General features: G+C 37.9%; 1 protein-coding gene and 1 long non-coding RNA gene across 2 annotated transcripts; one reads left to right on the forward strand and one right to left on the reverse strand.

Annotated features, from left to right (window-relative positions):
* Positions 1-10528: 10528 nt before the first annotated feature.
* Positions 10529-54600, reverse strand: galnt14 (UDP-N-acetyl-alpha-D-galactosamine:polypeptide N-acetylgalactosaminyltransferase 14 (GalNAc-T14)). The gene is made up of 16 exons (XM_081378828.1): positions 54286-54600; positions 47514-47683; positions 34922-35020; positions 30629-30696; positions 29862-29927; positions 26824-26945; positions 25759-25846; positions 25393-25477; positions 22219-22322; positions 20580-20706; positions 19129-19221; positions 18939-19022; positions 18203-18347; positions 16471-16590; positions 15773-16088; positions 10529-13130 (listed from the first exon to the last, which is right to left on the reverse strand). The coding sequence occupies exons 1-15, from the start codon at positions 54418-54420 to the stop codon at positions 15930-15932; spliced, it is 1665 nt and encodes a 554-aa protein (XP_081234954.1). The 5' UTR covers positions 54421-54600; the 3' UTR covers positions 10529-13130; positions 15773-15929.
* LOC308698623 lies at positions 39945-42047 on the forward strand. The gene is made up of 4 exons (XR_014031083.1): positions 39945-39994; positions 40463-40519; positions 40984-41058; positions 41149-42047. It is a non-coding gene; the product is annotated as an uncharacterized lncRNA (long non-coding RNA).
* Positions 54601-62888: the final 8288 nt, after the last annotated feature.

Here is a 62888-nt window from a genome sequence, read left to right on the forward strand (position 1 = left end):
TGGCCAAGACAGCTAGACAACCTTATTAATGTTCTAGTTCTCAGCAAGCTGCTGTCAACATGTTTTAGATGTTGTGTATGCTCAAATTCTCAAAAACAACAGCTCCACTGGCAGTTGAGCTGAGGCAGTTTTTAATTAAAATCCAGCTGCGTGCAGGCAGTCATGAATCACCTGCCAAAAGGTGCAAAACAGAGGGAAATTTGTCACACAGACATATGTTGAAAAGATATTATTTATTTTTTATTTTTGGCAAGGAAAAATAAAGCAAATGTCAGTCAATTGAAGAGACAACACAGAGGAAAAGATGTTCAATATCCAAGAAAAAGACTTTAGTTGTGTCCCAAATGATGCACTTTATCAATGCACTTATACAGTATGCACTATATGTACTCAACCATAGTGTATACATATGATAGGAGCCCCTAAGCTATAGAGAAGTGTCCAACATTCCAAACTTCATCTTTTCGGTTAATTAAAGTGCCACTATTATGGATTTTTGAAAATTACCTTTCATGTAGTGTGTAACATAGCTCTAAGTGAATGAAAACACATCTGCAAAGTTGCACCGTATATAAAGTTATTGTCTCTCAAAAGTAAGAGTCGACTCTGAGTCAATTAAATTAATCGTTTTTCAAACGAGTCATAAGCCGTTTCGTTGTGGTGTCAATACGAAACATTAGCATATTGCCCGCCCACTTATTGCGCGCGCAGAGACCAGGGAAAACTTGAACCCCCTCAAACACTGCAGCTGATTCCTGTGGATGCTGGATAGCATCATGTCGAGAAGACGCTGTGCTCTATGTGAAATGTGAAAGCCACTGCCCAAGGACGAGCATGTGAAGAATCAGTGGTTAAAGTTCATCTTTACCATGATACCACAGCAGTATAGCACTAACCTTGTGCTGTGTTCCTGTCATTTTACTGACGACTGCTTCTTCAACCTAAATGCGTTCAACGGTGGATTCGCAAGCCGGTTGTTATTGAAGGATGGGTCATTACATGTACTAAGTGTAAAAAGCACTGCAGAAACAATACACTACCTGTCGTGCTTCCTTGCAGCAAAGTTTTTCAGCCTCGCTTGGCATTTTGTTCCCACATGTGCACCTAAATAAAATAGGTAATTCATTTGTCTGTGATGCGTTACACTGAATGGCGACAGACAGCGAGATTGGATTACAGCACGTCACTTATCAGACATTCTTACTCCGATTCTGCATTTTCCATCGGCCTGAAGTGCCATTGACACTTACTATTGAGAAAGGTTGACTTTCTGGTTCATCAGCAACTCTTTTCCTCATCGGACTCTGGCTCGAATTGGTAAGGAAAAATTGATGCCATGTCTGTTCATACACTGTATAAAATTTTCAACACTCGACAAGCCGTAATCCAATAATGGTGATGGGCGTTCCGTTTTTGACAATCTCTGCACGCAGTTTTCCAATCACAACTGACTGGGTCATCTGACCAATCACCGCATATTAGCATCACGCAAAGGAGGAGTTTGGAAAAATGAATTGTTGAGTGAATCCTTTGGGAGTCGTTGAGCAAATAAGGTAAAAAATAAATGCATATAAGACAATGAAAGTGTTTTTTTGTCCTTGCATGCATGTAAACCTGTTGTTGGGCACTCCCAAAACAAATATAGGAACCTTTCAAATACCATAATAGGGGCACTTTAAGGGCATGATCCGGGTATTTAAAGTGTACTTTTTCTATTTGGAATTTTCAATGTGAACACACTACTTACATTATTTATACTACAAAATGGCATAGAATAGTGTGATGAATTGGGATGCATAATTTCACTAATCTCTAATATGTTGGTGGGAGGCAAATAGCTCACTACAATTTGGAAACTAAAACAGCAAATTCCTCATGTAACCTGCAGTACCTTGATCTATTCAGTGGATGCCTCCAATGTGCTTTTAAGAAGCAATCTTCAGCGTACACTTGCTGCCAAAATGAGCTGCATTATTAGGAATAACAAGGAGCTTAAATTAGCATTTTTTTCCTACAAAATTTCAGTTCAGATAACACTTCAGAGACTACATGGAATATGTGTCCTCTAAAAATGAATTTGTCAGACTGCACGACGTTTTCACATGAATTAGTGGAGGTAAAAATAATGACAGTTACATGACCCAAGATGTACACTTTCCCTTCTTCATACCAGAATTTAATTTCCATTAAAATTAGGTATGTATTGTACAGTATACCTTCTACCTGTATCTTCCAGTATATAATGCTGTACATGTATACTCTTACTCCTTTAACATCATAGCTACAACAAGGTCACTTTCCTGTAGCTCAAACAGTAGAGTGTTGGTGCTTGCAACGGCAAGGACATGGGTTCAATTCCCAAGGAAAACAAGAAATGAAAGCTTTAGCGTAAGTTCTGTTAGGAAGACTCAATCGTTCCTTCACATCTAACCAATCATGTGCTAATACTTGCAGTATAAAAGATTGGTACTTATACATGTCTGAGTTCGCAGATGCTGACGCTGCCAATTCCCTACATCCTCCCCACCTCCACCAAGATGGTCCCTTCCTATACCTCCCGGGGGTCGGCTGCGCCCCTGCCTTCATCTTCAGGCAGGAAATGCAGTTTCCGCTACCCTCGGATTGCGCGCTACGGACGGGGCCTACGCCAACGAACTTTACAAATATTTGCTTGCTGGGCTGTTAATAAATATATGCTTTGTTATATCATTCTATCTCCTGAGTCTTTCTGCTAGAACTGATAAGAATGTAAAATGTAAGTCGCTTTGGATAAAAGCGTCTGCTAAATGTAAATGTAAAGGTCAAGGTTTGATTTCCAGTGAACACATATACTGATATAAAACTTAATAAAAATGCCTGCCGAATGAATATATGTAAAGGTACCATTGCTATCAAGCATTAAAAAAAAAAAGAAAAAGAAAAAGATTTCAAATGTGATCCATTAAATGCGATGCAATTAGTGTCATAGCATAGGCCTAGTGCTCTCAAATATAAATTATCATAATCTTTTGAATAATAAAGAGCTATATCTATTTTTATTCATATTATGAATGTATCTCTATGATGAATTTCCTTTTAAAATTTGACATTTTTGACAACTTCACAATTATCATAATTTTCCCATCAGAGGCGCATTTAAAAGAATTTCCAGTAACAATTTATTTTGATGGTCCCTTTTGAACATTCTGTTGACTATAAGTAACTTTGCAACTACATGTCAACTTATTCTAACCTTAACCCTACCAGTCTACTAATACTCTACTAACACTCTGATGAGAGTTAGAAGACATGTAAGTGCAACGTGGCCCTCCAAGAGGACCTCTGTTATGTAAATCAGTTTTTATGATCTAAATTACTGAGTTTGCACCCAATGTAAGCAGGAAACCTATAAACATTTAGAAGAAGCAAAAGGGACAGTAACAGTCACTTGTCTGGAAGATCAAACCACCAGACTTACTGAAGTCAAGAAAAGTGTACCAAGATGATGTCAGATTTTAGAGAAAACCCTGGAGACACTACAGACAACAGTGTAGTGGTGCCATTGGTGGGCTCTTTTGAGAAACATGCGTCCTAGTTTCCAAACACATCCTCTGTTCTACTGATCTGACAGCGCACTCTTTCCACTCGCACAGCTGGGGGTCGCATGAGATTTCCCGCAAACCCATGGGAGCGACATCAGATGAGGTGCTCCACACCGAGAATGGCTCTCAAATCTTTTCGGATTCTGTACGTGGCTCACATCCTTTCATGCATTACTTTAAGCGCGAGCTATTAAAAGATCACAGGTGAGTACTGACTTAGAAATTCAGGTCACAAAATCTCAGTGGAGACGCTTAAAGCTAAAATAATTCATAATGGAATCACAACATCATCATTAAAATCTGATGCTGAATACTATGTTGAGGTTTAATAAACAAGTAGCAAGTAACAAGTGTATATATATATATATATATATATATATATATAATATATAGAGAGACCAAATATCCAGTCAGCCCTCAAAGCAAATCTAAATAATGCAAGAGTGGAGCAATGGCTGATGTGATGGACCTGACAGACTGTCGTAAATGACAGTACAGTCTTCAGTGTCAAGCAGACAGTGGTTTGGCAGACAGTATTTATTCACCCATTGTGCCTCTACCCATTGAGTGCCGTGAGATGTGACAAACGTTATTAAGATTGCCTAGTTTAATTTGAACCCAACTCAGGTCTTATTGTTAGTGGGATTTTAAAGGTAGAGGCAGTGTATAGATTTCAAATATGAGATTTTAAAACAACCGTACAGGGCATTTGGATGTCATTAAATGGATGAGTTATAATAGCCTAATTAAATCGCAGGGCATTTTTACCAACAATGCAACAGTAGAGGACAGAATCAGCATTCATCAAGAAGGTGAAGACCTGCGGTAAATTATGCTTACCGTTTTAAACAGCTTGCATAACAATAGAAAGACTGATTTAGAAGTATGCATTTATAGAGAGAGTTTATCTAATATTCTTCCGTTCTTTTCCCCGACAGCTCCTGTTCATCAGGTCATGTGAGATGTGCAGCAGCCGCCACACAGAACAGAAGGTGGACGTGTGGTTTGACACATGTAGGTGCTTGTACATGTCGCATGTTTGTTCTGAAGACAGAGAAGAAGAAAGAAAAAGAAAAAAGCTTTCATGTCTGACACGCCGGTGTCTTGTTTTCTGGCAAGCATACAGAGGTTCACACTGTACATGCTAATATTGTCTACCGGTGGTATTAGGAAAGAGCAGTTCCTGTTACAGAACATTCTTGTGCGGATTATTCCGGAGTCTCTTTTGTCGGAATTGTCAATTTTTTCCAGTACTGAAAAAATGGTTCATGTTATCAGTTGGCAAAGGCTTCTGCTAGATCTTTAAGGGGATTGTTCACCCAAAAATTTGAATTATCTCATAATTTACTCACTCCAATGATTTCTTTGGAGTGAGTAAACAAAAAAGAAGATATCTGGTCTGGAAGATTGTTGGTAACCAAAGATTCTCAAAATATGTACAGAAGAAAGAATATGTTATTATTATTATTGCCCTGTATTCCAACTGGACATCTATTTGTAATCTTATGAGACAGAATTTCATCTGTCCTCATTTAAATAAAATAAATGAACACCCTTTGTATTTGTGTTATATTAAAAGGCCTCTACTGAGCAATGTGTAGGTGTATGATAAATTAACTTATCATCCAATGCAATTATGAAATGATTTCTTTGTTTGACTTGGTTCCTAAGCAGTTAAACATCGGGCCGCGTGAAAACCGCATTAGTCGGAGGGACCCAGGAGGCATCAAAGCGCAATCAACTCATTTAGTGCCCTTGTGCTTGCTGTGTAATTACTAAACCACAGCAGCCAAATGGAGATCGATGGCTGACCGAGAGGTAGAGCGATGAAAACACAGAGCGAGAGAGAAAAGGCTTACGCTCAGCTGCACATCTGAAATACCATGTCTGCGCAATAAAATGTCACAACACAGCGTGTCTGCCGCAAAACAAGATTACCTGATGTCAAAAGCGCAAGATACATGTATATCCAGCCATGCAAGGGAAAAAACTTCAAGCATGGAAGATTCACTGCGGCTCAGACATCAAGCAAAGTCAAATTTGGTGGTGAGAGCTACAAAAGAGGGAAACGAAAGATAGAGAGAGAGGTAATGCAAGGGTGAATCAAGACAGTATTAATTTCACTCTAGAAGGAGCACTGAATGAAGAGGGTTTTTTCCCCCAGAGTGTGGGGTCTTGCGCAGTTACAGTTACTAATTTAATTTGGGCAGCTACAGAAAAAGAAGCTGGTGCTAATGCACCTTTTTCGTTCTAATTATGTTAAATTGTATAGGACTAAATGCATTGCAGAACATCCTTTATCATCTCTAATTTTGTTAAAACATGAAATAGAACCTCTGCAAAGGTCACTGTGTAACACCTGCACAGACAAATTAAAAGGAATGGTTCACCCCAAACTGGAAACTAACTCTCATATACTGTATGTATGTATGTATGAAGAAGTACAGTATATATACAATATATATTTCTGTCAGGACCACTATCATCAAATACGATTGACAATTAGCATACAGTTTGGATTGGCGGTATGGTTCTGTTCTGGGCGAGAACTCCCTGCGCATCCATTGATAAGAGCATGGAGAGCTGCAATAACCCCCCTAGGGTTACAGGGTAACAGAACAGAACTAACATAATGTATAGCAGATATCATTAATGTCAACATTTTAATGTCCAACATAATTCGAGAATTTAGTCTGATTCAAAGTTGAATCAGAATGCCAATCCTGCCTGATGAGAGGAGGAGCTGGGGATGGAGGAGGGTAATCAGCTCCTGAGAAACACGTTAGCTGTGAGCTTATATGAATACATAGCCTGGTTAAAACCAGACCCTTCTCAGTTGAAACTGAGTGTAGGGTCTGGCGAAGCTATGTAGACAAATCATTTCCAAAGGGGCGTCACCAACCGACGTAACTCAAATTCCTCTGGGCGCAATTGGATAGTCTTAAAACCAATCAGATCGATGAAGGAGATGACGTATGCTTCGAGTGTTGTTCTTTGCTCCGGTTTTAACGAAAACGGTAAGTTTAAATCGCTCAAAACAGACGCGATAACTGATTCGTTTATATACTGTCTATGATTCGAACGAGTGATGTTCCACAGGGGCATCCATCTTTGTAATGAAATCTCCTTCAGCGTCGCTGCGCTGTCGTCATCATGTAAATCCCCCCCCCCAAACGTTTCTGATTGGTGCCGCGATTTCGGCGGCACAGAAATGAGTTTGAATGGGCTCTTCTCCAGACTATCGCCGGAAGTAGTCTGGGTTTTCCCAGGCTAATGAATACAGTGATAGGCGTCGTATTCCTATAGGTAGACGTGGATCAGCTGAGAGTCAGCTGATGCGAGCTTGACTAACGTGACCTGCCAGAAATGACGCTACGCTTGATACAGTACATAAAATCTCTTTAACATATCTCATTTTAGTTCTAATGCGTCATATGGGTTTGGGAATGTGGGTGAAACAATAATGGCAGATTATAATTTTTTTTGTTGAACTATCTCTTTAAAGAAGGGAATTGTCAACCTCTCCAGAGTGACAGACAGTTAGAGGCAAAGTCAATGAGGGGAAATGGCCAAATATGATTTTTTTTGCTGAACTATCTCTTTAAAGAAGGTAATTGCAACCTCTCCGGAGTGACAGACAGTTTGAGGCTAAATCAATGAGGGGAAAACGTACGCGCTTACAAGTAGAGTGATCAGCAAGAAGGGGCAGAACAAAGGCAGAGAAATTACTGCCAAATCCTCAATTCTTCATTTCCTGACAGCAATTCATCCCCGCTCATCTTAGCCTTTTTTGGCAGGATCGCACATTTTCTTGCAGCAGTAATTTCCTTGACCTTTGTCTCTGGCAGAGCAATTTCATCGTCCTCCCTCCAATATCAGAGAGAAATATCAGCGGGGTTATGCAGTTGACAAAGGAGCCAGAACATAGCAAGCACTGCCAAACTCCTAGACATGAACTCAGCAATAACAGAGAAAATCAATAATGGCCCCACTGTTCCTGATCTTTTAAACGATGTGGACTGATGGGAGATGTGGGTGCTGGCAATGCTGAGCAGAGCACAAGCAAAAGTGGAACCGTGGATCTTCCATTGTTGACCTCTTGAGCGACTAGCATTTTGGAGTCAGTGGGGTTATGCTAACACACAAACCCCGTGGAGAATCTGTTATGTCCTCCCCCTCAAGTGCATGCAGCTCTGCGTTGATGGTATTGGCAGGGGAAACTTCATAATAGAAACTGTTCACTGGCTAAAACAAAGAACTCTATGATCCTGCTGAGGATTCTGGAAAGACGAATCGAGCGTTTAACCCTTTAAAACCTACTTTATCCGCAAAAAAAAAAAAAAAAAAAGGCCTTTCGGCCCAAAACTTTGCTGAAAAACGTGTTGTACGCAGTCTTATTTTCAGTTTATCATTTTTATCAAGTAAATATCTAGTAACTCTAAACATGTCCACCTTCAGATCGTGGCATAGACTAGCGCATGTGGCTTTTTGCTGTGAGACCTTTACTGACTTTTATAAAGTAAACATGAGAATAACTTTTATATTGTTAGTAATATTTCAAGACGAACAATTACTGGACTGAAGCAACTCAGGTTGACCTGATTATTATCCATTCATCTCTTTTTAGAAATTGTGTTAAAATGAGAGTATCAGGCTTTTGACGAAGGTTCATTTGTTTATCTCTCGATCATCGTGGAGGCACATAATACACAGATAAAATAAGAAAATAATCTTCTCTCAAATCATTATTTAATATAGCTGCCCCTTATATGGAGAAGCCATTTCAAATCATGTAAATGGTTTTCAAATTGTATTTACTTAAGAAACAGTTGTGATGATGTTGCAAATAGCCAACAATTACTTTAGTGGAATTTAAATTGCAATGTGGCCAGAGGCTGTAGACTTTTCAGTGGAGTGTTTAAGTGCACTATTGCTGGGGATCCTTTCATTCGCTCTTTCTCCCTATGAGGGAGGGCATGCAGACTGTAGGGGTCTCAGCTCGGCTTCCATTTGTGAGCGACAAGCTATTTTTTTCTCTTTACACTCTGCCAAAAGATCATTCCAGTGTTTACTCCTAAATACAGTGACAGTGGAATTTTCATTTTATCAGCATCGAACTATTAGTCCCTGAACAGCTACATATGGCACACCTCATTTATTTGTGTCTGTTTTGATTTTGAAATGCAAGCATGAATCTGAAAACGTCTGAAGTCGGCATGACAGGATTTTCAGCCCATTTTACTTCCTTCAATGTAACTAAGTGAAACAGAATATTCATGCATAAAAAAAGAAGAAAAAAAAACTTAATTTTATCCATCACAAACTGATTGGATCATGAAAAGTGGGCGTTATACATTAGGGCTATAGGTTAAGATGGCTTGGTGATGTCAGCCAAAAACAAAGGTTTCTTAGGAGCCAGAACAAGTTTCCTATGCTATTATGAAATATTACAAACATTCCAAATGCTATAGATATACTATGTTATGTATATGTATATATTATGTTGACCCAGGAATCATACATTTTAATTAGAAGCACTAACTGTTTTATGTAGCTTATCTGAGAAAAGACATTTTTTGGCCTGCATTATGGTTGCCAGAGCTACAAAAAGAAAACCAAAAAGAAACAAACTAAAATGAATTCAAATCACTTCAAAAAGGTGTCATGGCAGCCACTAAAGAGTAAAAAAGAGAAACAAAGTAAACTCAAAAGCAGATGAAAGAGTAGGAATTATACTGCAGAGTTTACTGCATGGAGGAAAAAGAAATAGCAAATAATTAAGAAATCACGATGTGAGAGAAGTGTAGCCTAAGCATCATTTTCTGTATTTACAAATCCAGAAAAGAATCACGTCCAAAATCGCATACTCTCTTAGTAGTTACTTTTTAGTGAACATTAAAAAAGTATGTTCTACATACTGTAGTATGTGTATGAATGTAATCGTATGCGTTTTTCGCGTACAGACGACAATGTTGTCAAAACGAGCCCTGTTCACACGGATCTGCGAAAAACGATTAAAAATGCTGTATTCTGCCGCCAGGCCAGTAGTTGGCAAAGTTGTCACTTTGTAAAGAAAAGCTGCACACCTATAGACTGAATACGTAATACGCATACGCATGACATCACCATTTTCATAAATCCGTGTTTTCTGTTTTGAGACATTATCATTTTCAAAAACTTGCACTTTGAGACCCGTTTTCAGGCCCCGAAAACACCATTTTCGTGTAAGCGAACGGCCACAATGTGTTAAAAAAAATCCGTTTTTAGTTGTAAATGGCGTTGTGTAAACTGCCCCTTAGTTTAGTTTTGTTCTGTTTGTTCCCAGCGATTGTGTTTCTATGGTTACCAATGAATTTATTGATTAGTCTCACCTGTCTCTTGTTCAGTTCCTTGTTACCCCTTAGTATTTCTAGGCCTCAGTTGGTTCAGTTCTTGGTCTTGCATTGTACCTCTGTTACATGTTCTCCAGAGTACTCCTCCTGGATTATCCGCATTGTTTCGTGTTTATTAAAAGAGGCACTGCAATAGATTCCACTTCTCTTCACTTGTTAACTGTGACACACACTACATTTGTCACGTTTTCATTGTCATGTGACTTACAGCTTCAGTTGCGTTGCTTCACTGCCATTCACAATAACTCCTCTCCTGTAGCCTCATGGGATAATAAAGTGTCTACTAAATGCGCAATTCAAAATCACGCCAATAGTAGTTTTTACCTGCTGTTTTGTGAATACTTTGAATTTGGACATACTACTCTTTTTTTCACATACTATATTGTAGGGGAGTATGCATATTCAGATGCAGCCTGAGCTTTATGTTCATCCTCTACACCAATACACCTGCTTGCAATAATTATTAGATTGATCTGATTGGTGCAGAGCGAGAGGTATGTTTAACCCTGTCAAGCCTGACATTTGAAATAATAATCTGAAAAATCTTCTTTTTTTTAAAAAAATGGAACCATTTATTGAATGAACCTTTAGACAAAATAAAAAAAATACCAAAAGAATGTTTACTTGGTAAAAAGTATAAACAATCAATGTTTCAAACTTCTTTAATTCTTCTATTCCTTTCTATTTTGATCATTCATCATGCTCTTTCATTATTCCTCATGGTCGTATGTTCTTTATATTGTGAATTTTGAAGCACTCAGTAGTGTTAGAGCAGTAGGTCTGAGTTATTTGGTCAGTGTCTGTGAGAACCCACTGTGGCAGCTTGCTAGTTGCCTCCTGATAACCACTCTGAGAGCTGGATAATGATGACCCCACACACCATGTGTCTAGACAGGAAAATCTCTCGGAGACAGAGAGACAGAGGGATTCACATGGAGACAAAAGCCTTTCTGTTGATTGCAAGAACTTACAAGAGGAATGAAACACCTGGTGCTGTTATTCAGTGATTACATTTCATTTTCATGCGATGCCAAGGCTGGAGTAATTGTTGTCCACTGAGACACAATAAAGCTGGTTAATATGTTTCTCTATCTGGACTCAAGGCCCTTTCCTTCGATACAGTGGAAGTTAATCCACCTTGGTTGAATGATGTTCAAGGTTGTGGCAGGGGCTGCTCTCTCTTATTTAGCATCACTGAATTTGTCTTTATCAGGCTAATGCAGAGATGCAGTTTCCAGGCCTCCGGTGAGGCAGTGTTTTCTCTCTCTATCATGAAAAGTTTACAATCTTTTAAACTCAACACACTGGATATTTTGAGACATTATAATTATCTTAAAGCTTCCGCTAAGAAAAATAGTCCACTATAATGTACAAAAGAATTGATTATTGGCAACAAGGTGTACAATGCAACTATATTATTACATTAATATTATATTGATTAAATGTCTTTTGAGGTTATTTTCACTACAGTCAATAACTGGGATGTAAGGTGGCTTTGTGTTAAAGGAGGGAGAGCGAGTCCGTAGAGTGTTATGAGAGGCATGAAGTAGTGCCAGCAAATTCTAATGTGTGGTCATTTAACATTGGCAAAATTTTGCAGGTAAAATCCAGTCCTCTCAATTGGAATCTACTGTATGTGATCTTTAATTTAGTGTGAGGGCGAAAGAATTCCCCGTGCAAATTTCATCACAATTTGAAGTTGGCCATGTGGAATCAACCATTCCATTTAATAAACAATTTCCTGAACACGTCTTCCATTAGACGAAAAATAGAGAGCCCTGCTCCCCAACTCACACCCTTAGTGTGAAACACACTTTTTCTGAGCTCTTGGTTCTGGAAGTATTTTTACTTCTGGAAACCAGAAATCTTGCTGTGCTAGGCTGGTTGCGCCAAGACAAACACTTTGATATCGCCACCATAGAGCCACAGCGATTACACATTGCATATTTCAGAGAAATCAACGTATAAAAGGCTCATTTGTTTCTGCACATTAAGCTATGATAAAAAGTATTTGAAAATTACACACTTCTGACGCACACTGCTGACGCAATTTGTAGTTGAAAGAAAGAAACCTCTGATATAACGATTTAAATCATAAAGAAGCTCTTCTGTTGTGATGCATCATTCTTAACCGCCAGGATTCCGAGATTCCCTAAAAATTGACAATTGACTAGTGTAATCTCTCTGCTTTCACCCCTCACATCTCGATCTTCCCTTATAATGACTCATTCTTACTGAAATAAAGTAGGCATGTGGAGACTTGCACATACAATTCAGTGCACACTTTTTGCATGTCAGGAATCACAATTCTTTAAAGCTTTTAGGTTCAAACTCTGCAAAGCTGGTGGAGAAAAACCTGTGGTGAAACCAGGAGGCATCTTAAGCATCAGGAAGTTGTATGTAAGGAAACAGCAGAACCTAATTGGATGTAATTGCCAGGTTAGACTAGACTACAGCAAGCGATGAGGGCATTTGAGCTGTGCCACGTCTGAGTCTCAGTATTCTCCCGGCTCCTGCAGAGCTCAGCCTTCTAATGAGAAGAGGAGGACAGACTGAGGAAGTGGTAATTGGATCCTCCCCGTCATGTCGCCTGGGCATGTGTGGCGATGGGGCTGTGCTTTATTTAGATCCTCCAGGCAAACAGTCTCAGTTCTCCACTTACTAGCAGCAAACACAGAGCTTGTGAGAACAAACCTCTCCTGACCATCTTGAGCTCATTTGCTTGCAGAACAGAAGTTTGCTCTCTGCAACTGCATGCAGCAGCTATGCCATTACATTATGGACTAATGAGGCTGTGCTGACATGCTAAGTGAAGCAGATGGCCTCTGCAATCCGTTTGGGATTTGTCTATTTTTGATGATCATGTCAGCAACTACCTTAAATACACTTGGATCAGTCTTTACTTATGAGCAGGAATAAATGCAAGCAGCAGGCCATTAATAAAAAATAGGGTATTTATTGTATATCGATGTGCTAGAAGATGTATCTCACAAGTGCTTCGTATTGGGGTAAATTCAAGCGAAACAGAAATAAAAAGGTTGTGCGTTGTTCTCCAGTGTGAGCGTGTATCACACTTGGTGAGTGCCCCACAAGTTTGTGTGTCCAGCTGCCAAACTCTGTTCTGGAGAGCATCAGTATGATTGACACTCTGGGGAACCTTGAAAGAAAGACAGAAGAGAAGATCAGCCAAGGTACAGCCAAGAGAGACTGGGTAGGCTAGACTGGTTACTATGTATGTATGTATGTCAAACTTTAATATGAGGTTCATCATTTTTTTTTTCTATTGAGGCTGTCCAAAACATTATACTGTCTGATTAGGTAGTATCCGAAGGTAGGAAAGCATCAAGTTGCATTTTTGAAGGCAACCTTAATGTATCTTGTGCAGCCTTAATTTAAATTCTAAATGAACTTAAAAATTAAATACATTTTCATTTCTAAACTACATATTTTATAAATCTTTTTTTTTTACAACCTAAGATTGTATTTGTACCAAACACTAATTCGGAACAATCAGGGATATAACAAACACATTACATATCAAGATTATGTTTTGGATGTAATGAGTAAAGTTACGTGATACTTCTTGAATGTATAATATAACAACACCAAATCTACTTTTTAACTGTCTCCCCATAATGCAGTCAAGTAGGCTTGCCCATTGCATGAGAAAAAATGTCTACACTGCAAGCGAGTGGCACAACGCAAAGCAACAAAACTAGGCCACCCCCATTATAATCAACAAAGCTGTCTACACTGCAAGTTGTCAGGAAGATAAAAACAGCAAAAAAACACAAAAAAACAAAAAAAAACCTGCAAGCCAGAAAAACCCTGCAACGTTGTCGTTTTGGAAGAGGAGGAGTCTCAGCCAACTGATTGTTAGAGCTCAAAGCTAGATAGATAGTAACCAATACATTATTTCCATAAAAAACAAATAAATGTAACAATTACTTTCTAATGGAAGTATATTTTTGGAGGTGTACTTTTAAAAGTATTGTTGCCCCAGCATAGAATACAGTGATTAAAGGTGAGATGTGTAATTTCTTTGCCACTAAACATAATAAAGACATTAAAGCAATTCTTGTATTTCAGCTTAAACTTATTTCAGTTGCGTGTTCTTGTCTCGTTTTGTTTTAAACACATGCCATGTGCTCGTGTTTTTGTCATGTTTGATGTGAGCACATGGCTTGTCATGTGTGTTTCCTTGTGCCATGTACTCTCCTGTCTATTGTCTAACCCTGCCCATCTTGTTCAAGCTCAAACCGGTGTGCGCAACGTTTTGCTACGGTTTCTGGGTTGAACAAACATGTTTCCTGGAAACCGTGTGCAACGGGGTTTGAGATATATTTTCTCGTTTGGTGGGTGTGTCAAAAATGTCAGCCCAATCAGCAGAAACATGAATATAAACCACGCGGTATTAAAGAGACAGCTCGCACAATGGGTCGAAGTAAAGTCGTTTACAAATGTGTCCGCTGCAGCTCGATATACGCAACAATTACAGATATTAGAAGACATGTTTGTCGTAAGAGTTTTATAGTAAAAATATAGCATATCAACAGTGATCAGCAATAATGATAAGCCTAATACTCACAATAAAAATAAGGTCATATAGATCATAACACAGTCTCGGAGGTAATCCGTGGATTATCCTTCACCTGAAATGCGATGAAAATGTTGGATCACAATAATTAGGAACCACAGTTTCCACAAATCCATTCACTCGATTGGGATGTTCTCTTTTATTCTGGACGGCAAGGGCAGTGACTGTAACATTGAGCGTATTTTGCAGTATTAAACACGTATTTATACCGATTTCATCAGGCTCTGAAAACTCTTCAAAAAGAACACAAAGAATGGCCTTCTCAGCTGCCATAGTTGCAACTCTTGCGTCATCAGAACAGGGTGTTCAACGCACCACCATTTACGTTTAAAAAACGTTTTGCAACTTTTTGTCGGGGATGAATGCAGCCCTGATTATTGGTTCAGTTGCCCCACCAGTCCTCCCTCGTTACCTGCCTTGTTTGTTCCATATTTACGCGACAAAGATATGCTTAAAACAGAGAAGTTTTCCATGTCCAGACGACACTATTGTCAAAACGATCCCCATTCACACGGATCTGCGAAAACGACTAAAAACCCTGCATTCTGCTGCCAGGCCACTAAATGGCAATGAAACACTATTGACTCAACACATAATACCCATGTGCATGACCTTTTTGTTGTTTACATGGAGACCGTTTTCAAAAACTTGCACTTTGAACCGTTGAACATTCCCTCATGTGTTGTTTCCCTGCGTCGAGTCGGTCCTGTTTTCCTCCTTAAGATAGTTTTTGTTTTATTTTTTATAACAAATAAATGGCCATTTTTGCATTATTGAGTCTTCGAATCATCCCTTACCATAACCCTGACAGATCATGTAGAACATTAGTACCAATAATTTCTAAAGTCCACTAGGGTTAACAATGCTTTTGGGAAACATAGTCCTGGTAGGGATACTCAAACAAACAAGCAATGTTTTGATATTTACAGTGTCTTCAGGGGAATCAGCCAACAAGCACCTAACTTATAGTTGACTTTGCATATTAAGCTGGGATAGAAGAAAATATTTTGCCATTAGAAAATGACATACTTCTCCATTAAGTATTTGCATGATTATCTCTAAAGCTGACTCAAATTTGTTTTGCTTAAGAGTTAACATTTAAACAATAACATTGCCAGACAAGCCCTTAATGTAGAGTATAGCATTAGCGACAGTAATGAGGTAATTTCATTAAGTCAGGATGTTCTGCAATCCCACCATACCTGGGGTGTGCCGAAGAGACAAAGGGAGTGAACATAGCAGAACAGCAGGACACAGATGTAGCCCCTCCTGGAGGTACACACTCGCTCTCTCTGCCTCTCTATCCATCTTTGACTCCAGCTGAGCTCTGAAAGGTGAGGAGAGGCCAAGGAGGAAGGATCACGAGAAAGGCATCTCCCATCTCTGAGTGTGCGCTGACAGTTCGCATGGGCTGATCACCAGCATTTTACTGCTCTCGATGCCATCCAGAGCCATTTCGCTGTCCACGCAGAAACGAGACGCCAGGTGCTCCAGGTGAGTGCCAGATTTCTGCCAACGCTGCAGTAACACAGGAGACATAAACTCATGGATAAGTACACATTTGCTGCAGACAGTATAAAATATCATGCATATAATGTTTAGTGTACATTCATACTTCACACATATCTATACGTACGCCTCCCTGCACAACAAACAAAATGTTTTCTGATGCTACAGTATGCTGCATGTCCCTGACACTGACATGACAAATGTGACGTGTGGAAACGCTGACATCGGCCTGAGAGTAAAGCCTCTCCTGAGGGGCTGTCTAACACAGGGACTGATACTCATATAGCTGATGTCAGTAGGTTCCTCTGGGAGATTTCTAAGTGCGGCCTGATTTATGGTCTGTCACAGATGTCTCCCGTGCTCTCGTCTGAAATTACTGCAGTGGGGGTACCTGCTTGCCATCGCTGATGTTGCACGGCACGAGCAGGATCTGGGAGGCAGGGAAAGTGGTGGAGACGGACAGACAGTGCTGCTGCTGGCGGATTTGTTGTCCGTGGGTGTAGATCCACTCCTGTGCAGGAAAGAACACAGGCTTTTCTGATGCTGAACCAACATATAATGAAATGAAAAAGCAATAGCAATTTTCTTTCCAGAATTACAGAGATTTCAATAGATTGCATGCCATTACTGACTAGAACAGAAAACAGACAGACTAACAGAAAAGATCTTCCAGGTGTTTTAAATGTTATATACAGATTGGACTGGAAGCTCAATAAACCTCAAGTATCCTAATTTTTGATGAATGTAAAAAAATTAAATTAGTGTAATTTTTACTATTCTTAACAGTAATGCCATGGGTTTACTTCATAATCCATCTTTAATAGGTTTGCATTTACATTTACATTCATGCATTTAGCAGACACTCTTATCCAAAGCGATTTAACAATAGAGGAAAATAAGCAATTCGTCACATAGAGCCAACAATATTCATAGTATACAATGCCAGGTTTATTAGAAAACTAGATTAGGAAACAAGCTAGAGCATTCCCAGACTTGTTCATTTAAAAATGTCTGTTCTAATCTGTCACCTCCACTTAAATGGTAAACAGAGAGAGAGATCTTGGAAGAAAGCAGATACTTTTGCTTTCCTCTGAGAAGGTGGTCTCATTTGATGTTCTGAGACATGAAGAGAGAATGACGCACGAGGGCAGTGTGAAAATGTGCTTTTGTGAGCCATGCTGATGAACCGCTTCCCATCTGGTGAGTCTTACAGACGCTTAACAAGGTCACACGCAGCAGGCAGCAGGGAAACATGCTCTTGTGGTGTTATGAACACACTTAAGAGCGCTGAAATCACTTTTGGTGCCTGAACACCACATCTACTGTCTCTCATCGTCTCTGGGCTTTATAATTTAGAGAATAAACATTTTAGAAAAAAATGTTTTTTTACAATGTGGAAGAGACTGGGAAGAATGATAGTCAAAGGCTTTATGGCTATTAGTTCAAGGCTTTGGTTTAACCAAATTATAAATTTAATAAAATGATAAATTATTAAACATTGATTACTATTAAAAAATGTATTGTTCATTTTAAAATATCCTATATATAGTTTATGATTAATGAATATGTAATTTTATTGCACTTTAATACTATTTCCTTAAATGAAAAATTCAGTTCTCTATCCTGTTTGCTGCCTCAATTAAAATTCAGGAGCTGAATAGACTTTAATAGCCATTCATGGATTCAATTCTGAATGACGCACAACGCTGTTTTTTTCCAGGCTCATGTGCAGGTGAGGGAGCCATGAAGGGTGACAGTAGGGCAGATTAGCTGCTCAGAGACCAGAGGGCACCTCTTTGTTTAATATAATTACACAGCAGTGCATAAATGTGACCTGAATTAAATCCCATTACCCCGCTGTAAAAGCTGCCCTTTCAACATGCCCCTGGTTGCATAGCAGTTAATGTAATCTAGCATCTCAGAGTAGCAGCCTAACTGTGTGAGATGTCACCGATTCCTGGCGTGAGAGTAAAAATACACACTACCTTTGCTCCTTTTCTGATCTTAATAGAATAGAATTCCTCCAGCAATGGCAGTACCAACATTGATTGATAAGGAAAAATAAATCTGCTCATTTAATGCTTCAAGCATGCTTTTTTTAATATTATGCCAGAGTCTTGTACCTGTTTGGCTGCTGGTACGTCTTTGGTGATGGTGCAGGGTGCGAGTGTGAGCACTGGGACATCCTGTCCCTCAACTATTCGAGACTCTAGACAGTTCTGTCTCTGCCGAATTACACCAGACTTGGCATCAGAATCATCAGGAACTCTGGATTTAGAAAAAGAAACACCATAGTGTAGTGATAATAAATACTCCATATAGAGAAAAAACAAAAACAAATTATATTCTTTAAATATATTACATGTTTCTCCTAGAAAGCAATGAGTATCAAATGAAAAAGTCAGCATGAAATAAATATTCACCCCATCAATTTTGTAAATGCATGTGGTAGATCTGCATGTGGTTCATCCATGTATATGTATAACTTTATTTTTTTATCTTATTTTTAGGCTATTTAAAATATTATAACTCGATCTTTCAGTGAAAACAACAGACTTCTCTCTGGTGATGTATCCTGGACTTTTGTCAACTTTTATATGCCAAATTAATAAATATAACACAAATAACAATAGTTTTTTAAGAAAAAAACAACAACGTAAAACTAAGTGAAATCTGCCATAGTGGGTGGAAAATCTTTCCCTCGAGACAGATGAGAGCAGATGGTCAGCAGCTAGTCTACAACAAACCAGCTTTAGACACAGAGAGGCCATACACTGCCATGCTAAATAATAACATGGCACTTTACAATCATCCATCACCACCCGCAGACACTCAAATACACACATCACACTGACTCACTTGAGCTCTGGGTAGACATTGTCCAGATACCACTTGAAGGATTTGCACCTGAGACTCTTGCGGAGCTCCTGCCTGCCGTGAATGCTGATAAGAGAGGAAGAGAATGAGCGGAATAAGAGATGAATCTTTTCCCTAATGCCTCCCCATTATAGATACACGCATAAACACACACATGCTATCAGTCACTCACTCTCCATAGGACTTCCCCCGAGCAGCCGGTCGAGCTGAGTAGTAGAACAGTTTGAACTCATCCATCCAAACCTCAGCAGTCCTTCTGGTGTTCCTGAAACAAAGAGCATTGAATGATAACACCAAAGTGTGCTAAACACTTTCCTCTAAAATACGCACTTCAACCTCAAGAAGATCATTAGGATGACTTGCCAATTCATCAGTGCATTTACTAAAAATATTGTCTGTACAGCCAGGTATTGAACAGACAGATTCTGAAGAAAATCTGAGTAGAAAACTCAGTCACATGCTAGGGTATTGTGGATGTTTGTCAGGTAATTGCTATGCAGTTGCTAAGGTATTCAGACTTCTTTCTTTTTTTTGCACATTGCTATGCAGCTGCAAGGGTTTTCTGGGTGGTTCATACTGGCAAAAGTCACAAGATTGTACCTCTCTCAATATTCTGATCCCTAGATATCGCTCATGTCTCTCCACGTATGTGAGATTTTTTGCTTAAAAAACTCGCACAAGTCGCACAAATTTAGCTCTCATTCATGTCTATGGCTCAAGCAGAGCAGGATGAATTCCACGGTTAAGTGTAATATTAAGGGGTTTACTGAGAGGAACTTTAAGAAAGCACCTACTGTAATACAGTTACTGTGAAATGAATATCAAGATACTTTAAATTTTATTTACTTTTATGTAGTTGATTGTTTTATTTAATCAATTTATTTATTTACTTTATAATACTTTATTTATTTTATTTAAAGTGTGGCATGATTGATGCCAAGAGCTGTATAAATGATATTCAGAGGGAGTGGAGGTGTTATATAAATATCAATGATTTGTTTCTGTATGAAAACTGACAATATCTCAGTTCGTCAAGACATTTTATTGCAGGCTATGAACTAAATCTACATATAAACAAACCATAGCTGATTGTTACATATCTTACAAATAACTTAGCTAACAGATGTAAAAGGACATGGTTTTAAAGAGTATCTAGGAAAGCCAGCTGATGCCTTCAGCAATTATTCATTAGAGCCTCTGAACTATATGAGGAAACAGATTTTGTTGACTGAGCACACTGCATAGTAATTCAGATTCAGAAAGAATGTTGTGCTATGCTCTTAATATTTCATTCGGTTTCATGTTGAGGTTTTTCCCCGGAGGCAAAACGTGATAAAATAAAACAAATTTTACACAGCAGATTTTCTTCCAGGCAGAAGTTGGAGTATTATCTCTATCTTTGGCAAGAAAAATCCAACAAATAACACAGGAAAACATTCAACAGAGATAAAAATAAAAATGATTAACATATTCAAATTTACAGGTTAAAACCCCCACAAGGACAAAACATGTCTTCTAATGTAAATAAAAATGTTACATCCTTTATCAGCCGGATTATTTTATTAAAAACTCAGATGGATAGGAATTAATATTATAAGTATGTGCACTGCTCAGGACTCTTACTTAATGTATGTGTTGGCGTTGCCCTCTGGGAAGATGTAGGGATGTTTCTTGCGGAATACGTGGCCGACCCTGCTACAGGGAATTATTTCCAAGCTTCCTCCACACATCCATACTCTGAAAGAAATCTCTACAAACACAATACAATAAACACCAATCACAGTGTGTTTTATTTAAAAAAAACATTATGCATTAGAGCATAATGCTCACCATTATGCTCACCGAGATTGTATTTATTTAACCAAAAATACAGTAAAAAAAAGTATAAAAATGTTTTTACTGCCACTTTTGATCAATTTAATGCATCTTTGCTGAATAAAATTAGGAATTTCTTTTAAAAAACAGTAGTGTACATTCATAGGTGGCTCTCCTGACACCGTATATTGCAGAAATGTACATAAAATGTATGTGCATATTATGTCATGTAGAGAAAAATAGCTTGTAGACGTGTATATGTGATTTACAGTAGCCCTCCAGGAAACTCCCTTGTCTTACTCTCATGGCAAGAATTAGATCATACGGCTGAAATCTCCTGTCTAAATATGACACTGCCCAACACTCATTTGCAATTATGAGCAATGTAGAATACTTGAGTATGAAAAAAACAGCGCTGCAACAGCTCCAGTATAATTCTGTCATACATGCATGGTTAATGATGGGTTAACTCAGCTCAGAGGACCATCCAATTCCCCACAGTACATTGCTCTTAAGGATTTTACAAAGTCAAGAAAAGAAAACCCTTGGCAGTTAAATAAAAGCACCAAAATACTGTAGATACGGTTTGAGAAAATTGATTCCAGAGAACAAGAGTAGCTATTTTTATGTTCAAATGTCATTGCGAGCCATTTCCTCTCTGTGATAAGACAACAACACTAAGGACCCTTTCACACCTATCTTGTTTGGTCCAGATTTTCTGACTTTTCTGTTTGATCTGAATCAAAATTACAGGTGTGAAACCTCCCCCGGACCACGGTCCGGACCAAACAGATGAAATTTGGTCTGACGAAAAGAGGTAGTCTCAGTCCGGATCAAACTGAACAAAGGTTTGGTTCGTTTCTAGTGTGAAAGCACTTTCTGTATGGTTCGGACTTTCAGACCATTTACAGGAAGTTCCGGCGGTTTTTGCAGGATTGCTTGCAGTCTTTTCCTCCTTTCCTGCCGGCAACGATAAAATGTTCGCACAACAAGGATGTTCATTTGGCAAATTTGAACTAGCCTCGAGTATAGTTGGTGCTGCAGGTAGTAATGCCGTAATAATATCAGTATAGTGGTAACGATATGCGTCTGTTCATTCATTCTTGTCAAAGTTACATGCCGAATTGACAACACGCGGACATCAGACGCAGGTCCTTTTACAAACCAATCAATTTCAAGATTCAGTCCACATAGATGATGACGACAGGACGCAAGTATGTCATGTAAAGTTCTTTAGTGCGCTTGCATAATTGCAATGTGAAACCAAACCAAAACTTACCGAATGTATAAAATGTATCAAAACATGAACTTTGGTTCGGACCTGGGTGCGGACTTTCAAGTGTGAAAACACCCTAAGTTTCCTCTGTCAGAGCTCGATCACGGAAGAAAAGTGATTGAAGGTTTATGTGCCATCAGACAGGTGCTCTCATGCATTGTAATAACTCACCAAAGTTCTCCCCTCCCCAGATGTCCATGGCTGTGTCATATTTTCCCAAGCGATTAAACCAGGATCTGTCAATCACAAAAAGTCCGCCTGCGATGATGGGTGTTCTGAGGGTTGAAAGAGTGAAAAAAGAGTGAAACATTAAGTCTCTCTTGACATTAAACACTTCAATCCAGGTGACTGCTTAAAATACTGCTGTCACTCAGGATTGATGTCAGAAAGCATTTCTTTTTGAATGTGGTTTGGGTGAAAAATCTTGGAACGAGAAAAGAGGATAAAAGGTCACTGAAGTGGGGGTGTATGGCCCATTCTCATTCTCCTGATGAAGCTCAGCTTACCCTTCAAAATCACTGTACCCAGAGAGCTGCTTCAAGTGCTAAGGAAGGACACTAGAGGAAGTGGCTCTGGTATTATCGGAAGCATTTGAATTGCATCAGCCATAATCTCTCATTGTGAAGTGATAGGACACATCGTTTCCTCTGCCTCTCCTCGGGGCCACGCACGTACTTTCATTTCATATTCATTTACTTTTCACAAAGCTATTCTCATCTTATTTTAGTAGGCAGAAACAAAGCCCAAAAGCTTCAACAATTGGGCTCAGTGTATGAGTGTAAAGTAGAAAAACCTGTCAAGGGTTGTAAAGATGAGAGAGTGTGAATGAATTTTAAATAATGCAACAAAATGTATTTCTAGAATAAAGGTATGCAAATAAATTAAATGCACACGTCACTGCCTGACTTTAACAAGTGGCATGATTGGAGGTATCCATAGCACAAACATGTGGGACCATTTACTGTATGAGTTTAAACAGACATTGATCCCAAGTATGCCTTAGCAAATACCTCTAATAATAACTGTTATAGGAAGGTCATAGAAGACCATAACCTTTAAATCTACTTTAAGTGTCACCAAACCCACTCTGGATGCTAACTGCACACCACTGCTGTGTTTGGATTCATTTCCTGTACATACATTAGCATTCAAATGTTTGGAGTCAGAAATTAATATTTTAATTCAGCAGGGACACCAAAAAATGCTGTTCTTTAGAACTTTTCTATTCATAAAAGAATCCTGAAAATAAATATTTCCACAAAAACATTAAGCAGCACAAATGTCAACATAATAATTAGAAATGTTTCTTAAGCAACAAATCCAATAGTTTCTGAAGCATCATGTGACACTGAAGACTGGAGTAATGATGTTGAAAATTCAGCTTTGCCATCACAGGAATAAATTATATTTTATATTAATAATATTAATAATAATAATAATAATATTTATATATTAAATAGAAAACAGTTATTTTATACTGTAATATTTTATAATATTACTGTATTTTTTATTAAATAAATACAGCCCCAGTAAGGATAAGACAATTCTCTCAAAAACATTTTTTAAAAAATCGTACCGACCACAAACTTTTAAATGACAATGTATGTAACACATACACAAACTCTTGTTGGTCAAGAAAACAACTGGCTGTCAGTCAGGGTCATGGTTGTGTGTTCCCTCTCACATATCATCCTGATATACACACCACTACTTCCCATCAGTGTCCACACATGCACACACGCGCGCACACACACAGCTCTCAGTCACTCAGTTATCACCGATCTCTTCTGCATCTGTTGGCGGATGGGCTGTGAGAAACCCAGGCCGGTGCACAACACACGCAGGAGCAGACGGGATCTGAGCCTCTCTCAGCCTGACTGCCTGCTTATCAGAGCTATTAACAGCCTTCATTACAACAGCCTCTGAGAGAGCTAGGAACAATGTGGATTACACCACAACAAGAGGAGAGAGAGACAATTGAGAAGGAAAAACAACCAGGATTTAAAGGTTGATATTGCTTTGTTTAAACAATCAAAAATGATGAATTACATCATTTCATAGCAACTCAATACTTTAATTATGATATAATTCGTCAGTTCTTAATGATCAACCAGACTGAACTTCTCAGTGGGAATCAATGCTTCAAACGCCCTTTTCTCCCTTTAAAGACATGAAATTAAAATACTACATACGTTCCTAATAAATGCCCCTGCTCTAACTAGGGATGATTTTCAGCATGTTATTTTGAAGAATTTTTGATTGTTTGTTCTATTCAAAATTAGGAACATTTTTCCACATCTGAAATAACTTTGTTTTTTTGCTACCAAGACCACACAAGGGAGGAGAATAATATTAACCAACTTATTTTTATATTTTCTGAAGAAAATGCAAATGATGCTTTCCCATGTAAAACTCGCACCCACGATGTAAGTGTAAAAGAGGCTCCATTCTTGTGTATTTGAGACCATGACAATTCTCAGCAATCACAAAAAAACGAATCGTCAATTATAATCGAAATGAAACTAATCCGTACATCAAACTGAGATTGAAATTATTCACTTCATAAAATTTTGATATAATACAAAATAATTCTAATCAAAAATACAGTAGATACAGTAAAGATACAGTAAATCTCAAATAGATGAGATCCAATAGATTTTTTTTTTTTTGTCAGGGCATTGCTATACAGTTTCTAAGGTGTTGTGAGTGATTTAAGCATGTTGCTTAGGGCACTTAAGGTTTAAAGGGCACTTACAGGTAATGTTTTGTTGGCCCAAGTGAAAAAAATCTCTATGACATTCTGGACCCTAGATGTGAGATATGGATTCCATCCTTCTTTTAACGTTTAAAGTAAATTTTTTGATTAAAGTTAGATTATTTTAATATAAAATGATAATGTATTAATTTAAATACTTTTAAGTCATCCTGTGGCCCTCTTGGAAGCTTGCTGAGGACCCCTAGTGTCCCCTGGCCTCCTAGTTGAGAACCATTGTGCTAGTTTAATACTTAGAAACCGCTAACCCTAAGTCCAAATACAAACAATAGTTACAGTGATGCTAACAAATGCCATTCATGATTCAATCAAACCCTGATGGATGTTTCCAACTGAACATTCTGTTTCACATACTGTAATTTTACAGAAATTAAATGTGAATGCCATTTCAAGTTGTTTTTAAACCTTTTAAATGCTTTTTCGGAAAGTAATTTGAACTTAGAGCAAACAAATTAAAAAAACAAGAAGCTAAACATGAAGCCCAATAGATGTTAGACCAAACCACTGGTCTCATTTAGAGGAAGGTTTTTTTTTTTTTTTTTTTTAAATCCCCTTTGCTTCTCTTCACCTACTTAATGGGCTCTGTAGGGTCAGCTCTCTTGGCTCGCTTTTCAGCTGATAGTTGCTCCCATTTAAAATGCAAACTCCAGTCGAAGCCTGCGGCAGAGATGGAGGGAGAGACAGGAGAAAGACAGAGAGATCAATAAAGATCTTTTTGCTCTAATTTCTTGTAACTTACATTTTTATGAGTCATAATTATACAGTACACCGTAGTGGCGGTGATGATTAAAGTGTACTGCTGATGATAGGCCAGGGCTTTCATCATGGATAATTGTTAGATTTGTTTCTGGGTGACACCGCTGATTGGGGAGTAAGACCGACGCCCCTTGATGTCAGGGCTGGGACATTGAATGGAGGATTATAATTGCAGTTTTTACCTCCTCGCAAGTCTGAGGAAGCGGCGACATAGGCAAACGTGTCCATATTAATGATGTCAATCACAGGACTTGCGACACAGGTCGGGTCCTGAAAAATGAAAATATTACAAATTGAGACAAAAGAGCACAAGAGACTTGAAAGGGTGTGTGGATGGCTCGACTCTCTGTCTGTTCAGCTTGATTTCACAACAAAGGAGGTGGAAAATCAGCGGGAGCTGGGATTATCTGTGTTACTAAGAGTGAGTGAATGTGCACACACACATCCAACATCATTACACCAGACGCTCTGACCTCATCGCTCAACCCTCTCATGCCTCACAAAATAGTCCAGCTGAAAGAAAAGAATACTTGAGATTTGTCAGCACTAAAGGCTTTCAAACTTCTTCAAACTGCTAATGAAATGCATTTTGAAAAATGTGATTTTATTCATTTTGTTCTAGGTAAGAAAATCTTGTCACTTCTGAGTTAACATATGAGTTCTGAGTTCACACTTGAATTACAGGTTAAAGGGTATTTTTCACACCACATAATAGACGGCAAGCTTTGGCTGTGATCAAACATAACTAAACGACATTTATTTCTCCATAAAATGTGTCATAGTGCTCAGAGAAATTAACAATTATCCTCCATGTTGTTTTTTGTGCCAATAAAAGCTAAATGCTGATTGGTTGTGAATGAAATCACCATTTTATTGTCATGAAATGAGTTGTATAGATGTGGAAAAAAAAACTAAAAAAACTGTGTGCCGTTTAATGTTGTGCACTACTAAGGTATTTCAAATAAAAGTTTATATATAGATTTTCTTCAAAATATTTTTAATTTTTGCTGCTGAAATATGCCAAATGACATATGTCAGATGACAGTGCTGCTAACAGTCAGACAGAACAAAGCGGCAGGATTTCTGTGCATGTGCCTGGCAAGCAGTGCTGCATTCAGTGCCTCCTCCATTCTGCCTGCTGACTCTCTCCCATTGAAAATGAACTGAAAAAGGAGACAATACCACAGAAGCCAAGCAAAAATACTCAAAAGATCACGGCCACAATAAGAATGAGTGTAAAATTGTACCTCTTTGACCCTCTGCAGCAGTGGAGGCAGCCAATCTTTGTTGACCTCACAGTGACTGTCCAAAAAGGTCAGGATCCCAGCTCCCGCAGCATCCGCCCCTCGAACCCTGGACCGGATCAGTCCTGTGAAACAAACACACACACACACACACACACACACACACACACACACACACACACACACACACACAGAGAGAGAGAGAGAGAGAGAGAGAGAGAGAGAGAGAGGGGGGGGGGGGTGATCAGAGGCAATGGAGAATTCGAGCAACACATTACATCTGTTGAGAAGCCGGTTAAACTGACAAATACTCTCATCTCAACAATCTCATTCACAGAAAAAGATATGAGAAGAGCCATTTAAATCTGATTAGTTGAAGGGACAATTAAAGCCTTATGGTTATTATCGAATCAGAGCAAGAAGCTTTTCCATGAAGGCAAGGCTGTTAAATCGGTAGAGCCTGACTGAGGATGCATAATAATTGTAAACGTGCAAGACTCGTGCAAAGTTTCACAGTGCATGGCAACTTCAGCCAATTAAAAATCCCATTTCATCCTCAATAAGGCTGTATTTTCCAGATGGGTGAGCGCACCCTCTACAGAGTTGTTGAGAGCAGGCTGTGTTTGTGTGTGCATGCATATTGGGCCAGTGTGGCCCCTCTGTGTATGCGCTGGGCAGATGGAGATGGAAAGAAAGAGTGAGAAAGACAGACAATGAAAGAGAGAGAGAAAGTGAGTGAACGGCAGTGATTACATTCACCTACAGCTAATAGAGTTAACATAGCAGAACCGCACACCCTGTTTGTACCCCCGGGACGACAATGGGGTTTAAATGCCTTAAACCTTTTAACAATTTTCTCTTGTACAGAGTTGGCTGCACAGGGGTTTTATGCATTAATCAATGCTGTCTAAGCGACAATGTGTGACAGTGTGTAATGGAACCTCGGAGCGCTGGAATAAACAGGGAGGGGGCAGCAAGTGGATTATCATTACTAATAAGAACTTTGCAATGTTTCTTTCTTCAAGTTTTAGGTGACAGTGATGGGTGAATGTTACATTATTATTCTTATTAATATTATCATTACTCTTACTCTTAGCTCTTACTTTGGTTTAGGGAACTTCAAAGCCCTGGTATTAAACTTTTGTGCATAACTAGCTAGGGACGCGACTGATTAGCTTATTTGCATCTTATTTAGAAGAGCTGCACTATTACTTTTCTTAGGGATTGGACTTTGCCTGGCAGAAGATGAAATTAGAAAATAAACCGATTTAAAATGAAGGAGGGAATCAAGCCTTATCTATGGAGAAGAATATCATAGCAACTTGGGGGACCTTTGACCGCTGAGCAACCATTCAGAACCAGAGTTGTTATTGTTAACTAAAACTATTAAAAATTGTTCAATCATAGAAATTTTGCCTTGGCAACTAACTGAAAAAAACAAGTTTAAGTTAAAGCATGAAAAATGTTAAAGCTAAAACTGAAATAAATTGGAGCTACATAGAAATATTAAAAAATGACAAAAGCAAATAATAAAACAATTAAAATTTAAAACTGAAATTAAAATGTAAACTGAAAATAAAAATAATGAAAAAACGAATTAAAAATATGAATAAATACAATAATAGTATATAATAATCCTAAAATACCACTGCTGAGAACACCTTATCAACCACCTATCAGCCCCCTGCAATCATCCATAACACCTTTGCATTGTGGCAGCGAGTTTTGCTACTAAGGAGGCCCTACTCATATTACTGTCAGAGAGTATGAAAATCCAGTTATTAACGTCTGAATGCATTTTAACCCAGTGACATTAAAAGCATAGTGGTAATAAACTAAATGAGAAATTTAAATCCAAATTGGACATGGACATTTATGTAAAGCTCGACCTGCTTAATTTACCAAAAAGGCAACCAGCCATAAAGATGACTTAACCTTTCAACATCCATAATGTTGTTAAACCGTGCTAATAGGATTTCATTAAACATTAAGTTGGCATTTTAACCAAAGTCAATCTCTAAGGGCTTGGACAGCCATTCCGAACAACGGTCGACATAAAATCTGCCACAGGCTGAACAGCAGTGGCAAAATCAATATTTGCTATAACGGTTTAAGACCAATGTTTTCAGTTAGATGCACATCGAAATGCTCTGCTTACAAATGGACTTTTAAATGTTTATTTTTTTTAATCAAGAGTTTAAATCTATGTTTATGCGAGCTGCTTGCCAACTAATCCATGTTCCATCACCCTCTAGACTCAATATATCTTTTCATCTGAATGGAAAGATACGGATGACAGCACGAGTGCGTGGCGGGGGAACTGTATGCTCTGTTTTCCACCTGTGCAACTGGTACATGTAAGGAAGTGTGAAACACAGACCAGAGCTTCAGTCAATGTGCAGTAATCTTCTTCACAGTCTGTTCACAGTCACCCTCCCAGTAACGTACCACCTGCTGTTAAAACACTCGCCAGCACACAGGCGAAAATCAAACTGCTGCTTTTAGAATCTGGATGGTATTACGAACAGGCATGTTTGCCAGCCCAAAATGAAATATTTAATTTGTTGTGTTCGTGTGTAGAATTATATTGGGACTATTTTGAAAAGGAAGTCTAAACTGTTGTGTAATGACGTAAGTTGGGGGAGAACGGAAGTGAATGAGTAAACAAGATTGATGAAGTTCAGTTGAACTCCTGTCTCATGTGCCTCATTACTTATTAACTCCTGAAAGACACCACAAATTGGTGACAAGGTTTAGGCACTTTTTTTCGCCATCATTGGTCACGTAAATGGCAGTTGCTAACGTGCCTTTCGCAAGTTTTTTCCTGCCTTGCCACAGTGAGCATGCTAGCCTATGCCATGCAGCACATGGCTGAGAATTTTTGAAAATTATCTGTGGGTTATTGATGCCACAGGGGATGCCTAGCTGGGCAAACAACAGAGAGCTGTACTATGAACAGGATGGATACTTATTAATTCCTGACAGACACAACATAATTCATAGGGAAAGGGAAAGTGACAGAGACGTCATCATAGGCCTACCTTCTCTGCGTTTATTGCGGAAACACTTTACTTTGGGCAACTTGGTGAGAAGAAGGCAGTCATTTGCTGAAAAGAACAGATAGATTTACAGTCAAACCAAAATCTATTCAGACACCTTCAACATTTCTCACATTATCACAGTTTATTCGCTATAGTTTAGAAAATGGTAATAAAATATGACAAGAACTTAGAGTTATCAAATCAGTTGACATTTCACTGGTTTTGGTTTTCTTCTGTTAGACTGTCTCACAAATGAATTAGGTTGAATAGCTGTCAGCTGTTAAATTTAAGTACACAATTAGATAACACCAATTTTGGACAACCAATTACCAAGTAATGCTTTATTTTGTTCAGACTGTGGTGTAAAAAGTTCACATTAGCAATTAAAGAAAAAACACTTAAGCAAAACATGGTCAGGTCAAAGTGTCTGAATAATTTTTGGTCCCAAATTTTTAGAAATGTTACTTTAGTCCACTGTATGGAGAATTCTGGGGTGTACTATGTCACAGTTTACTTTATTTTGCTATCCTCACTTACATCAATTAACTATAGTGTCCTGCAACCACTAGTAAAAAAATATCTAAAATTATATCTGGTGTCTGAATAATTTTTGGTTTGACTGTAAATGTATTTATTTATTTAAAATATTAATCAAATATATGAATGTAACTAAAGAGTGCAGTCATGACATTAGAATATGAATTTTGTACTTTATTTCTAACATATATAATTTGAAAAATGCTGTAAAACACAGTGCTGGTACTCACGATCTTCGCTAAAGTCGTCCACCAGTATGATCTCATGAATCAGATGCACAGGAGTCCGATTCAACACACTGAAGAGAAACAGAATTAAAACGGTCTGAATTGCTGTCCAGCAGAAAACTGTAATACAAATCTCTTTAGGCTGTAGGCTATAAAATGAATCTTTCTTGAGGTCTATATCAGAGCTGTTATTGTTAACTAAAACATTTTTTTTTAAATTCAGCAATTGAAATATAGCTGAAATAAAATAAAATATAAATATTAGATGAACAACTTAAACGACTATAAGAAATGTTGCCATGCCTACTATTGTAACTGATATCAAGTTTAAAGTAAAGTACTAAAATGACTAAAAACAGAAATAATAATACATTTAAGCTAAATGGAAATATTTTATTAATAAAAAGTCTAATTAATAAAAATTAAAAAAAGACAAGAAGCATATAACAAAATTACAAAAACTTGAAATCTGAAATATAAAATAAAAGCTGATTCAAAATATCAATAAATACTATAATAGTATGTAAATAATACTAAAAAAACTAGGTCTATATACATATTTACATAGATTTGTATTTAAAATACTGTAGTAATACTGTAAGAAACTGTAATAACAATGGCAAGTTTATTCACATACAGAAAGTTCTAAAAAAAAAAAATCTCAAATGACTATTTGCAAGGTAAAAAACAGAAGTACTTTAATTTCATTTCAAAACATACACCATAACTTACTGCTGAGTTCTTTATGGCTGACACCTCATATCCAGTTTAACATATGAGATCCATTTCTGAAGAGAAAGCCTTATTAGGTATACCAAAATTGAATTATAAATAAGTAATTTGTTTTACTATTAGACTGACTATATATCTTCAGAAATAATGTTATATAATACAACAAAAAAATTTGCATTTGTTTCAGACCAGTTGTAGCCATTTCGCCAGAAATAGATAAACAGTTCTGTTGCCAGGTATGGAGGAGATGCTAGGGTGATGTGTATATGCAGTGCTGTGCAGTTGAAGAGCAAAGACCTCTTCTAAACCTCTTTTCTTTGTCCTCACGCTAGGTGACTGATTGCAACGCTCTCACGCTCACCTCACGGGTATGTTTCCACATGTCTGAGTCAGTGAGACACATTCATCTCAGCACTCCCTGTACTGAACATGCGCACAGATACAAACGCTAACATACACAAGTAAACATGCACAATTCAAATTCACTTGGAATCTCTACAGAGCTTTAAGATCGTCACATTTTAGTCGCACCCCCCATTTTGCCAATACAAATGGATTTAAGTTATTTTTACTTTCAAGTGGCTCTAATTTTGCTCGCTGATTTGTTTTGATTGAAGTGGAATACTGTCCTTCCTATCATTTTACACCTGCTTAGAGACTAATTAAAAATCAAAGCACTTTCAACACCAATTTCTGCTGCTGTTTCCTATCACTGCTGTACTGACTGTGGGAGTGAATGTCATTCTATTGATTTTTAGTTTCGTAGGTGGCTTTGTAGGAGCAGGGTATAGCGCATTGGCTATGATGCCCAACCGAGGCTTTGTAACCAATCTGAACTATAAAAAAGGGTCAGACAACTGGACCAGTCAATGTGGCTAAATTATGCAGCATTTGGTAAAACACACTGACAAAAAAGTTACTACTTCTACTTTAAAGCAGTTATGAGGATTCACATTTTTCTTGAACATAAGACTTTTCTAAATGTATGCAAAAAAAACATTATTTACTGCCATAAAAATAGAAACATGATAAGATATGACCAATGTAATGTATTGCCATATTGAAAGATATAGTGTATCCTGCTATGTATAATTTAATGATTTTAAAAGAAGTAACTCATTCATTTTATAAAATGGTGAAAGTATCTTTATGATACTTAAAAAAAAAAAATCTGAATAAATAATTATTCCACCAATTTATATATGATTTTGGCCATTAGACTTTGGTTAGACTCCCTTTGGTTAGACTGTCTCACAAAGGAATTAGGTTGAATAGCTGTCAGCTGTTAAATTTAAGTACACAATTAGATAACACCAATTTAGGACAACCAATTACCAAGCAATGCTGAATTTTGTTCAGACTGTGGTGTAAAAAGTTCACATTAGCAATTAAAGAAAAAACACTTTAGCAAAACATGGTCAGGTCAAAGTGTCTGAATAATTTTTGGAAAATTATTAAAGTTAGCATAAATTCAGTCCTGCTTTCAGATGCAAATAATGCAACATAGCTGCTTGTCATCCATCACACTGACAGGAAGTTTTTAAGGACATTCTGGCAAATAAATTCATGTCCCTTCTTATTTATTTCCTGAACTGCTTTTTTTAGTCTACAGTATGAATTGCTCATCTTGAGACAGGAGGAAATAGCGCCTGTGTTCTGTAGATGTCGCCAAGGTCTGTTCTGACCTCACTATACCTGAGGGGTGAAGAAAAACAAACAGCCTCTCCGCATACCTCCTCTCACATCTCTCTCGCTCTCTCTCCTTTGCCTGATAAGTAGCCGCAAGGACAGTCAGAGGAAACCAAGAAATGCTCCAGAAAGTTCTCTTCCACCTCTTAGGACTCCCCTGTAGTAATAACCTCTGTCATCAACAACACCCATCAAAAATTGCCTGGGGTCTAAACTTCAAATCCACTCTGTGTGAATGTTTAGTTTATGAGAGCATTCATGTGAAGGGATGTTTGTGAGATTCCACACATAGGGAATATATCATTGAAAGATAAGGTTTAATACAGCTTTGACAACAAGGTGTCTAGCAAATTGAGTCAGTCAAAAGCATATTTTGACATTATTGTCAAATATATTGTTGAATGGTTGGTAACTTTAACAAAGGTTGAGGGTTAAAGCAGGGCTAAAGTCATTTCTGTTGTGTACAAGAGCTGCCATGACTAATGTGTGATGAGAGTAGTTTAGATTCCACACACTCGAGGGCAAAACACCTCAAATCACATCGCTTCACCGCAGCCTCAAGAGCCAAACTGCACCTGGATACTGCTAATGCAGTCATATTTCAACCCCCAAAAAACATATAAATTGGTAACACTTTACAATAAGGTTTCATTACTTAGCATTAGTTAACTACATTAGTAAACATGAACTAATGATGAACTGCACTTCTACAGCATTTATTAATCTTTGTTAATGTTAATTTCAACATTTACTAATAGGCTACTTTATTAAAATCAAAAGTTGTTTTTGTTAATATTAGTTAATGCACAGTAATGAACTAAATGAAATACCTTACTGTGAAGTCTTACCGATAAATTATATATTAATTTTCATATTATAGTTAGCATACAGAAAATGCATCTATTGCACTGATACTGCAGGTGCTTGAATCAATATTTTTTATTCATGTTAAATCATATACTAGGTATTTGACAATACTCAACCCTAATTTTTCTAGGACCATTAAGAAAACAAAACCTATCCGTTGACGTGTTTGCATTGTGACATTATTTTCTCATAAGTGAAATTATTTTTATTTTTTTCCATTTTTTATTTAACTCAACATAAATTTAAGGCAGTCCAACAAATACTTACAAACCTAAAAGTATAAATTTAAAGTAAAATTTAAAGTATAAATACTACAAAGTAGATATCAGTATTAATACGTCTGCTTTATGGTAGTTCGAAGATTTGGAAAATAATGTCTTAATATATTCTTAAGTACATGCACAAAGCTTTACTCCAATAAAATAACTGCTTAGGGAACTGATGATTAAAATGGACTTGTCTCTTGTGGCCTACTCTAAGCTAGACTGAAGCTATATTGACATGTGCCCTGACCTGCAGCTACAGTAAGACTTGCTCAGTGCTCCATCAACCTACAGTAGGTCAAAGGTCAGGATTGGAAGTGAAGTGAAGAAATACTTTTAGTGGTAAATAACATACAAAGATGTCCTTTGAGGTTACTTCCCCAGAGAAAAGCTGTTGTCAGTGTTGCCAAGTCCACGGATTGTTTGTGTAGTGCATGGGTTAAAGCTATTTTTTTTTACCCACCGGAAAGTCAGTTTTATCAAGGAACTACCCCCGAACGTGATTTGGCAAATTTTGGCCCTGATTGGGTTAGTTATGATTAGCAATTGGGCTGGTTTTGTTGTGCAGACCTGGCAACCCTGGCTGTTGTACCCCTAAAGATACACTTTTTGCATATTTTGTCTGAACAAGGGGAAAGGAAATAATAGTGCCTAGTTTTATGTAGCACAATTGGGGATAAAAAAAGAAAAAAAAAGAACAAATACGCATGAGAATGGAACAGATGGATTAATGTCCAAGCCTTACCTCATAACTGTGCGCAGTAGGGTAGATCGTGCCTCATTGTGGAACGTGATCACTATGGTGGTGGATGGCAGGTCGGGGTCATAGTGCAATGTTGTACACCTGGGAGAGACAGGAGGGAGTCAAAATAATGAGACTCTGAGGTACTAATTAAGCATCAGTTTAACGTGTGGCAAAACCTTTGCTAAATTTACACATACTTAATAATCAAACTTAAAGGAGGTCAAGGCAGCCCTTAAGCATATGGCGAACAACCGAAACTGCTGAGATGCGTAAAGCAACTGTTTTTAAGGTGGTTTAGTAACCAGTGAGCATTTAAGGATAGACAGGATAGACAATATAAAACAGGGGCCATGGTCAAGAGAGATGTTGCCTGTGTTAACAGGCCAACAGCACCCCATTGTGTGGAGGAAGAGGGAGCATGTGGTTAGAATGGTAAGGACAGCAGGCAGAACCCAGAGGAGCAGGAGCATCAATAATGGAGGATCTGATTAAAAATAAATAGCATTTTCGCTTCACCCCCAACAGCAGGAGGAGTGGGCCAGCAAAAAGCACTTTGTTTTGAGGATGAACGTTCTGACTTGCGGTAAACACCAACCATTACCCTGTAGACTTTATGTTTTGGTTGTAAAAAGTGTCAAGAAAAAAACTAAAGATCAAAATGACCAGCTAAGTATATATAGGCCTAACGCATATGCCCAGATTTACTAACAGCTTATGGCGCTTTTCCACTGCATGGTACGGTACGGCTCGGTTCGGTACGGCACGCTTTGGCGCATTTCCACTGCATGGTACGGTACGGCTCGGTTCAGTACGGCTCACTTATGGCGCATTTCCACTGCATGGTACGGTACGGTACGGTTCGCTTCGGCTCGCTTTAAATGGTACCACCTCTGTTGAGGTTCCAAGCGTACCGTACCGATACTAAAATGTGACGTGAAAACACTGCAGATCACTGATTGGTCAGACAGAATCATCTCTACCAGCGTCATTGTATTTACAACACGAGACACTAAACCCGCTAGATTTAAATAGCCAGTAGACAACAGCCAACCTGTTTTAAAAGTATTTGCTTCAAAAAAAAAAGAGTATAAACTTCAAAAAAAGAAATGGCTGAATCGTGGTCAGTGGACGAGGTGCAGACGTTCCTCTCGTCAGTTGCCAAGGAGTGGATGGGGAAACACGGAATGAAAAATTCGCATTTAATATGATGTCATGGTAGTAGAGACGGCAACTATATAACGATCAGTCCCACCAACTTTGAAGCGGTACTAACTGCAGTGGAAAAGCAAACGAGCTAAAGCGAGCCGAACCGTGCCGAGTCGAACCGTACCAAGCCGAACCGAGCCGTACCATGCAGTGGAAAAGCGCCATTAGGCTACTCCAGCTCAAAAGCTCTTTTGGCGTCAAAAAAATACTGTCAGGGACACACAGTGAAATAAATTGCACTGAAAAGGCGTGGACAGGGTTATTTTTGCGGCTGAACTTATTGCATATGCATTTGTAGGAGTTTCCCTTTCAGATGCAAATTTATGGGAGGAGAATATTTAAATGAATCATGCAAGGTGATTTACTAAGGATTACACTATTTACTAGTGATTTACTTTTACACTAGTCAATTTACTGGTATTTACACCATTATTTAACGCCCAAAAAAGCTTTTTTGGTTTGATTTATGAAGATTTTGAATGAAGATTTCTTTAATCTCCTTATGAAAAATGTAATGGCAAGAACCTGGAAACCTGGAACCCGGAATCAATTTCTTTCTGGAAAGCCTGCTATTGAAAGTGACTGAAATTGACTGTTTAGAGCGTAATTTAGGCTTTTTTATATTCTTTCACTCTAATTCGTTCATTTAAATATTGAGTCAAACTGTGAAATAACGTGATATAGATTTCACCATTCATTAGACAAGCCATGTTGATTAAAATGGTTTAATCATAGCATCAGTGTTCTGTTGGAGCAACACATACTGTAAAGTGCAGATGTATTTACATTTAATGTCAAAACTTTTGGGGGTTAAACAGTCATAATAAATTTGCTTTGGAATAAGGTACATATATATCCTGCTTTTGCTTATTCATTCATCAATACAGTAAGATGAGCCTTAAACACACTTTATGAGCTAAGGGCTGCGTTCACAGCTTTATATGCTGTTTGAAGCCAGCCTGGGAGCAGGATCCATCGCTCAATGCAGCTATAGCCCAAGGTCTTTTGAGATAGGGGGATGCTTTAAACAGCAAAACACAGAACATCATTAGGGTTTCTGTCAGAAAACAACATCTGGGAGAGGGGAAGCATTTTGCTGTGTACTTGATATTTCGTTAAAATGATGGATGTGTCCCTGAGAAAATTGGGAATTGGGAATTTGGTCTTAGCGTTTCTCATTATGATGTATACAGCTCGTCCTCCTTAAGACTGCTACTGCTGGACAAAATCACAACATATGGCCACACCAATGAAAATAGTGCATATGACAAATAGGAAAAGACAGGAAAAGCTAATTAAATAAGCTGCTCTAGTGAGTAATTGCTCTGCATGCTTTGCATATGCTTTATTGTTTGATATACGAAGAACAATGATAGGAACCGACGAGGAAGTTTATCACGAAAATATGTATTCATGTCTCAGATGCTCTGTGGAGATGCAAACGCCCTTCAGGTGCTCCTTTTGTTCAACACACAATAGGATGTCTAAGAGCTCTAGGGAACTGAGTGACACTGCTCCAACCTTGGCGAGTGAGAAAGGCCCAGGAGGCAATATGCTTTTCATTAAGCTTGAGCTACAATGAGAAATAAACAGTACCAAAATATCCAAAAAGAATGCCTTATTGATAAGGCAGTGGAGACCTAACATGAAGCAAGAGGGAAAACTGGAGATACAGTAATAAGCATGAGATCATCAGTTTAAAGAGCTTGTGCTTGATTTGGAAGGATGCTAGTGTGAGGACACTGTCCTTGGTGTCTAATTGGCTACTGCTGATGATCTGAGGCACTTCCTCTCAGGCCTGCCACATGCACATGCCCATCATTACTGAGCAGTGGGAGCAGATACAGAGGGGTTGACTCTAATTAGAGGAAAAAATTACACTACTCTAATATGAAGCCTAAAATGTAAGTCATAAAAGCATCAAAGAAATATGGTCAATTATGTTTCTGGAAGGCAGAAAATAAACACTGCGACTGTTTCATTACATATATCAGAATGTCAGTGTCCTGTCATGCGAGTACATTTTCAGTGACTCAGTGACAAGCCATATGACATTCACCTGAATAAATTACATCTATTTAATTTTTCATGACAGTGTCCTTGCAATGTTAAAAATGTCTGGGGTGCTCAGTATAATGGCTTCCTATCATTGCAGAGATCTATTGATTGCAGTTGCTAACACTGTATTGATTTAAAAATTCATAGTTTCACCATTGCCATGTAGGCTATTTGAACGTCATTATACAGCAGCCATAACTCACAATACAACTGAATTACAGTAACATTTCACTCATAAATGGCAATAAAAGGGTCCAGTCCAGCATTCATCAAGAAATGAAGGTAGATTTACAACATTAAATGTCGAATCTCTGCCAAATGTGGACATCTTTGCTTTGTTAGAATGAAACAATTTTACAAAATGTAGACAGTCACATATTCAAATGTATTCATCTCACTCACTTATAAAGACAGTCAACTAGTATTATTTCCTGAAAGAATCAAGGTTTTAAATGAATGGGTTAAATAAACGATTCAATAACTTACAAAGACAGTCACTTGATTCGGAATTGAAAGACTCAGTGTTTTCAACAAATCAACTGAATTAATGATTCAATTACTCACTTATAAAGACCAGCATTTAAGCAGCAGAAAGAGTCACTGCCACTAAAGCCTTGTTCACACTGTCAGTCCAAATCCGATTATATGTGTATCAGATCTACATGATTGACTGTCCAGAATGTGTATTGCAACTGTTCAGACCTGATTTGTGTGTTCCGTGACTCTCTTTCGTTTTTCGGAATATTGAAATGAAGTTGGTTTCCACAGCAATGGCGTTAAGTTGGTAGGACTAAACCAAAAACCACACTGTAAAAACTAAAGGAGCCTCAAGTATCCTGTCGGATACTCAAGGAACTTCAAAATGTAATTTTGGTGCCTCAAAGCTCTTTTTCCTATAGTAGGGTTACTGGAGGAGCATTGACATTCTTTGAGGTTCTTGCTGGAACTTATGGGATCCTTTAAGCACTTTGTATTTACTTCAGAGGTTCTGGAGTCACCTTTTCATTACCATGAGACCTCGAAGTGCTTTAGGGGAAAATAGAGGAACTTAAATGCGATAAAAGGGTTATTGGAAGATCTTTTAACATTTAAGTGGTTCCTGGAAGATCTCTAATGTTAAAGCCAGCATCTGGAGGAACCCAATGGTTCAGTGAGGCCCGAATTAGATTATTATTCTATTATTATTATTATTATCCTATTATTATTATTATTATAGGCTACTTAAGTTTGATTCAGTATACATACCCAGGTGAAAAAGACGTACTATTAAATGTATTAAAAATGTACTTGAGTGTGTTTTTAGTAGACCTACTACAATACAAATATAGCCTACTTTAATGCATTTTTATTATTATTATTATTATTATTATTATTATAGGCAAGTTTGATTCAGTATACATACCCAGATGAAAAAGATGTACTATTAAATGTATTAAAAATGTACTTGAGTGTGTTTTTAGTAGACCTACAAATCAAATATACTTTAATGCATTTTTAATACATTTAACAGTAACTATAGTCTTTTTCACTTGGGTAGCTTACATATATTTAGTATAGGCCTATTTTATTAAGTCATTTAAACCTTAAACAACAACACTAAATAATAATAATATTATATGAAGAAGAAGAAGCAGGAGGAGAAAAGTGTTTATTCTGTCACGAAACTGCTGCTATTCCTCTGCTGTCGTCGCTTCAGTGATCCTCGCGCTGCTCGCGCGCAACAGAGCTCAGCTGATCGACGTCATCAGTTTGAAAGTAACGGCTCCTCTCATCAAAGCTTCCGCCGTTTATTCGGCTCTCCATTACAAGGTTTGTAAACTCGCCAAATAAATATAAATACAGAGTCTACTCACTATATATTTAAACACACATATATATAAACTAAATTTATTATACATTACTACGTTTTTACAGTGTTTACCACTCGTTTATTTCACAGTATCTGGTATGAAGGTTTTAGCCGCGATGCTAACTACGTTGATCTAATGAACAAATGGATATGATTGACTTATTGTCTTAGATTGATTTAGTCATTCAATTCAACATATTTTGTACAACTGTGTCTTCAAATTGCTGATATAGCCTAACTAATTTAGAAAATTCTCTGATTCTTGGCGTTTGTTATGAATAACAAAAACAGGTTATAGTTTGCTCTGTTTTTGTTTAGCCTAACTTTACTACAGGTGCCCTCATTCTCTCAAATACCATTTTAAAGCCATTTACTGGTCAATAAATATTATGTTGTGAATAATCATCTTTGTTCTTTTGTTTCCCCAGAACAACCATTACATTTCTAAAATAATCTGAACATTTCAGTGGCAACATTGAATTACAGTAAGTTACCTGCACCACATGCAAGCGCTTTATTACTATGAACTTTCTCTGTGTGAAATTGTATTGTTTGACTGTGTACTTGTGTTTTTTAATCAGTTACTCTCTGAAAATCTTTTCTCATGATCTCAAATCTCATTCATGTTACTCAGAAAAATAATATCACAGGTTTGATTCACAAAAAATGCTATAGACATTTTAACTCTGAATTATAACTTCAAGTTTAGTCTTTTTCGGCAAAAAAATAAATAAATAGGAAAAAGCAATTAGGCTTCAGAAGACTTGCAACACAACCCATAACACATGAGTTGTGAACTCATTGATTATTTTTAGGATCTTTTCTGGGACATTTTTGGAGCTTAACCATTTTTACATAAATTGTTGCATTGAATTGAACTAGACAAGAGTACATAAGAATGGTTTCATGAATGATTTACACATTAGTTTTCTGCTTGTGTTTCATGCAGTGAAATTGAATGGTGACTGGGGTCGCATTATGCCTGAGATCTGCTTTTGGGTTCCACAGACAGAAAGTCAAACAGGTTTGGAACGTCACAAGGCTGAGGAAATTATTTAAATTTCACAACTATCACTTTAATAACATTACTAACAGTAAATTTTGTACTTTGCAGGGATCTCAGTAAGCTGAAATACAAGTTTGACCAAGAATAAAAATCCTCCTGTAGACCTGAAAATCATTGAAGTGCCGGGACCATCCACCAGAAAAGAGGAAAAACAAACGGAAAACGATGCTGTACTTTTTCACTTTTCCAACTCTTTAAGTACCTCACACCAACTTGGTCCCATAGTGACATTTTTGACCACAAACGAAATTGCTGATCGTGTGAATTCATATTGAAATGACTGAATTCACCAGTGAACATTCACAGAACAGATCATTTTACTGCACCTTAAATCTGTTTCGGGTCGAAGCCTCTACTTCTACTTCCTCTATCTTGTTTCATGAGAATACTCAACAACCATTTATGAACACTGTTGATTCAAGTCACACATTTAAGCTTTTCAAAAGCCATAGTGTACATTACAGTCTCCAGTCTAACGGCATCCCAGACTTAAACATTTTATGATTCAAAATAGCTGAATAACTAACCATCAGAGATTTCGGTATAGAGATAAAGGTTACAGCACAATGAGTGTATATTAGCACTGTTGTTTGTTTTTGGCATCTGATAGAGCTTTTGGACTTGGAAACAGTGATGTCAGACTAACCATCGTACTGAAACACAAATGTTTTAAAGTTAAGTATGATGGACATTTTTAATTAGTTCAAATGTAATTTTTTTACATTGATTTATTTAGTGGAACATATGTGTTTCCATGCATTTTGTTGAGATGTCTTTTCTTGTTTATCTATTGTATATACATGGTTGATTATTCATGTTGCTTATGCATTATACTATTTTTTTGTGTAGTCATTGATATTAATCTGTAGTTAGCTTTTTTCCCCATGTGCATGGAAGTGTATGTATAAAAATGAATATCAAATATGTAATAAACAATTCTTATTTTGTATTTGGTTCAATTTGTTTATTATAATAGATGTCAAAGGTAACCATAGTAACAACATGAAATTAAATATTTAAAAAAAATGAAATTTGGTTCCTGGAGGCACCCAAAGTGGTTCCACACAGTGCCTAATATAAGAGTTCCTCAGGAAACCTGTGTGGTTCCTCAGAGAACCGCCCCTTTTTAAAGGGTGCCTAGAGGATCTACAGACGGTTCCGCCGGTGTGGCGAAGTGAAGAACCCCAAAAGGTTCCTCCAGGCACCTTTTATTTTTACAGTGCACATGGAGGGGTTTGCATTGTTGTCTTAGAATATGACAATATGTAGCTGCAGTGCAGGAAAACTAATAAAGCAACGACAGAAACGGAGGCTGGCATGAGCGGCTTTTTCCGTGCAGTGAACGAAGTGAAGACATCTAATCACTGAACCACAGAGATGTCTCCATTATTTTATAATTTTCTGTATGGCCTGCACATTGACACCAACACAATGCAACCTTGTTTCTGCAACGACGTCTGATGTGTTTACGTTTTACGTGGCGTGAGAAAATGCACATTTAAGCTACATGAAATCCGATCAGAGTGGTCAGAAATGAGATTGGAATAGGATTTCAAACCACATATGAATGTAGCTTTAAACGGATCTGTAAAAATCAGATTTCATGCGATTTTTTGCCGTTCACAATTGCTAAATATGATCGGATTCCAATCGGATATGCACAAAAATCGGCTTTGAACAGAAAGTCTGAACAAGGCTTAAGTTCGGCTGCTGTTGGACTGTTATCAGCACTCTATTTGGCCAGTCATTTGAGAATTCAAGGCCTGAAACTAACTGTTGTATAAAATGTAACAATTTAAAATTGGAAATCCTGATAATATCCCGCAAGAAGGTGCAAAGGATTCAGTAAAAACGTAAGTGTCTTTCAAAGAAATTCATCAAGTCAGACTGCTGTGTTTTAGTAATCTTAAAAACTACAGGCCATCTTTGCCATGGTTATATTCCACCCCCTCCCTGCTGTTTAAATCACGGTGACTCGGAAGTCTCTTTTTGAATTGAATAAATGGCAGCTTTGATGAACAACATTTGCAAAGCTCCTGGTGCCTGAGCTTATCTGTTATTAGCCCTTGAGAAATGAAAGTCCTTCTGAATTGAGGTTCATGCTAATTTCCTCTGCTGGTGGCTCTTTTCTCTGAAGCAAAATGAGGTTCAGGCACCAGGCTAAGTGAAAGGACCAGGGTCTTGCCACAGATGGCTGTCAAAGTTTCATTCTGCATTTGATTGACTGCTCTTCCAGTTCAGCCTCAGATGTAGCATTTTGCCTTCCCATACTGATAGGACTAAGCTCGTCTGAAGACACCTGAAGGAATGTGTAAACTGATAGAAAATGTTCAGTGTGGATGGTCCATGTTAGGTTGCTTAATGTTCTCTAATCTGATCGTGCAGTATGAGAAAATGCACCAAGATTCAATAGAAGCTTGTTAAAAGTGAAATCTAAATCCTGCAAGGTTCTATTTATTGACTAAATATAGTCAACAAAAACCTTGCGTCAATACTGGCGTCCAAAGCCACAATCAAACAGTGGCTCCTGCTGGAACGGTAGAATTATCCTTTGTTTGTCCAATTTCAGCTAAAGTTAATTAAGAGGTAAAGTTGGCACTTTGATTGCATTTCTCTGGAAATTTCAATATTGCGCTACTGGTCAACAACGGAATGAACAATGAGTGTGGTGTTCCTACTGTAATTACAAAGGCATTTGAGTCATGTAAGAGGAAGGAAGAAACGAGGGCTACATAGAAAATACTTGACACCGTGAAAGAGAGAGAGAGTATCGCATTAGAGCACTGGGCCTGCATAATGAGCCGCCTCCTCACCTTTTATCTGAGATTCTCTCTACTGTCTCCCAGCCCCTGCAAGAATTATTTTATAGAGAATTATACTGCACTGCTATAGAGGTCCCAACAGCTCTCTATATGATTTCCTATAAACCTGACATATACCTGCATATTTTTGGAGACTGTGCAACTGAGAATAACCCATGGTTAGGTTTTAGTTGACAAGGCACATTCATCAATAATTTTATCTGTTGAAAAAACAGTGGGTCTGTGGTCCACGTTATAAAATATGTCTGCAATTTTCAGAAAACTCAGTGTATGATGTTTTCTAAACCCCAATGAAGTTCTTTTAGTTATTTGTTACTGTTACAAGCTGTAACTTAACTGTAATCAATATAAAGCCTAGTCTGCTACTAAAGTAATACATAAATAAATAATAAATTAATAAAGTTGCAATAATAATTGGAATATGCATATTTTAAGAAAGGCAGAAAGGCAAAACACATCTACAGATTTATTCTGGGCTTAAGCTAGTTACTTAAGAACAAAAACTTAAACTTAAGAAACTTAAGACTCCTTATTTTCCTATTTCTGAACCCAAGCAATGATTTTGAGAATGTGATGAAAGTTCTTGTTTATTCAAGGAATGCAAATAAAAGATTCTTCAGTTGAGACTTTGACTCTGTTTAGACCTGGATTAACTGATCTCTCATACAGGAGGTAGTCAGAAACGCATGTGACAGTATCATGTCTGTAGTGTAAATATTTGTATGTCCTGATGTGTCTGGGACAACAGTCAAAGACTGCTTACTCATCTATTATCAATCAACAGTGTGTTGGATTTTTCTTTTTCAACATGACAAATTCCTCTCAATGAGTATCAACACAAGTGGTAACATGAGAAAATCTGTCACAGCTGATCACTTGCGATCTGATTACCCGAGATGGATGTTTATACCAGGTGTAAACAGGGTAAACATGAAAAGAATCCAGAAATAGCTGAAAAATGAACTATGGCACTCTGTCTGACTGAAGTGACATGCACTAATGAGTGAGCGACCTCCCGCAGTGCTGCAGAGGGTGAAAATGTACTGTGACCAAGAGCGGTCCCATTTCATGAGCTACAAATACCATGAGGTCATGTTGCCACCAAGAGCTGCCAAATATCACAAACAGCTGTCTCATTAAGAAGCTTAATCACAAAACCAGTCACAAGTAGCATGGGTATATTTGTGGCAATACGCTGATTTCACACAGCCGCCATTTTGAAATCGAAAGTGAGGCTCCGGTGGGAAAAACCAAGGAAGTAAAGATAAACAACAATGCCTTTGGACTACCAACCTGAAGCTGCTGCCGCGATTTACACTATTGGATGTTAATATCCAATATAGGATATGTATATAGTTCATTCCTGCTTCTTTTTTTACTTTCTGAATTATATAAAAAAATATATTTTATTTATAAATGAATTTCACTGTATATAGTCTAAATTATGAAAGAAATATATGTACAGTTTTAGAATTGACACAACATCATTAAACACAACAATACGCCATCGCATTCAAGACTCTCCTATGATTAAAGGCGACACTTCCGGTTTTCTTCCCACCGGAGCCTCGCTTTCGATTTCAAAATAACGGCTGCGTGAAATCAGCGTATAGCCAACAATAAATTGTATGGGTCAAAATTATCGATTTTTCTTTTATGCCAAAAATCATTAGGGTATTAAGTAAAGATCATGTTCCATGAAGATATTTTGTAAATTTCCTAACGTAAATATATAAAACATTTATTTTTGTGAGTGAATGCAGCAGCACAATCGCGGACATAAATGGACAACTTTAAAGGCGATTTTCTCAATGTTTCGATTTTTTTGCACCCTCAGATTCCAGATTTTCAAATAGTTGTATCTCGGGCAAATATTGTTCTATCCTAACAAACCATGCATAAATGGAAAGCTTATTTATTCAGCTTTCAGATGATGTATAAATCTCAATTGCAAAAAATGTACCCATGTGACTGGTTTCATGGTCCAGGGTCACATATACAAATAACGGTGCAAGTGAAAGCATGTTAACAATCAAATTAATTGCTGAATATCTGAAACAGCACAAACCATAAAGGGTGTTTAAACGACATGGTTTTCAGCTGAAAACTTTTTTGTTTTGGCCGTTCATTTACATGACAACGGCGTTTTCGGGGCCTGAAAGTTTTTGAAAATGGGTTTCAAAGTGCAAGGTTTTGAAAACGATGCCTTTACCATCTCCATGTAACCAACAAAAATGTGAATTTGTAAAAATCGTGACGTCATGCACAAAACATACCCTTAGTTTATATTCTACATTTGTTAGTCATTGCAAATGGCCGAGGGTGAAAAAAATGTGTTTGTGGCACAAGTACACTAATTTTTTTTTTTTTTTTTTTTCTGCAATCATTGAATTAGAACCATAGGCTGATGGAACAGCAATGCAATCCCAAACCATTTTAAGAATTCTACCAAAATCTGTTCAAAAGTTGGTGGTCAGTATGATTCTTGCAAGGATGCATTAAATTGATCAAAAGAGACCTTTATAATGATACAAAAGATTTCTATATAAAAAAAATACTGTTCTTTTGAATTTTCTAGTCATCAAATAATAATGAAAAAAACCTAACCCTGAAAACAAAAATGTTATTTTGAACTGTAATAATATTTCACAATATTACTATTTTACTATAATTTTGATCAAATAAATTCAGCCTGTGTGAGCATAACACCGTGTCTTAACCAGATGCAAAGCGATAAGATTACAGCGACAAATCAGAAGAGCGGGTGGGCGGGCTCTCTCTGCAAGCTCGCGGCACTCGCAACGAAATGGTAAAGTACATCCAATTCATGAATATTACACCATTTTAACATTATTAAAAATATACATACTGAGTTACTGAAACAATCGTTGTCATAGAATACACTTGTCTGTTAACAATGAGTTGACAGTTTGAACGTTCTTGTTCACTTTTATTTATTTTGAAGATGTGAGGTGAATTGTGGCTTGTACGGCTATAAAAGACACAAAATGATATTTAAACTCACACAGACGCTTTTAACATTAAATAAAACACATAAACAGTACCTGAGATTATCATACTTTGTTGTTCCAGCCGCGACGTCGCAGAAATAGAAAGCGTTTCTAAAATAGAATCATCGCGTGTCACCGTTGCGGCTGGTTAGGACAAAAACTCTGATTAACATGGAAAAGATACCTTTTGTCGCGTGTCACGGCACTTGTAGTTAGGACATGGTGTTAGAGACTTCCTTCAAAAGCATTACAAATCTTACCCACCCCAACTGTAGTGTAAATGCATCTAGTATAGCATACTGACCTTAAAGAACCCGAGAACCACTACCCAGCCATGAACCACAAATCTTCACTCTTTTTATCTTAGTACACCTTTCATCACTTTCTAAAAGTTTTCAAGAACTCACAGATGCACCTTCAATAATTTAATATGACCCGTGTGGGTATTATATATAGATCACACACACGCACACACACACACACACACACACACACACACACACACACACACACACACACACACACACACACACACACACACACACACACACACACACACACACACACACACAGGGCTTACCTGTAATGCCGGGTATCTCTAAGTGCTCTGTTGCTGGGGATTCTCTCGCTCTCTCTTTGATTGAAGGCATACAGACTGTAGGGGTCCTGGCCTGGCTTCCATTTGTGAGCATTGAGGTAGTTTTTCTCTTCAAACTCTTCCAGCAGGTCATCCCACTCAGCATCTGAAATCTACAACATAATGGAAACACACTACAGCAGTCAGATTTATTGCAATCATTTAGTCTATCCATTTTTCACTGTCTGTTGTCTTGTTCCACAGAAATACTGGAAGTCAAAGACACTTCAGTTGCATAAGTTAAAGGCACACAATGCAGTTTCCGTTTTTCTCAAACAGCGACCCCTAGAGTCGCTGTGGAGTACTTGTATTTAACATTACTGTCGTAAATACCACTCAGGCAGAGCCGTCTCTGCACTCTTCCGACTGCATTTTCTTCGTCGACTCTACCATGATTCACGTCTGAAATGCGCGCTAGTGTCTTCCATAGAGGCTGCTTCATATGTTGTTGATGTATGTGACGTCGTTCCATAAAGCAAGTCGTGATTCTCGTGAGATCTGTCGGGGCGCCACCTCTCAAACTTGCATTGCTGGTTTTGCCAGCAGCGTCAGCAGCAAATCTTGCATAGTGTGCCTTTAACCCTACAGGTCTGACCAAACAAAAAGCCTAGCATCTCAGAGTTTCAAATCTAAACAAACAAATGAACAAATGAATAAATAAATAATAATACACTGCAAAATCCAACACTTTAAAATGAGCATGTTCAGTTAGTGAAAAGAAACGTTCAATAAACTATTTAAAAGAGGGGGGAAAGTAAATAAAGTGGCTGTAGGCAATATTCCCAATTATCATAAGAAAATCATTAATATTTCAGTGGTCTGCAGCACCATCACACCAAAACCCTTGAAATATAAAGCACATGGCAAGCAGTAGTCTCATATTTTGAGGGTTGAACACACTACGTCTTGGAATCCATGAGGCCATATCAATCATAATTTAATAAACCTCCACATTCTGCACCGACAGCAGTATAAGAGTTTCCATGTTTTCTCACTTATTATTTCCTTGAGCTTTTTTGCTGATGTTAGACCATTAAGGGGGCTGGAGGCTGTTGGTTATGTTTGGGGCAAGTGATTACCCATGCCAGCAGGTTGCTAGTTTCTCCCCAGATGCCTGTATCAATGCTGAATGATGATGATGCTTCCTTCTCTCCTGCGTTTTCAAATGCAGCTACTACCCTCCATGGAAATAATTTCAACTAGCATTCGTATTTGTATAGAGATTCTGCTTAAAATAATAGAGAGGGTTGTTACTATGAAAACACACATCATAAATCAATAACCCATGATCATGACCGGTGCAGTTTCAGAGGTATTGCAAATTAGGACTTAGTACAGAGAGTTATTTTTTTTAAAGCATGGTTTTTCTCAAAATATAGCCATGTATATATACAGATTATATATTATATATATATAATTAGAAAAAGTAATCTGTAAAATAAAAAATATCTGAAAGCACAAACCAGTTCTCACTTGGAATAATATCAAGAAACTTTATAGTCACTTTTTTACAAGTTACAAGAGTTAAGAATTCACCCGTGAGCTCACACGCCTTTTCACAGTATTGCGTGTGTGGTGGGAATGTCATGGCCCGCTGCTTTACAACAGCCACAACAGCATCTTTACAGCCAGTAATGGAGGAAGGTAATTGCACATGTCTGTTTCTTTAGACTGCTTAGCATGATAATGGCTGGGCTTTTAATTCAGCTCGCCATTTCAGTTTCCCATTCGTATTGGAATCTGATATATTGGTGATTTTTTTCTCTCAAAACTGTTGGTTTCTGTCTGTCTTAAAGTCAGGCTGATATTAAAATGCAGAGACACATTTTGATAATACAAATAATATGTAAATGCTCTAATTAGGAACATGCAAAACGGCATATTTTTCAAATCAATTCGGAATAATTAGCGTGCCTGAATAAAAACCTGTTCTGGAGCACCCCCAGCACTGCACATTTTGTCTACGTTCACACTGTCAGTCCAAATCCTATTTTTTGTGTATCCAATTGGAATCTGATCGAAAATTATTGATGTCCACACTGTGTATCACAACTGTAAAGGTTCGATTTGTGTTTTCATGCAGCTCTTTCGTTTCGGAATACCTGAATTGGTTTCTATGGCAATGATGTTGCGTTGGTAGGAATACGCGAAAAACATCAACAACTGCAACATGGAGGGGTTTGCAATAGAGATGTTGTGTTATTTAAATTTTACAACATGACAATGTCTAGCTGCTGCACTGGTCTGTCTACTGCGTCTTCTGAGGAAAATGTATATTGACATTTTCTGCTCGTCCGGCACTTTGCAACAACACAGCTTGTTTCGACAGCGACTTTCAGAATTTTTCCTATAACAATGTCTGACGTTACGTTTTACGTGGGGTGAGAAACCACGCGAAATCCGATCAGATCACACATGTGGATGTAGCTTGAAACATTTCATGTGATCAGCTCATCAGCTCATTAGTAGAGACTGCAAGACCTGAAGTGGGCGTGTCCGATAAGGCCTGGGACACTTTGACGATTTTCAAATCTTAATCAATTTTAAAACTGAAACAGAAGGGCAGTTTCAACCGATTTTTAGCATTATAATCCTCTGAATGCACACACTAGAAGATTCGTCCGGAAAGCGGGACCACACACCTGTCGATTGTAGTAACATTTTCACAGTGAGAAGAGATCTCACAGAGACTAGCAAGATCAATCGTGACTTGAGAAGAAAAACAGATGGACCACGATCAAAGTCGTCAGCTGGTTCTCCTGGCGTGAGTTTTGGGAAGAAAAATGTAGTAATTTTTCCCATGATCGGGAGGCAGCCCAATCATGAGTCGTAATAATGAAACATGTTTGATATGTACGAGTTGGGATTGTTTTGTTTTTTTTGTTTTGGGACGATTTTGCGATCCTGAGCAGTAAAATAATCGTAATGACAACACTTGATCTTTTGGACAAAAAGCTGTTTGCAACAAGCATCGAATCGGGCCACGCCCCCCGATCGCTTGGGGGTGCAAATTGGGCTCAATATCGGGCTTAAAATCTTCAAGTGTGGCCAGCCTAGGGAAGCCATACAAAATGTGCAGTTTGGGAATGATCCATGGACAGGTTTGAAAACAACACCTGGGCTGTGTCCAAAATCTCATACTCTCTTGAGTAGGTACTTATTTTTAATAAGTAATTACTTCACAACCACTAAAAAAAACTATGTTCTATATAGTATGAACATGTTTGAATGTAATCCAGACGTACCACATTCACCATGCTGTCATTATCACGTGACCATATCAGCGTCGGTTGTGTCGCGTCACCACCATTCACAAAATTCTCTCCTGTGGCCTCATGGGATAGTAAAGTGTCCATCGTATGCATACTTCAGGATCTTACCCGGAAGAAGTGGGCCATCCTATTATGAATAGTGTGAATTCGGACATACTTCTTTTGTCACATACTGTTTTTTTGTCATATATATTAGGGAAGTACATGATTTCAGATGCAGCCTTGGTGTAGGCAATCAGCACTGTGATTGATATAGTGATATATAGGCTAAATATCTAACCTTAATCACACAAAACAAATCTTTTAAAGTAGGCGATTTAAAGTTTCACACTCTACTTTTTAAAAAAGGGATGAATTTAAAAGTACTGCCACAAAAAAACAAACACGGTAAACCCTTTTTGGGGGGCAAACTAGGCAACCTCAGCAGTGGACGAATCAACTATACAATCCTTAGTTCTTCATTAAAGATTCCAGATTCAATTGCTATTTATTTTCAGATATCATAATTAACACTAAAATAAAAAATGATGTGTATGCAAACATTTAAACTACACAAGAGATAAACAATTCACATGCACTCCGACCCTGCCGCTTGCTACAGCGATCTATCACGCCACATTTCATGAGAAAATCAACCAAATTTGAAAGCTTACTGTTAATGTTTAAAGCTAGTTATTGTTATCTTCGAGCTAAAGTTTAAATGACAAAAGGTGAGAGCGCAAGTAAAAATGTAACATTGATGTTATTCTAGACACTTTAGGATTAGGGCACAATGACACGCAGCAAAATGAACTCTTATAATGATTGAGCATACTCAGTGATAGAAACAGAATCTAATTAGCGCATGAAAAAAAAGATGACAGGTTCTGAATCAATGTGTCAAATTTCCTATCTGCTTAACAATTTTATTCGCCTTCAAAAGGCAGCGTTCGCGCACCCACCCCCACGCTCCCCGCTGAAATTATTAGCTCCTTGATGCTCCACAGGCACTGATCAGGGCATTTCAGCTGTGCCACGTTTGGGGCTCAGTGTTCCCCCAGCTCCCACAGAGCTCAGCCTTCTAATGAGAGGAGGAGGACAGACTGAGGAAGTGGTAATTGGATACTCCCTGTCCTGTCGTCTGTACTCTGTATGTGTGGTTGTGTGGGTCCTTTTTATAGAGCATTCTACACCACCAAAGCCTCTGCCCTCTTGCAATGCACAAAACCACACATCAGAACTCTCCTAAGGCTTCTTTTGAATTCCTGCTCCTTTTTTAAGGGCCTCAGCACACTCCCAGCAGGTACAGAAGTCATGCATGACTGTAAAACTGGTCTGCGGTATACACTGCATTAAAATGATTCATTCTGATGTTCTGTCAGAATTCATGTGCAAGCAAATGATGAGTCCATCAAACTCCATCTGTCCGGTCTAACACCTCAACACCAGTGACACGAAGCCACTGTGAATGTACCACACAACAACACTGTCTACTTGTGTAATCTGTATTGTGGGACATATCTGCCATGAATCACGGTAATAGCAGATGTCATGGGTGATATCTCGGTCCTCCCTTACCATTATAAAGATAATGCATCACTCTGCTGATGGGGGAGTATCTGCCCATCGAATCTGAGTGAGATGTCACCACCATTTGATGAATGGTTTGAACACACCGGCCACCGTGACACACACCGCATTCACCTCAACAGCCGCTGTACCAACCCTGTATTTCATATTCCTCCTCGCCAATAACAGCTATTTCAGGTTCGGCCTTCCCTGTCAGGGTTATTACAGAAAATAGATATTGAAGCAAACCGCAAATGGAAACATGTTGTTCAACACAGAATACTAAAGTAGACATTTCTCTCCCAGCGCACAGTTGTATTTAAAGACGGAGTGTCTGAAAAATCTATCACACTGCGGTTTTCAAGGCCACATTAACTGTTTACTTGTTTTTAGTTTTACATACTCGTCTCACACAAGGGCGTACAATCACATAAAAACTTGAGAATAAAAAAGTCAAGCATTCACCAGCTAAGAATTGTTTTGTTTCTTCTGAAATGAATCCAGTCATTATACCATAAAAAGTCAATCACTGTCTCCATACAGATGTAAGGAACACGTGCTAACTGTTTTCATATTTCCGTTCCTACAGAGTGTTGTGATATATTGCACCATATATCATGTTTCATACCCCATTACCCTCAGTGATACTTTATTGTCATATACCAGCCGCTGTTTCAGTGAAAAACTGACTTGCAAGATGTACAAGAATTTGCTGCAGATTTATGCAGCCTACTGCAACAATACAGCAACTAGACCTTTTTATTAATGCAACAGATATGAGCATAATCTCACTGTTTGTGAATATCTGTTTTTTTATACAGTATGCAGAGTTCATCAAAGAAACATAATCTTGAATAGCCTAAGTCTTATTGGGAATTAAACATGAAGTATGAGCCGAAATGTTGCTCTTTGATCTTTGAAGTATAAGTTTTGTCTCAGATGTTTCTCCTTCAATGCCTTAGGATAAAATGGATTCAAATCAGATAGCTGTTTACAATAATAATAAAAAAAGAATATAGATAAAATGAATGTGGATGGCATATAGCTCACATAATTTGATTTTGAAATCAAGTATCAGACTGCTATCTTTTTTGCAAACCGTTTGAAACTCCTTTAAAATCCAGAATAGAAGAACCACATGTAAGATCACTATTTGTCAAAAGAAAATAGTACACTTATGAAATAAAGCCTAATAAAACTCATTGCTGCATGTCTATGAGAAACAAATGACAGCAGAGATCTGTTATGTGGTAGCCTAGGCTATGTCTTTCCTGTGGGGAGTCAGAAAGTGGCTGAACACAGTTTCTAGAGCAAATGTCATGGGTACAAATGATATTGGTTCATTTATAGCCTTAATTACGAACTATTTAAATATTTACTTTCCACTCAGTAATCTAGATTGAATATCTGCTTCCTCATGTACGCACTTATATTAAAGCTGTTCCCATGCGTCCATCATTCTGACTGATAGGAATTCATGTTTGAATAGGAAAGGAGAAAAAAAATGCTATTATAGAATTAATGTGTCAACAAACAAAATGTGAAAAGGTTATCGCAAAGCATATTATTTCGTCTCCAAGGGAAAAATAGGTAACAGCAATAGGCTAAATTTCTCCTATTTCAGAATAATTTCAAAAAAGGATTTCTGAAATGTAACGTTACCAACTCACCAATACAACACACCAAAACAATAAAAAAAGATTCTACACATTGGACAGTTTTGTTCTTATATTATCGGCTCAGATGTAGGCTATATATATAAAAAAAGTGACGCACCTATACAAATATTTTCTCTCAGAGAAACAAGGGATTAAAGAGTTACTGACAGATCTCAAAAACCAATAAACCAACCAGTTCAAGCCATTTCGTCTTTGAGGTTATGATGTATCACTCACCTCTTTTACTTTCGGTTGCTCGTTTCTTTGGTCAGGTAATATTTTCCGGCTATTCAGCAATATGAAATAGAGTAAAGCGGCTATCCAAAACAGCGCTGCGAGAGCTAAAGTCAGCTTTCGAGAAAGCCTCTTCATTTTCAAACGGCCGTTAACGATTCATTTCAGTTTGAAAACCATTCGCGCGCTCCTCTCTCAGCGAACGAAAGGCAAATTGTGTCCGCGCGCTGCGCTCGCGCACTTGACCGTAGTGCCTAATATCCAGGAATGAGGTTGTTGCTCTCGTGCGCAGCGCGCTGACTTGCTGAGACTGTGAGTGACGCTGGACGCTGTCCAGGGCGATTAAAATCATCCTGTGTAGCCACTGAGGTACTGACAAAATGTATATGAGTTTAGCACCACCTACCGCGGAACGGAGCTTTCACGGACTTGCCTGTTCCTGATGCGCTTCTTATATCGACTCGCTCTGAATTTGTCTCCGTTTGCGAAATAGCCTTACAATAAGCAGGGGTCCCACTGCCTGCCATGGAAAGTTTCTAGTGCTGGAAAAGCCATACAAATGCATAAAAACTTAAATGAAAATCATGAAAACCTATAGGCCTAGTCTTGTAAACATGAATGGCAGGAAAATGTATGGAAATTCATTCCCACTTCAGACAGGAAAGGTTTGTTTGATTACAGGCTACAGGAAAAGCTACTAGTTTGTTTGGGTTTTAAGAGTCTTTAGGAATCACCTAATCTGAATTAAAGGAATATGAAATTTTGTTATATAACAATAACCACAAAAATAAAAAAAAACAGATCCACAACAAACAGAGCAGAACAGATCATTTTGCTAGTGAGTAGCATAGTTTACTTGCTACAAAGTGCCTCAAAGAAAATGTATTTGATGCCCCTAAACTGTATAGCTTGTAAACATTTAATTTACACGTGTACATTTTCCCTTGACTCCCGGATGTTGCGTAGTGACAGTCAATCAGATTGGAACAAACGATTTCATCTGGCTCTTGACATTTTTTTTAGCTCAACATGCATCAGACAGCCAGTATAGCACAAAGACTGTGGGCGGTCAGTGGACGTGCCGTCTGAGGCTGAGATTAAGTTGATCCATCACCATTTTATCCTTGAAACAGGGCTCTTAACCTCAGGAGGACTATCCCTGGAATAAGTGCACTGTAAGACAGTGAGGACAAAAGTGCAGCTAAATGACAAATTATTAATTAAGCTGTGCAGTGCAATCAAGGACAAGGATATAAATCAATTAAATCATCGGCTATATTGAAATATTAAGCTTCTGGGACACCACATATATGATGTGGAGAAGTTAGAAGTAAATAATTCACTAAAAGTCACAAATTAAACTGATAAGACCAACTGTAAATAATAAGTTTGAACGATACAGACCTATTATGCAGGGTCTGTAGTGTCTCAGATTCATCCTTGTTAGTGTCTGCTGAAGCATGACAGATATATCAAAGCACATAGTTGGTTTCCTCTTCAGTCGCTGGGCCTGAGGGAGCACATTAGCATAGTTCTAATTAGCTCTTATGCCATATGCCAAAGGTTGAATATGCAGCTCAGGGAATATTTTCACAGAAACCTGAAAAACTCTTCTAGTTATGCTACCCACTCTCAATTTTTAGCATATTCACTAGTATTGTGGATAGTGTTCGTGACACACTTGTACTGTATGTGCCAAGTCAGTGTTGCTAATGCTATAGCGCAGTTAAAAACCATTAGCTTATTCTTTGTTTGTTTTATTCTGCAAATCATCTCTTTTACCTGTTAAAGTCAATGGGAATTGCTTTTCGAAACCCATTTCCCCACCCCCACAATTTGACGTATTTGAGAGTGCACTGCATTTCGGTTGTGGTATTAGTAATAGGAATGCAATGCGAATACAACAAATTTGCAATACAACACTGTACTTGTCTTGCAGTGGTTATTTCACATAACTCAGAAAGGAAAGCTGAATCTACAGTTCTGCTCATGAAACTCAATTTGACGTATTTGAGAGTGCAACTGGATATTCAATGAGAAGAATGTAGATTGATTTATCCAATGGAAATTATTTGGAAAGTGGTAGTTACATGAATGGAACCAGAATGAATGCAAGTTTGTTACAACAATGGCCATAATGTGTGATTCTTGATGAAATCGGATTTATGTTGATTATTTCATTTCTGATTCTCTCTGTGGCGTCCTCAGCATCTCTGGAAAAGCACTATGGATAAGATGAGAACACAAGTGTGTGCTGTGTACAAGCAGTGGTTTCTTCACAACTCAGAAAGCAAAGCTGAATACTTCAGCTCATGAATCTAGTTAACTTGCTAGCAAAATTTCTAAATATTACAATTTGAATCCAGATAGCTGGGAAACTTTGGCAAACCAAGTGATTAGCTCTTTGTTGCAAGTGTTCATATCAATCAAGTACCTTTTTTGTTTCTGAGAAGACAAACCCAAAAGGTTGTCGGACAATCTGATTGGAGCTTTCCCTTTTGTTTATACAGTATATGTATTAGACGGTCATAAAACACTGTTCAATAATATTGACTCCCACTTTTTAATATACAGATAATAATAATAATCTTAAATAATAATCAGATAATAAAAATAATCTTTTTTATTAAAAAAGCTCCATTGATTATACAAAAAAGAGCCGAACAGAACATGGCATTTTTGAAGGACGTGGATATGTCAGAGGCCCTGGTTATCCTGGCATTTACTAGACAGATAAATTAGAGGTAAAGAGCATAGACCAAGGATAATGTTACATGGACAGGTCTGTTCTACAAGGCAATCAGCCAGCAGTGAAAAGGGAGCGAAACAACGGCCCCTGAAAAACGAATTACCTTAGCGTGACTGAAAGGGAAACAATAGACTAAGAGGGTGCAGATAGCTAGAAATTCCATTTTGCTTTGTCTAATGGGTCGATAACAGTGGATGGCCAAAAAGAAGCCAACAGGACCGTGAAGAGAGAAACAACATCTGAGAGCATAATTTAGGATGGCTAGTCTTTTAAGTATCTGATCTAGTGCACTGTAAAGTAAAAAAAAATAACCCAAATACAAGCATACTCTTCTGTATTCCATTTGAAGCAAGCAAATTAAGAGAGAAAAATATCTATCATAGTACTATTTGATTTAAATAAATAAATATGAATATAGGTATGTATATATACAGTGCTGAGTGGATTACTTACAAATCAGTTACATTTCAGGTAATATAATCTGACTACTTTTTGATTACTTTTGACCTAACTCATTTATCACATTGATTTGAATATGATAATCCTGAATCATATTGATATAAAAATACAAAGAGAAAGAAAGCTTATTCAATTCTCTATATTGTCAAAGATATAATATAATATAATATGAAACTTTTAGTAGAAAACGTGTGAGAACGCCATCCTGCAAAGTTTATTGAAAATGTGGGGAGACTGATTCTGTTGCAGTATTCACACTGCTTTATCTGAGTGGGCACAAAAGAAAAAAAAATGAGTAAAAGTGCTGCTGTTTTTGGCAGTGAATGTGCCAAATTACCAGCATAGCTAGAAAGTAAACGCAGAATAACAGGTGATGATGCAGTTCTGCGTGTTTGGATGTTGGAAAGGGAAAGCGGAGGCAGGACTGTGGGAGCAGAGACTTAGTCAGATTCCACAAGTGCAAGATGAATCTTGTCTAGCGAACTGTGAAGATCGGAAAAAAAGCTGACTTTAACAGAATAAATGGTTGAGGGTGAGAAGTCCAAGCATGTTTGTTCAGGCACAGTGAATGTGGAGAGCTTAATAAGGACATACTTTCACACCATCACAATCTGCCTGTTAAGCTACCCAGAGTTCCAACAGTTAGCGCTGATCCCGTGAGGCACAAAACCGCTGACAAACATTCTCTACTTTTCTCTCATAAAGGAGAACATTTATGCTTATCCTCTATATTCTACTCACAAAGTATAGTATATCATGCAGGTAATGTATGACATATCAGTTTGATCATTTCTATTCAGTGCTGTCAGCTATTTTCTGATCCTCAAAGTATTTATTATTACATAATGCTCTTTTGACTATTTAATGTGTTCATATGCACCGAGGGGCAGTAAGTTGTACCATAGCGTCAGCTCAGCTATTATTCAAGTCAACCTAATGGATTTGCCTCAAATGCCAGACAAATAAGTTCTTATAATTTTCACTATTATAGTGTCAAGTATCACGGCACAATGGTAATACCTCCACACAGGGTGATTGTGCTGGATTATATTGCATGGTGAAATGTATGGTAATAAATTGAGCTGGAATGGCAGAGTCATTAATCAGAAGTAGCACAGTACACCCCAGCCTCAGCGGAGAGAGATGAAGCACTTTGTAGGTAATGGAGGAGCTGCCAGTGGGGAAGATGGGAGGCTTTCAAGCCAGCCTTCCTCACAAAGTCAGCAAAGATCAACAGCAAAGGCAAGGTGCAGCTGTAAGAGAAACGATTTCACTTACTTTACACCAGAGAAAAGCATTCATTCACAAATATACTTGGTCGAAAAAAACAAATGAACTGATGTTTAATTAAATTCAACAAGATGATGATGCTTTGAGCCAAAGCTTAAAATACATTTTAGATTTCATCCGCTAAATATGATAACATAAGCCATCCGTTCTGAATAAATGGCAAATGTAGTTTGTTGGAAGAGTGTTGGTCAGGTAAAAAAAAAAAAAAACATTCCCACATTAGCATGGGACTTTAAGGTCTTTGGGTTATCACGATTAAGACTGCTGTTCTCTCTGGCACGCTTATCAGCAAATATCCTCTTTGAGACACCGTCTCACACACACCAAATAATCGTGGTTGGTAAAACAACAAAGAAGAGACATTCATCTCTCTGAATGTAATATCGTGAGATGTGTTTCTCAGATGTGTACTCGCTCACACAATCTTGCTCTCTTTGGATGGGTGTTGTCCAAATACCACTTGATGGATGCGAACAGGAGACACTTGCAGAGCTCTTGCCTTCCGCAAATTCAGATAAGAGTGGTGAAGAATGGAGAATCAAAATAACAGAGGTACATTTTTCATTTCTTATCAATAATGTACACTCTCACACACAAGCATCCACAACTGCCCACCAATAAACAAATATGCTTAAAATTCACTGTTGAGAGAACCACATAAACTGAATAACATCTAGGCCTAGAGTGAATCCCTGCTCCATAATGGAAGTGCAATATAAATAATGAAACAAATATAAACAGTATATTTACATCATTTTTTATAATGGAATATATTAATATATAATTCAAAAATGATCATTCAGAAATCGTTCTAATAGCCTGATTTTGGTCACACTTTAGATTAGAATCCAATTTTTACTATTAACTATGACATTTGCCTCAAACTCCTACTTACTGCTTATTAATAGTTAGGGTGGTTGTTAAATGTATATTGGGTGGATTAAGGGATGTAGAATATGGTCATGCAGAATAAGGCATTAATATGTGCTTTATAAAAACTACAGTAATAAACAGCCAATATCATTCATGCTAATAAGCAACTAGTTAATAGTGAGATTTAATTGGTCCAACTGAGACTTAAGTAATGAGTTGCCATCAAGGAAAATCTGCCCGGTGGTTGTCGTTAAGATACAATGCCGAATTGTGATATTTTTTTTCCTCTTCCCCAGTGCGGTGTTTTTTTTAAGCATCGCTTTCTGTCAGGCTGAGTAAGTGAACTCGTAAGAATCTGCCTCGAGAGATAAAATCATCCATGGACAAAGCTGTAAAACCAGAGATTAAATGTGTCACCAATCCCCTCCTGATTACTGTTTGTCATTAAACACTACATTTGTCTACCAGAGCTATAATGAATTTGAAGGTAACAGTGAGGTTAGGCAATGGAGATTTGTGATCTGAGCCAATGAAGATGAGTTACAGTCCCTGAGTTGCTTTGGTAAAGTTTTAGCAAATTGTATTCAGGTGGAGGAGGAGAGTAGAGCAGGATGAGAAGTGTAAAGATGAGACAGGAGTGACAGATAAAGGGAGTTAGATGCAGAAAGATGAATGGCTGTCCACAAAGCCCTTTTGGAGAGGGATAATATGGCTGAGATGCACTCAGTCTCATTTTTCATGCTTAGGGAAAACAGCAGCAACACTTCTCTCTCTTTCTCTGTCCCTCTGTCTTCTCACACCCATCTGACTTTGCGGTACATGAGTCCCCAGTCACTGCATCAATTAAAGGTGTCATCACTGAAAATAGAGCACAACTTGGTATGAATCCACTTAATGTGTGTCACGCTTTTTGTCAGAGCATCTCTTTATCACATGCTCACGTTGAGTCATCCACCAGCTCATCAAACTGACAAAAATCCACATTAGCTATCGCTGAAACATCACAATCCTGGGTTTGTAAGATAGCATTCAGAATTAAATGAGACTACACAGTATAGTTGCATGGCATTTCATTTCACTTACCAGAAGCTGTCTAGTTTAACCAGGCAGTATCAGTGGTAAAATCAGTTGAAGTCACTGTCATTCTTTACAGCACAAATACGCCTCTTTCTATGTAAATTAGGCTTATTATTTATAGATTGCGCCTTATTTACAAAACGCAGTGCTCTTACCACCCACAGAGAGCAGGAGGTAAACAGATTTTTTATTAAAAAGATATGTTTGTTTACATTTTCTGTTGTTCACGGTAGCATTAACTCATCAATTAAAAATCAAATGATGGAGAAGAGTGGAATAACCAGGCATATTTAAAAAAAAACCAAGCCTTTAAAAGAGGTCGCAGTGGTGGAACGATGCTACAGTTCCAAAAAAGTATGCCAGATTTTGATAGACTGCTGCATTCTTCACTGGCAATTATTAAAAAAAAAAAATCACATTTTTGGGAGCATGTTTGCTGTGTTGCCTAGATTTGCATAATTCCTTTAGTGAATTGGGCACTAAAACAATGCAGACAGCATGCAAATAAACAATCAGTGGGCACACTGCATTTTCATTCTCAGTAAATTCCCTCTGTATTTTAAAGCAGATTAATCTGTAAATTTAGACAGGATTCAAAATAGATAAATGAAAGCAGGTTGAGATTTTTCAAGGTTGGATTGAACCTGGATGGACTTAATTGGTTTTGATGTTATCCTGTGCTACTTTCTCATTACTTTGCCAAGACTTTCTGTAGTAATCATCACTTCCTGCAGCTGCTTTCTCAACATTGAGTTTCAACCTTATAATGTACTTAGATCACAGCACAGATAAAGGCCACAAGGGCTTGGGGGTTTTATTGCTTGATGAAATGAAAAACTGAGGCCTTTTCCCACTTGACTGACCAACACCTTTCCATTTTCACCCACCACACCAATCACACACACACACACACACACACACACACACACGCTATCTCCTCATGCCAACCAGATTCCACTTTCCTGCTTTTTCTTCCTTTTAGAAACTTTAGCCGTTAAAGGGGTCACCTCTCCCAGCTCATTTCTTGGCAACCATGCGCTTCCAATTGAGTTAAACCTGCAAGAAAGAGAGAAAGAGCGATAGAAGCAGTGTTCCAACTCACAGAGTCCCTACATGCTGTTCAGATATCAGAGATTTCCGGAGACGTTTTATAGATCATAAGTATAAAACTGTACCAATAGTTCTGCTCAAACTTTTTCTGTTTGTTCTTGCAGCACCACTTTCTGAGTTTGAATTGATGCAAGTTTCCTTGACTTGTTCTCGTGAACTACTTACGGAACATCATGAAATAACAGTCATTCGGAGTTTTGGATATGATAAATGTACACTCACCTAAAGGATTATTAGGAACACCATACTAATACTGTGTTTGACCCCCTTTCGCCTTCAGAACTGCCTTAATTCTACATGGCATTGATTCAACAAGGTGCTGAAAGCATTCTTTAGAAATGTTGGCCCATATTGATAGGATAGCATCTTGCAGTTGATGGAGATTTGTGGGATGCACATCCAGGGCACGAAGCTCCTGTTCCACCACATCCCAAAGATGCTCTATTGGGTTGAGATCTGGTGACTGTGGGGGCCATTTTAGTACAGTGAACTCATTGTCATGTTCAAGAAACCAAGTTGAAATGATTCGAGCTTTGTGACATGGTGCATTATCCTGCTGGAAGTAGCCATCAGAGGATGGGTACATGGTGGTCATAAAGGGATGGACATGGTCAGAAACAATGCTCAGGTAGGCCGTGGTATTTAAAGGGCACCTATTATGCCCCTTTTTAGAAGATGTAATATTGGTCTTGGGTGTCCCCAGAATGCATTTGTGAAGTTTCAGCACAAAATACCCCACAGTTAATACATTATAACCATTTGAAAATGTCATTTTTGGGGCCTGTTTTAAAAAGAGCTGTTTTGTGTGTACCACTTTAAATGTAAACGAGCTGCATATCCCCGCCCTGCTGCTGGACCCAGATGATGAAGAGACTCCGGCACAGAATAAACACGAATGAGAATGGACTAAACGTCTCGGAATGGTTATTTGATACATTTATGTACTTACAAAGTTTTAATCGCGTCCCCTTTGCCATTATGGATGTGCAACACACACACACACACACACACACACACACACACACACACGAACTGTGATAACGTTTGC

Source organism: Scardinius erythrophthalmus (assembly GCF_964197995.2).
Source record: "Scardinius erythrophthalmus genome assembly, chromosome: 11".
Taxonomy (NCBI): Eukaryota; Metazoa; Chordata; class Actinopteri; order Cypriniformes; family Leuciscidae; genus Scardinius; species Scardinius erythrophthalmus.

Coding starts and splice junctions, on each gene's coding strand:
- galnt14 (XM_081378828.1), bottom strand. CDS start 54,420: ATGAAGAGGCTTTCTCGAAAGCTGACTTTAGCTCTCGCAGCGCTGTTT. Junction 19,023..19,128: donor CGGGGGAAGTCCTATGGAGA/GTGAGTGACTGA, acceptor CTCTCTTATCAG/CATTCACGGCAGGCAGGAGC. Junction 18,348..18,938: donor AATGTCTACCCAGAGCTCAA/GTGAGTCAGTGT, acceptor TTCTAAATCCAG/AGTTCCTGATGATTCTGATG.